This window comes from Pinus tabuliformis, chromosome 1_2 (genome assembly GCF_031772625.1).
Source record: "Pinus tabuliformis cultivar Carrire ecotype Pingquan chromosome 1_2, CPIR1, whole genome shotgun sequence".
Lineage (NCBI taxonomy): Eukaryota > Viridiplantae > Streptophyta > Pinopsida > Pinales > Pinaceae > Pinus > Pinus tabuliformis.
This window is the reverse complement of record NC_142298.1, coordinates 815,673,314-815,745,402: the sequence shown is the minus strand read 5'-3', so window position 1 is coordinate 815,745,402 and position 72,089 is coordinate 815,673,314.

The window sequence follows — 72,089 nt, the reverse complement described above, 5'->3', positions numbered from 1 at the left end:
ACTTATGCAAGTGGTGAATATATGAATGGACCATTACATTGGCTACAAAGTGGCTCTCAGGGGTTGTTTGTTGCTTGCTAGAAGCGATGAATAGGAAAAAATATTCTTCTAGGGTCACCCACTGTTGGTGGGTAACATCTGTCTCCAAATGGGTCATGAACTCATTGTAGAGCACATGATCCATGCACTTGAATGGGAATTTCATGAGAACTTTAGAAATCTCTTGGGACCACAAACCTATAACCTACATGTTACAATACAATTGTTTGGGAGAATGTGCATTGGGTGTACTATAATTGCGCATGATTTTCATAGAAGTAATAATCCATATGGACTAAAATTTAATCCAAGTGCAATATAATCTATCATGAGAACATGATATGATGATATTAGCTATGAAAAAGGAATATGCAATGGACCTACACTACCATGCATGTTATATTATTCCAGAGCTAAGTATAGTCATATAACAAATGTAATTAGCATATTAATAGATCAATATAATACCCTTTTTCCCTATTATTAGTAAATTATGATATGGGACAAGAAAAAATCACAATCATCAATGCAATATCTATATAAAAGATCATAAGGGTGGTAGGTGGAAAATTAAGATGCCCACTCTTTATGGAAAGTGTTGGGTCCCTATAATACTAGTGATTACCCCATTACTATTGTAGTTATACCCCTTATTTATATTTTTGTGCCCCTATTACCCCCATATTGTAATTTCTGTGCCCCATAGAATCCCTCTATTGTTATTTTTCTGGCTTTATATTATTATTGTTAGGTCGGCTTGATTATATTGTGACTCCTTAGACTCCTATATATAGAAAGGAGGTTTTGTCATTTGTATCATCCAAGAATTGTTCATTTATGTAATGTAAAGGAGGTTTCCCCCTCGAAGAGGCTGAATTCTAAGGCGTTGATCTTTCTTTTCTATCTTTTCTTGAGTTGGTTTCATAACATTTGGTATCAGAGCTTTGTATTCTAGGGTTTCGCTGCTCCAAACAGGTCATCGTGGAATTTTCGCTATAACTTTTTTTCTATGACATTTCAAAAGTCGCAAAAAAAACCCATTTGAGAAGAAATTTCGCTGAACCTTGGGTCCAAATTTCAGAGCTTTTCGCGCAACATTTTCGGAGATATGATCTGAGGAAGTTGGTCTTTTTGCAGACTCCTGAATTACACTCAAAACAGGTGACCTGGGGAAAATCGTCATAACTTTCTTTCTAAGCGTCGGATTGAAATTTTGTAAGAAGGTACAGAAAGAGGACAGACTGTAGTTTCATTTTATATATTTTTCAGAGTCAAAGGTTGAAGCAGTGACACGTGGTACTTCATACAATTTCGTTCTACTGAAATAGTCTACAATCAGGTCACTACAGGAGATTGTGCATAACTCTTTCTTGGAGAATCCAATTTGAATCAGAGTAGTGGCATTGGAAAGAGGACATAGAAGGCTACTACATATCACAATTTCAGAACTGGATGACTCGCAATTACAGAGATACATCGGATTCAATATCAGGCTTCTACAAAGTAAAAAAAAGGTGTGTAGTTTTTTTTTTAATTTTTGCATAAGCTTGGTTTGAAGGAATTCAAAGGGCATAGTAAAGGATTATTATCGGTAACTGATGCCCCGAGGAAAGAAAATGAAAACACCTAGTAAGGAACCTGAAAGCTCTAGCATGACTCATGAAGAAGAGGAAGAAATGCTACATAATATATCAAAATTACAAGAACAAGTGCAACAAATGTCACACTCACAAAAGCTAACAGATGCTAAGATAAATGGCGTGGAATCTAAGATAAATGGCATGGAATCTAAGATAAAGGGCATGGAAGCTAAGATTGATGATCTGAAGACAAATTTGAGGACAGATTTGAAGACAGACATGGCAGATTTGAAGACAAATTTGACAAATTTTCTACAAGAAATACTTACTAATGGTGAAAAGGTTGTAAAGGAAACTCATGATGTGAACAAAAGAAATGTTAATCATGATTCCATAGACTCTAATGTTGGATCGAAGACCCACCATATTCCAAAAATCGATATAAGGAAGTTTGATGGCAAGGATCCCGCCACAGGGATATTACAGATGGAGCAGTTCTTCGATCTCAATAATGTGCAAAACACACAAAAGGTACGTATGACAACTTTATATTTGGAACCAAATCAGTTTGTATGGTATCGATGGCTTTGCTCTCGTAAACAATTTATCACTTGGACAATTTTTACAGAAGAATTGATAGCACATTATGAGGATACAAAAAGCAACACTTTTTTTAGCCAATTGATAAGTCTCAAACAAAAGGGTTCTATAATGGAGCACATTGAGGAGTTCCAAAAATTGAACATAAGGGTAAAAGATATTCCAGAGGAGCATAGGATTGATGTGTTCATAGGGTCTTTAAAGGATAATATCCAACATTATGTTCGCCTTTGGGAACCTGATTCATTAGAGAAGGTATTCAGGTTAGCAAGAAAAATAGAAAGAAAAATTATGGCAACTAGGAAGCATACCATTCACTTCTCTATAGCTCAACGTTCCACCATTCTCCACCGCCTGAGCCAGCCATTGTGTTCCCTCGCTCATTTGTTATGATGGTAGGTTTGAAGGTGGGCTTCCAACCCTGAAGCTATGACATTTCATTATGTAATTGGATTTTTATGCTTACTTTTATTGGGAAATTTTGGGCATGTATTAGTGGGGGGATTCAACGAAAATAACGGGCATTAGTTGTACTCTTGTTCCCTTACCTCAACTTGGGGGCTAATCTTGTATCATATTCCCGTGGGATCTCCTATATTGACTACTAGATTTAGGAGTGGCACTACATGGGAAACCATGATTTTGGCTGTGTGGCCCCACTTCTAGTTGACACCATATATCTCACACCCCTCCAATCATTGCAACCCCTTTCACATTTTTCCTCATTTGGGTCCACATTTCTCCATTGTGTCCACAAGATGTTAACCTCCCCTTCCCCTTTCCCACCCATTGGGTCAAGCTTGGAATGATGCCCTGGAGGTTTATGTAGCTAAAAATAAAGGTTAAAGCATGTTGTGGCCACATACAAGAGGTAATGTACCATAAAATGAAAAATATAGTTGGTACAATAAAATTTAGCGCGTGGGAAAAAGGAAAACATGATCTCTACCTCCTTATCATTATGGACATCACCCTAGTTCCTATGACCCCTATGAGTGCCCCCTGAATCATTAAGGAACTCGTGATTGTCCCAAACCCTGGTGGGAAATCAACTTCCCTACCCTAAGGGGGAATCCACCGCTCTTACACATCATATTCTCATCCCTTTGAGCTCTGAGTAGTAAAATCAAGAAAAATCAATAAAAGGAAAAAGGAATATGAAAAACAATGGAAACAAAAGTCCTGTCTAACTCATGTACCATGATTTCTCCCTCTTGCATTCATACACCCAATGTGTGGGATTCCTTCATCATATCTATCATTGTACCATGGCATGTCGCTTGGATCCTTCCCTCTTTCCCCCACTCCATTCCACCATTATTTTAGATGAAACCTACCATTTGATGGATTTATCATGGACATGTCACTCCCTTAGAGGTTGAAACCACCTAATTGGGTCTATCATTAACCTAGTGTTTAAAATTTTACAGAATTTGGACTTTGAGTGTGGTTAAAGTTGCCTCTTGAAGATGAAATAAAAAATTTAGTTCTTTTGATAAATAAAAAATGGATACTGTAACATACATTTTGTTGCACCCTATAATTGTAGATATTTTTGTGTGATTTTTTAGGACATTTGTAAATTTATATGAAAACAAATTGATAGTTGGTTGAAGGGAGGGACATGGATCCAATGCTTTAGCAAGGGTGGTGTTGCTTGGATTGCTTGAATTTTCTGTGGTGCCATGAGCAAGCCCATGCCAACCTCATTCATCTTCATTAACTATTACCATAACCACTAGCAGTCAACGTCGATAGATTATGAAGTTTTGGAATGGGAAGCATGGGTGTAAGATAGTGCTCCCCTCCTCATGGATTGAGACATGGAGTAGTTGCCTGAAGAGGAAAAAGAGAGGGGTCAATGGTTGCTAAGAAGAGACAACACAAGAAAAAGAAGACAACACACAATAGGTAGAGAGGGAGAGATGAGACCATGCAAATGAAAATAGAAGGCACATATGAACACACACACCAAACAATAGATAAAGAACATGCCTTATAGAGAAGAAAGAGCTAGGAGGAATGGGAAATACTGAACTAGACTAGATTGTCCTTGATTTTATGCTTAGATATTTGAGGCGTCACCCCCTGTATTATTATTTGGAGGCCATTGGACTGTGAATCTAAGCTAGAATGGTCAATGAAAGGCTTTAAAATGGATGATAGATCATTTTGGTGCTTGTTGTAGAATTGATAAGCCACTTGGACAAGGCAATATGAACCACTATGTGGCTTGTTGTATTGTTGATAAACCACTTAAATAGAGAAATTTGAGCCCTTGTAGTGATTTCTATGAAAAGAAAGTTGTGAAACTACTTAGACAGTGGATTACAAACCCCTATATTGCTTGCTATTAAAAGGCAGTTGTCAAAACCACCAAAATTATGGATTCAATCTCTTGGAGATGAGCATAATCCCATCATGGCCATGGGTGAAGCATTGTGATTGAACTCAAAGAGTAAATGGGCCACTGTGGTGCTTGTTGTATAACTGTTAAACCACTTGGAAAAGGAAATTTGAGCCACTGTGGTGCTTTTTGGAGAGTTGTTAAACCACCTAGAGTGTGGATTATAGACACCTGTATTTTTTCCTATGAAAAGACAGTTATTAAACCACCTGGACAATGGACATCATATCCTAAGTGTTTGACCAAGTCTTGGTGTGAAATTTTTGTATGCAAACATCCCCTCGGACACTGCATCTGACTTGACGGTGGCCAATTGCAAGAGAGATTGCAGTCAACTTGGCCTATGGTTGGGTGGAGAGTTGAAGTCCCTCCTTCAAATGCCATCCATTTCGATTTATTTAGACATGTATAATGGTTTATGCATATTTAAATTATGAATTACAACAATCTTTAATATGTTAATGAACAATGTGTGGTTCTGCATTACTCAAGTAAGAATGCCTGAAATCGTTTCCATATTAATGATTAACAAGCTATCTTATGTATCTATGGTGATAATGCATGCTTGAACTGTGTGGTTATTGCTATCTTCATGAATTGTAGGATATTTTATATGTTTATGACTAGTGGTCTAATGTTAACTCAAAATTAACCATGTATCTTGTAAGTTCTCAGTTATATTAAATGTTGGAATTGGGCAGGTCACTGTCTTACTCATGATTGTGTTGGCAAGTTCTTACCATGTGAAAGTTATTTTAAACCTTGAATCTCTACCATTTTTGTTGTTGTTGTTTAGATTAAACTCTAGTATTCAGTAAAAAAATCACGACGTAAGGAAAAGCATGATAACCTTCTTAATAATTGATTTGCAGACTTGTATTATCGACTGGAGGTCAAGTATTAGCCTCAGAAAACACTTCTAAGAAATTTGGTGTTGATGTTCTTGCCCCTTGCTTTAAGGACTTTCTAAAATTCTCTTATTTCCTTTTCCCTTACTGTTCTTCAACAAATCTAGTGACCCAAGGTCCAGGGTCAGCAAGGATGGGTTATAACATAAGTAGGTTGGACCTCATCTCGATTAGGGATCTCCTTTCAAGCGCCTTATGCATACGAGATTTGAGAATCAGGAGGTTTACGGGGTCAACACCATACACGCATGACTGGATGGGAACTAGCCAAACTACCTTTGCATATAATTTTGGATTTGTATATCCGAGGGTTTGGGGTGGTAAGGATTGCCATGCCACTGAAAGGGTTAGATCCATATAGGGCTTATATAATAGGAAAACAATGAAAAATGCTAAGGCATGGGGACTTGGTGAAACTTGTTTCAAGTTGGCATGGTGATACCACAAGGGTCACCACGTGGTATACGGTTTCCCTTTTGTAATGACCCCTAATAATAATAAATAATATAATATAATATAATATGAAAATATAAGTAAATAAATAATAAACAATAAAGAAAATATAATAATGGTAAATAAATATTAAACAATAAAGGAAAGATAATAATAGTAAATAATAAAGAAAAAATAATAATAGTAAATAAATAACAAATAATGAATAATGAAGAGAATATATAATAATAAATAACTAATTGAATTAAATAAAACTTAAAATAAAGAAATAAAAGTGGGCATGTTGACACATGGAATGTGTACATGCAGATCTCCTTTCCATTTTTAGAACCATTCATTCCTTCATCCATTCTCTTGGGAGAAAAGTGTTGTGAGACAAAAAATTCTCTAGTAGTAGTACATTGATTGAGCGCTTAGGGGTGGCCAATTGTAGAAAGATTATTTGCAATTGAGTCTATGATTGGTTGGAGAGTCATCCCCAAAATTGTTGTGGTTAGTGGGATCCAAATAGTGTTCAACTCCAAAATCCCAAGTAAGAAATATCATTGCTACAAATATGTTGTCTCTACTCATATTTTTCGAAATTCCATGTTAATTAATTGAATAGTTGTGTGTTGATTATTAATCACATAAATTGATGTAATTAATTACATATTTAATTCCAACTTGTTATATGTAGTATGAAAGCAGTTCAAACACTAGAGAGCTAAGATTTCAAAAAAAAATTATACAACTACCATTAAAATCGATTTTATGAGCTTACAATATAACCTCATCATCCAAGAACTCAGAACATATTTGAAAGCAGAACTAAGACTATAGGGTCAGCGACATAAACATAATAAATTCGAATGAAAATATTGTAAAAAAAAAAATCAACCATAGTGGGAGTCGAACTATCTCAAGACTATAGGGTATAGACATTACAAATTTCGTGAAAAATCGACCAAGTGGGAGTCAAACCCACGACCTATTGATCTAACCGCTTCCTACTACAAAGGGAGCTTCTCAGGATCCCTTCAAATCCCTCGACAAAGAGGGCACCAACCAGATTTCTGCCAAAATTAATTATCATATATTTTTTAATACTACCAGAACATCCAATAGAGTGTAATAACCCATAATACTAAATTAAATATGTATATGTAAACAAAAGTTCGTTGAAATAATGAATGGTAGTAAAACATTTAATTTATGACATGTGTGTATTCCTCCTTAATAATGTATTTCTAACATTAATAGGAAAGGAAACTATTGAGATATAGTTATAAGCTTATTCTTTCTATAATTTTATTTCATATATTTTATTACATACTATTCTTTGAGCATTGTTATATTATTACACGTGGTATTATAGAATAAAACAATTAGCATAGGGGAAAATTAAAAATAAAATATTTACTTAATGAAATTGAATTTATTTTTTTCTTCCGTAGGATTTATATATTATTATTTCACTAAAAGTAAATCAATTTCTTAACATTAATTGTTGTATTTATATATTAATTGCTTTATTTTATAATTTATAAGAAATTAATTGAATGAGTGCGATAATAAATAGTTATTCATTAGAAAATAAAATGTAAAGGTTATCCATGTTCTATTGTATAATTGTAATACTAGAAGTAATTTGGAATTTAAATTTGGTTCACTATAGGGGAATCATGGCTCCTAAGCATCGAAGACAAACCCAAGTCACCCCTGAGGTAGAAACTCCACCTCCTTATGTTTGACTTATCTCCTTATAGGTTTACTCAAATTTCAAGTGTAGACACTCATTTGATGAAAAAGTAAGTTCCAGATCCAACGTGTACCCATTATGCATATTTTTGAGAAGACCCACATTGATAAAAATTAAAGATACATTAAAAAAATGTGTTTGACATGTTTTTTTAATGTATCTTCAATTTTTATCAATGTGGGTCTTCTCAAAAGTATGAATACTAGGTACTCATTGGATGTGGAATTTATGTTTGCATCCAATGTGCCTACACATAAAATTTGAGGAAACACATAAGGAGATAAGCGAGAAATACAATTAAAAAAAAAAACATTTTTTCTTCTTTCCCTCCAAAATATTAACATGTATCTCTTTTTAAATTTAAAGGATTTTGATTGGTTTACATATCATGACATGGAAATCACGTGAAAATTTCATGGGAACTTTTAGGATGAAATTTCCTCTAATGTCATCTCTAAGACTAACTCACATGGATCTAGGTATCATATACAAGGTTAGATCTCCATAAGACCAATGATACCCTCCCTAATTCGAGATCTAGACATCATCACAAGTCGGCGAGATGTCCACCCAAGCATCACACAAGCACACAACCCAAGATGCTTCATCTCTCCCTATAAACTAAATAAGATATGTCCATTAGTTCAAGCATGCTTCTAAATATTTTAACTTCTTATGGAGAGATCTTGCAAAATCACAACCTTAATTAGTAACATACTTTCAATATATATATGTGTGTATGTGTGTGTTAGCACAAATCTCTTAAGTATTCAATCATTCTGATGTTGCTTAGGTCATCACAATATCCAAACTTATCTTTATGGAAATTTCTTTCTTCAGTACCATCCTCAACCTCGAAATTTTCAACATATTGTTGGAAATGAGCTCACTCCTAAGGGGGGTTGAATCAGTAGCCCCTGTGGTTATATAATTTTTTAATTCTTTTTACCAAAGTAAGGTAGGATCAGTAACCCATCAACATAAAATCAACATATGAAAACACCATGATCAACATCAAACATGCACATAAGAAGACACAAGGTTTTCTCGTGGAAAACCCTCTCCAAGTCAAAAAAATCCCCTGCCTCTCTGTTATTCAAATATTTTATTATGATGAACAAAGTTTATATAGAGGAGCTAGCACCCACAAAGTTTATATACAGGTTTTTTCTATTTGACATTAGATAAAACAATGCTACCCATGTGTTTCGTGGCATGGACTAACCACCTCTCATGGATCCTTATATCCGGTGATGTGATCGTTGACTAACACCTGTGGGTTTTGGTCTAATGGTAATGGTGATTACCAACAAATGGTATCATAACATATGTCATGAGTTCGATACACACCGGGACTGCATTGGGGGGAGATTTTTAGACATTGGATAAACCAAGTCTCCCCATGTGTTTCATGACATGGATTAACCACCTCTCGTTGATGCTTATCTCTAGCGATGTGATTGTTGAATAACACCTCCAGGTTTTGGTCTAACAATAATCGTGATTCCCAACACTTTCTTTCACATTACCACATCATTATAGAACTTTAACCTTCTAGAACAACATTCCTTCTATATTTACTTGGAAACAAGGTAATCAACAAGTATACTTAAAGATTCCCACATCTCAATAATCTTTATTAAGTCGTCAACAAGTGTGAGGTAGGTAAGCATCTTCAACACCTTGAACACTATATACTTGCAAGTCTTCAACAACAAGTTCAACCAAGCACAAATATATATATATATATATATATATATATATATATATAGATATATATATATATGTATATATATATATATATATATATATATATATATATATATATATATATATATATATATATATATATATATATATATACAAGAGAATGAAGTCAACTTTATAAAGTTAGCATGGTAGTATCTATGTTAAACTAGTCAAAATTTGGATATCTAAAACATAACCCTAGTTAGGTTCATAAACAATCAATATTACATATTTCATAACCCTAAACTTTCACAACCATATAAGTTAGGTTTTTTGTCACAAACCCTAGATTCCATCATCAATACTAAAACCTTAGATATCAACAATCATGTTAGTATTTTAATGAAAGAAACATCATTTTATATCTAGGGTTTCATTATCATGCCCTAGAATCAATATTTAGTAGGGTTTTGTTGTGAACTCAAACAATAAAGTTTTAACGTTACATATACAACAACTTGTCCAAGATAGGGTTTCAATCAAACAGAAGCATATACACCTAGGATTTCATTCCTAGGATATTTCAGTAATTATTACAAGGGTTTTGTCATAAACCCTAACTTATCAAACCATAAATATCTAGGGTTTCATCATATAACCTGGAAATCAAAAAACAAACCCTAAAAGGCTAGGTTTTTACCTTAATATTATCAAAACCCTAAACATAAAGAGAGTAATATTTAATTATGAGTTCTAAACGCTAAGAAGAATAGGGTTTCATTATTAACATTAACATACCCTAAGTATGAAAAGGATATGGTTTTGTAACAAACCCTAAAGGTTAGGGCTTTAATAAAGAAAACAAAAGATAGAGTATGTTAGTAACAATCATGATGATTCAAAACCCTAAACATGAGAAAGTTAGTAATATCAAGAAAATTTCAAAATAAGAATGATCACATCTTCTTGCATGAAGAATATTTTGCAAAAGAACTTGTAGTCTAAAACATACCTTTAGTTTTTCTTTAATAAACCTTGTAGAGTTTCTTTAGCAACAAGCTTATTTTCGTGATACAAATATTTCCTTGAAGTTTCCTCCATAATCCTTGTGTATTCCTACAAGCCTTTAGTTAAATGGTGGGTCTCCCTCTTAATTTACATTAATTCAATATTTCTGAGGGATACCTACAACTTGGAACAATATGATCCAGATTATCCATAGTACTATGTTCATTATGTCGACGTTTCAAACCCCAAAGGGGGTCCATCATTAGGACAAAAAAATGAATGATAGATTATGAATCTATCATTCATTTTCTGTCCTAATGATGGATGCCCTTTGGGGTTCAAAATGTCGACATAATGAACATAGTACTGTGGATAATCTGGATCATACTGTTCCAAAAAAATACCACAGAAGCTTAAAGTCTAACATACCTACAAATTATCAAAACAATTCAAGAATTTATAACAAGACATATTAGGTCTATGAAATCTAGAAATGAAAACATAACAAAAAAAAAAAAAAAAAAACTTTACAAAACTTAAAAAAATAGTATATGTTGGAAGTAGAAGGATATGCAAGAGGAAGACTCAATAATATAAGTATTGACTTCAAATTCTTCAACTTTTCTCTTATTGGGTCTTCATAAAAAATTGTTGCATGTTTACTTTATCTCTTCTTTTTTCTTGCATTTTTCAAGACATTGGCTCTTGCAATGTCCTATCTTATGACAATTAAAACATTCAATTTTAGATAGGTCAATCTTATCCATTGGTTCTTTAAAATTCTTGTGTCCTCCATTTTTCTTGTAATGGGAAGAATATGCATTGGATGCATTGTTATCTTCATCTTCCTTCTTATCACTACTAATGAGATTAGAGATTCTTGACTGCATGCATTCCAGATTTCTTCAAAGGATGGTATTTCTTTCCAACTGCTAATACCTGATGTAAAGGAGCTCCCTGATTTTGGTAGACCTAGTAGTGCAACAATCACAAACACTTTATTTGGTATAGCTTCATCAATGGTTTTGATTTCACCTCTTATTTGGGATATCCTTACAAAATAAGAAGACACAGTGTCATATTTCTCCATCTTTATTGTTCTTAGTTTAATCTTGAGACTAGCTACTCGACCAATGCTTTCATTGTAAATAATTTGGAGAGATCTTCATACATCCCTTGTGCAGTATATATAATGGATATGTAGGGGATTAAGCTATCCTTTATTCCATCTACAATTAGATTCATGGACAATATGTCTATTTCCATGTACTTTTCCTTTCCTACATCATCTGTGGGTTCCTTAACTTTTCCTAGTACAAAATCCAATACTTTGCGCTTTGCAAAGATGAGATCTATCCTCTTCTTCCATGCTCTATAGCTCGTGGCTCCTTCTATTTTGTTTTTTATCTTCATTGAAGATGTCAAAGACAATATTTCCCTTGTTTGATATGGATAATATGCCTTCCTTTTCTTATATGGTCATTCTCCTTATTATCTTCAATAAAATCATTTTCTTGACCCTTCCACAATAGATTTTCAAGCTACCTTTTTCCTTCCTCCTTCACCTTAGCTCTAACACCATGTTAAAAAATTAGAAAGAAAGAAAGATTTTCTTATCTTGAAAAATACTTGTGATATTCTTGTATTCTTATTAACTTTATTTATGTTCTTCTTTTATCTTCTTTTCATCAATAAATCATCAAATTAAAGCATGAAGAATAATGACACCAAATATAGGCACTCAGCCAGGGTAAAGCCCCTATAAAGGGAAAAAACCCAGTGAAACTCTTTTGCTACTAGACTCCAATCAAATTAAGACAATCCAATACCTTATACCTAGACTAAGAACCTCCTTTGATCCACCAAGTCAGCCTCCCAGATGTTTTACCAAACTTCAAAAATAAATTACAACAATACTGCATCAAAGACATCATTTTCTCCCTATTTCTTCATAATTTCAACCCAACTTCAGATCTATAATTTCAACCCTCCTACAACTGTCCCGAAACTCGCATGTGTCGCAAAAGAGAGATAATTTTTTTCCTGTTTTTTCCTGACAAGTATCTTCTTCTTCTTCACTAGAGTTTTCTCCTTCTTCTCTAGGTATTTCAATCTTCTTTTCTCTTCCTGAAACTGTAGATTGAACTTCCTTGGTTGGTTATCTAAATGAAGTCAAGTATATGCCAATATATAGTTTTTTGAGGCTTCTAATTAGGCCAACTTGTCTTCTTTGAGGCTGACTTGGTGAAGGAGGCCTATTTGACTCAATTAACATCAAAATAAATTTTCTTTCTTAATATACAAATCCCAAGAAGGGTATATTTGATGATGACAAGGACTAGAACTCATGACATAAACCCTAGAACCCTACATTGAAGGCTTTGACCTAAAAATACAATAATAAGAGCATGAAACCCATGCTAATAAATAATTTTTCTTTTATAATAAAATTTATTTTTCTTTCTTTTGACAGATACATTTCATCATGACTGAAATACAATTATGAATACCAACACTAGTAACATTATTCAACATGGGGAAAATTTCTTAGTATAATCAATTGCTTCTTTCTATGCATAGCCCTTTGCAACTAAACAAGGTTTATGCTTATCAATTGTGCCATCGATTCATACTTGGTTTTATAAACCCATTTAATGCCAATTACATCTTTTCCCTTTGGTAATCTGACTAAGTCCCGTGTATCATTCCTCATTTAGGGATCTTTCAAAATTTTTGTCCAACATGTTGCTTTCTGAATGTCCCCTTTCAAGCCATTTAGGTTTCTTCTTAACTTCATCTATCTTTACTAATTTGAAATTTGATTCATAACCAATATTCACTGCAACTTTCTTCAATTCAAATTATACATGTTGTGGCTGGTAGATTCCTTACTCATCAAACACAACATCTCTACTTATTATCACCTTTTTTGCTTGAGGATCAAACAACTTGTAACTTATTTTTTTAGTAATGTATACAATAAAGATACACTTCACACTTTTATCATCCAATTTCTTCCTCCTTTCCTTAGGAACATGTACATATGTAGTACAAAAAAAAACTTTCATATGTAGAAAACTTGGTTTGTATCCTCACCATGCTTCTTCTGGAGTCAAATTCAACACTAAATTTGTAGGAAATTTGTTAAGAGTGTATACTACTATGTGTAGTGCTTCAACCCAAAATTCATTTCCAAGAGACATAGTCTCCATTATACCACACAAATATGAATGCACCAATGTTAGATGTTCTCTGGCCTTCCATGTTTTATTTAAGAAATTCTCCCTATATTGTTCCGCAAAAAATACACCCTTCACATACATCATCATCCAAATTTATATAAGAAAGACCATTCACCATGTTTTCTTTCTTAGCAACACCAAACTATGAAAATTCAGGTGTCCCATCCTTATGTGCCAAAGCTTACTATTTGATATTTCTGTTGCTTTCAAACTCTATGAATTACTTAAATCAAAGGATAGCTTGAAAATTTTGTCTTTAGACATTTCTTCTCTTACTACAACTGCAATTTTATTCAACTTATCCATGATTAAGCAATATTATCCATTATCAAACACTAGCTTGTAGTGTTGTTCCATCATTTTTCGTACAAAAAGTAAGTGTCTATTCAATGTTGGTGTCAATAAATTGTCCTCAATTAACTTCTTCTTTCCATGCAATATTGTTATTGCAACTATGTCTTTCCCTTTCACTTCAGAAACACTATCATCACCAAATATGCCTTTACCATAATAATTGTCATTAAATTTGGTGAACAACTCCTCCTGAGATGTCATATGAGTTTAACATCTCGAATCAATATACCATGCTTCGTTTTCTTTTCTATGTACCATCAAACTTGAGATGAATAACTTCTCATTCCTAGTTTTTTCAACAACTATATTGGCACCCTTAAGCTCCAAATCATTCATTTTTTCATAACAATTTTTTTCAAGATGGCCAAATTTTTGGCAATAATAACATTGTGGTGCTCTACTTCTTCCTCCATTTCTTCCTCCACCTCTTTTTTGTCCTCTTTTGCGAGATCAATATTTACATCATCCTCTAAACTAATTGGGATTCCTTCCTCTGCCTCTCAAAGGAGATGCATTTTCTTGTGAACCTTTTTTTTATTTATTTCTGCTTTGATTCTAATTATGATATTGAACCCGATTGCTTCCTCTTCCTCTATGATTTTGAGAAAATGCACATTCCACTTTCTCAAACAGTTGATTTTAATTCTTGGAAATATAGATTCATCGACAACGCTTCTTATAAGTGAAAGTGGTTCATTATCCTTCTTAATAAGTTCTTTAAGAGATTTATTTTCATCATCACTTAATGCTTTGAATTGATCATGAGAAGGCATAGTATATCCATCAATTACAAGTTCCCATAAATATTTAGTGATGAATATAGGTTGCATGTGTTTGCTCCAATAAAAATATTTTATGCCATTGAGTTTAGGAAACAAAATATTGCTTGTCGCCATTGAATAATAAGAGAGAATTATATAGAGAAGATGAACAAAAAAAAAATATGTCCCACTTTGATTCGTGACAAGAACCAATGTCCAAAATATTTGAGACTCAACCACCACCACGAAAACATATTTATTTAATAGAGAGTACAAGATGGCACAACAAGCGCATAATTACAACCAATTTCTCCTTAGAAATGAAATAATCACCACTAAAATAATTAATACTTCTCTCCTTCCATTTTCAACTCTTTTACAATTCCCCTTACAAAATGGAATTTAGAAAAAACGTAGCCTCAATTTTAAACCCACATACAAACTTAATATTAAAATTCATTAAATCTCTCATGCTCAAAGCATTCTCCACTCATTCTCTCTCATAAATATTACCTTAAAAATATTAACAAATAAATAAAAGAGAGAATAAGAGAGAATTTCATGTTTACTCCATTCTTATTTAGATTTTACATTTTTCAATGTAAAACAAAACTCCATTTAATATGCCACTCCATGCATAAGAATTCATCATACAATTTAATATCTAAACAAAAACCTTCATGCATAATTTCTGCACAGTTTCATATGGTTTGTATGTGTGACAACTCCCTACAAACATGTCAAAGATCCTCCATGTAACAAGTTCAGTCTATGTCACAATCCACACACCAATCAATAAAGTATTCCATGCAATTTATTTAGCATGAACTTGGCTGCACATAGCTTGGTGCCAATCCATGTAGCAACCCCCACATGTACGTTGTGCTCAAAGGAACGAATCCACACAATTTATTCACATGAACTTTACACACAGTCATGAAACTATAAATACTTAATGCAACCTCCAGGTAGTTTAACACACATCTCTTGCAATGTTACTTGCTCCAACCTACACGCACAAAGCATATTCCAATATCTTGTAGGCATATTTCTTCCACAAGTAAGGTGCCAATCCTTGCTACAGAGCTAAATCTTGTTCTCTAAATTAAAAAAAAAAAAATACATCATAGGCTTTGCTACTCAACACGCTAGCCTCAATTCACATGCAACACTGGCTAATCTAGCTACAATACTAAATGAAGAAAACATAGTAAAAAGGAAATTATAGAGAAAAAAACCATTCAACAATAACACACTAGATCTCAACATATTTGATTATCAAAACCATGTATTTATACATTAGGAGAGACTTTCGAGAATCTTCCATCTCCACAAATATCTCAACAATCATTCCATAAATCACCCCACCAATCTCTCCATAAATATCTTGCACAAAATAACAATTTTAACATTTAATATTTAAAAAATGATTCATTATTCCATCATTGATCTTATCACAATCCTCATTGCTAGTTGTTGATCCATAATGAGTTGAATTTTGACTTGCTATGCCTCCTCATCACTGAAACTATGCGTTTCTCAGGCCTTATTCTCGGCTGATTTGACATGCACACCTCTCATGACCTCCCTCTTTGCAAGTGTGCAATGTGCAATTCTAGTCAATAGTGGTTGATCCCTTTCTCACCATGACTGTGGACTGTGTAATCCTTGGCCTTAATTGTGCACTTCCAAACAAAAACCACTCACTCCTTGCCTACTATTGATGCATGTTGCACATCCAAGGATCCCTCTCTCTCTCAGCAACTGCTCATTGCACAATCACAAGCCTCAGTCATCAACCTTGCCTCTTTTGATCAGGCATACGCAGTCTCTCCTCTCCATCATTATGCACTGCACACTTTTAGTGACCAATGAGGTCACTCTAGCCTCAATCTTTTCCCTTGTGCTCAGATATTGGACAATCCTTCCACCCAGTGACTACATTATGTGTTTGATAACTTGATAGATTAGGAGACTATCATAGGGACTAATTTCGTATCACCATGAGTGCATATTTGTTTGTGGGTGCTGCTAATAACGATCTTATCAGTCTCACGTCCTCTACAGATGCAATGCCTCCCATTACAAGACGAATACTAGTTAAGGAGGCCATTTAAAGTAGTATTAAAGGTCCTAGAGAGAGTTCTAAATCGAAACCACCTATCTTGGGATATACTAGATGCTTTTCAGATAATTCCACTACTATATCATGGCTGGCTATAAAAACACTTTCAACAAAAAAGAGTTCCCAAAGGATATTGAAAACAAGGAAATCTAAATCAATTTTAAGAGATATAGATTCCATAAAATTGCTTGCAGATATCCTGTGTTAACATGTGCAAAAACAATTGGATGACGTTTTCATGGTCTAGACATCGAGAACATGGTTCTTAATAGTGTAAGTGGGCAGGATCTCAAATCATATCGACCACATGATATTTATTCCTACTAAAAGTTGTCGAAGCCAAAAGTTTATTACAACTATCAGTATTATGCAACTTAGGCTTATTTGAATACCAGGGATGTGATTAGCTCATGATGGTAGGAACCAACGAAGTGTCGTCAAAAGTGAGATGGTATCTATAAGATAAAATCATTAATGAAGGTATATCAATACCTTATGGTAATGTGTTACAAACAATATGGATGAGAAAGCACTAGGTTTTGTGGTGAAGGATGGATCTACCTGATAGTCATAGAAGGAATAATCATCAACTAGTCATAAATATTTTCCCAATAGTTGCAGATTAATATATCAAAGGTAAAGAAGGATGTAAAATGTGGGCAAACATAGTTCTTCATGTCCACATACCCGCTTGATGGAATCTATGCAAGAAATGATTTTTTGGGTCTAAAGTCGAACTTGTCTCAACAGACTCTCTCTATCAATAGATATTGCAAGCTACTTTCCAAGTTTAGTTGCAGGGGATTTTATGCCAACCTAGATGACCACTTCTTTTTTGTGCTCTATCATATGATATTTGAAGAAGAGGCACCTTGCATGATAGATCCAGTGAAAGAAGTGGTTATTTAATTTTCAGAATGGTTCACTTCTTCCCAAGCCACCTACATCAGAGTCTTTGGCTCCCAAAATTCACCAAACATTTTACTGAAGGACATGACTGATAAGGTGGTCATGTAAGATATAGAATATCATATTTTCTCAGGGCTATCACAACTATTGTAGAAGGATAATAAGGAACCTTGGCCTCTTCTTCCCTTGCAAGTGGGAAATCATGAGTTAAAGATCTTGAAGGTAGCAAAATAAGAATTTGAAGAACATAGATGTCTCAGGTTCGGTGAAATGAGCTTACATATGTATGACCATAGAAAAGTATGAAAACAACACTATGCTAATATTTTTTCCTAGCCTTGTGATTCTATGTCTCTGGAAGATGATGAGAAGATGAAGAATTAGTACTATGCTTCCAAAAAAACTAGGCCAGGTGATGGGGCAAACCATTATAACATGAAGCATTTATTAGTTTTGTAAAAGAAGGGAACCAATAGGAGGTTCCTACTCAATATAGTGTTTTCAAGCCAAAGAGGAATTTGAAGAAGCTTGGAGGAAGTAGCATGAAGGATAGTAGAAAAAGGAAGCAAAGCAGAAATAAGAAGAGGAACATAAGCGTGAGGAGGAAAGGAAACAAAAAGAAGAGTAATTAAAGAAGAATAAATAAGACATGCAAAGAAGAAAGGAGGAATTGAGAAAGAGAAAAGAAGAGGAAACTATAAAGGAACAAGAACAAGAAGCCTTGAAAAATCAAAGGGAAGAAGAAGAAGTAGGAAGAGGACTTGCAGGCCGAGCATGTGAATGATGAACATGAGTAGGATGATCAGGAAGAAGATATTATGTTGATTGCAAAGAAAACAAGTTATCGGTCCCCACCTCCTCTTATTGGTGACCATCTTCCATTTAGTGAGATGGGAATAATTCCTCTGCCATATGATAGAGCTTTGAACATCTCAAACTTTATTTTTGACTAGTTGAAGAGAAGAATAGTGTGGGAGAGAATAATTTATTTTCTAAATGACCATTGTCACCTTGTTTCAATTAACACAAAAGGGTGATTGTGCCAAATAATAGGGTCAAGCCCTTAGTTGGTCATACAGAGTCCTTCGTTAAAGACTCTGCTTCCTTTATTGATGAAATCAAGGACATTAAGCTTGACCCCGAGGAAATTTTTGTGCGCTTTGATGTAGTGTCCCTGTTTAGTTGCATTCCTATTATGGAGGCCTTGGAAGTGATCAACCGCTTAACTGACCCTGACACTGTCAGGTTAGTTGAGATATGCCTCACTTCCACCTTTTTCTGTTTTGAGGGGGAATTCTTCGAGCAAACCTGTGGTGTCGCCATGGGTTCCCCCCTGTCCCCTGTTGTTGCTAATCTTTTTATGGAAGATTTTGAGTCTAAGGCTCTGAATTCTTCCCGTCTCTTGCCTAAGCTCTGGAAAAGGTATGTGGATGACACTAATGTCATTTGGTCTCATGGCCAAAAGGAATTAGAACTTTTCTTCGAGCATCTCAACAATCAATCCTCTGCCATTAAGTTCACTAAGGAGCAGGAAGTTGATGGATGCCTCCCATTCCTTGATATTCTTATTTCGAAGAATAGTGATGGTTCCCTTGCCCTTCAGGTTTTTCGGAAGAAAACGCATACTGAGCAGTATCTTCATGCAAGTTCCCACCATTTCCCGGCTCAAAAGATGGGTGTTCTCAATACCCTTGCTACTCGGGCCCTAAGGATCTCGGATAAGAAGAGTTTTGAGAAAGAAAAATCCCATCTCCTTGATGTCTTTGTTGAGAATGGTTATAGTAGATACTTGGGTCAGAAGGCTTTCCGTAAAGCCGCCAAGAATTCTCTGACCAAAAGGGAATCGAAGGAACGGATTCCAGGTGTCCATCTTCCGTATGTTCAAGGGACCACTGATAAGGTTGCTAGGATTCTCAAGATGCATAGTATCCCAGTGACCTTTAGGCCCCTTAACACCATTCATTCGTCCCTCAGATCAGTAAAGGATCCTATTGACCCCAAAGATATGAAAGGGGTTTATATTATCCCTTGCTCTTGTGGGACCCCCTATATTAGTGAGATCGGTCGCTCCATTAATCAGAGGATAAGTGAGCACGCTGCTGACCTTAAGCATAGAAGAGCTAGGTCTTCCGCTTTAGCTAAGCATGTAGAAAAAACCAATCATCATGTTTGCATTGAGGAGGCTAGTGTTATTGCTAAGGTCTCGCATTTCCATCATCGGAAATTTAGGGAAGCTATTGAGATTGAAAAGAGACCAAGCAATCTCAATAGAGATGATGGTTGGAAAATTAGTAGGTGCTGGGTCCCAGCACTCTCTTCTTAGTCATTTTTGCTTGTCTCTTATTTTATTACTATCTTTATGTTTATTATATATATATATATATATATATATATATATTATTTATTTCTTTTATTTTTATTTATTTATTGTATTGGTTTTTATCAATAAAATTTTTAATGTTACTTAATTTTTATTTCCCGTTCTTATTTATCAAGAACCCATTATTATATTTATATAGTCTTACATTATAAGGTAATGTCCGTTATTACTTTATAATCCCTTTCATCTAACTAATAATGCCTGTTTTAATTATTTTTATATATTTATAATTTGATGTTATTTTTATTATTTGCTTTGTTATTATTTTTTTCTTTTTATTTATTTATTTTTTACTGGAATTATTTTACATATTTTTTCTATTTATTTAATTAATTAATTTTTATTTATTTTTGTTCTTTATTATTTATTTATTTGATTTATTTACTTTGTTTTCTCTTGTTCTAAATTATTTATTTATTAATACTAACTAAATAACCCATTAATATTTTACATAACCTATTAATATATTTACAATATAAGGGATGGTCAGATATATAACTTCTTTTGGTTTTAAGTATTAAATAATGATACCAGTTATAATTATTTTATTCGTTTTTAATTTTTATTTTATTTATTTATGTTTTGTTTTTATCTTTATTATTTATTTATTTGATTTTTTCTAACTTAATATCCCTTTAATATATTTTCATAACCCTTAATATATTTACAATATTCCATTTAGTTTAATTATTAAATAAAAATAACAATTATATATATATATATATATATATATATATATATATATATATATATATATATATATATATATATATATATATATATGATACTGTAACTAAATTTTATACCTAATATAACCCATTAATATTTTTACAATATAAGGGTGGTTAGGTATATAACTTCTTTTAGTTTCAGGTATTAAATAATGATACCATTATAATTATTTTATTCATTTTAATTTTTATTTTTATTTATTTACTGTTGTTTGTATCTTTATTATTTATTTAATTGATTTTTTCTAACTAAATATCCCTTTAATATATTTTCATAACCCTTAATATATTTAAAATATAAGGGATGGTCCGTTAGATAACTTCTTTCCTTTTAGTTTTAATTATTAAATAAAAATAGCAATTATAATTATTTTCTTTTTTTTTTTTCTAAGTAAAGACTAGTTCTATATTAAAAAAGTAAAAATATGTACATGGATTTCAGACCTTCCGAGGAGGCCGAGGCCAGTCCTTATACAATAAAATCTGGCCCATACTGTCTACCCGTTCAAACTGATTTACAAAAAACACCCCATAGTTCTGATTTATCCTGACATTCTCACTAACTGGACTTAGACTGCAATTACCATAACCACCAGGGATCATAACTGGACAAAACCAGTTAACATAACTGACTCTAGTACAGAGAAGGATGACTGTAATAGACTGAGACAGACAGGAAGAAATAGACCGAGACATTAGACTGAAACAAACAGGATGAAATAGCTGCATAATCACCGACACAAGTACAAAAAAGCTTGACATATGCACCCGTTGAAGATTAGACCGCATGGCTGGGCGACGCTTGCTGCTCCTCTTTCTCCGGACTTGGTGAGGCCAGCCAAGTGACATACCCTTCCTCATCCAGAATCGGCTCTCCACGAGAGTTAGTGACCAGGTGAAGGCAGCCAAAGCCATGCTGAGAGTGGTCGCTGGTCGTTTCCTTTTCCATAGCAGGATTGGATGGCGGAGGGTCTTCCTGAACCGGGGCTTCTTCGAGACAATCAGCTCTGTAGACCAATCCATTCATATCCCCCAGGAGAATGCCACTTTCCTGAGCGCTTGTGGAAGTAGGGGAATTCGAACTGGGGGTGCAGGGCTCCTCCTCAGAAATATACACAGTGAAATTGACCATCACCTCTGGTCTGATAAGCCGGCTCGGGAACCTGAGACGGAAGGATTGATAAGTGCCTTGCAGGACAAGTCTCTCCTGATCCGAACTCAGGGAGGAGGGGGGAATAGATGCAATTGGGGCTACAGGCTGCAAATCCGCATGAGCAGGGCTGGCTCTTATGCCAGACCAACCTCCTCGTCTCGGAACTCCCCTACTGCGCGGCATGGTTCTCAAAGCCAGAGACCCGAAAAACCGTTCGAGCCTGAGAACACTGGAGGCGAGAGGATCCCTGCTCATATCACAAGCATCGACAGAGGAGCTTTGGCCATGAATTGGCATAGATTGCATAATATAAAGAACAGAGACATTTAGCACCGCGGGAGTATGACGCTCAGCCATTAACCTGGTTCGCATCGAGGACAGAGCTGCCATGCTCGCCTTGAATGCAAATTCTCCTCGGGCCTGATCCAAAGTGCAGTCACCTGCCCTGAACATTAACTGATAACCACCATCCCGGACCTCCGAGTACACATTCCTGCCATCCTTCAGCGTCGATGGTGTCGTGACGTGCTGCATATTTAATGACTTGAATAAACACCCGCATCCGGGTGCAGTTTCTCTATCAGAGACTTGTCCTGAGAGACAATTTCCTGCAGTTTGGCCATTTGGTCCCTGGAAGCTAAGCTTTCTATGGTACCTTCAAAGTGGTTTTCTTTAGCCTCCACTCCGAGGTTGGCTAGAAGGTCAGCTAGCTTATTCCCTTCTCTTCTGGTATGCTTGAAAGTGATTGCTTGGTGCTGAGAAAGCCAGCACTATCTATTAGTTCGAGCCTCTGGGCCATTCTCCAGCTGTTGCTTACCTTGTGAATTGGAGAGCCGTTTTGAAGCTTTGTAGTCATTCTGATTATGATCTGCGAGTCTCCTTCTATGATGAGGGGAAAGAAGTTTTTTCCGTGTGCAAGTTTAAGACCTCGCCATAGACCTTCCAATTCTGCTGAGTTGTTAGTGTCCCAGCCTATCGAGCCCATGTAGATGCATAAAGGGTTGCCGTTATGATCTCTGAAGACTCCTCCATAACCTGCTTTTCCTGGGTTTCCTTTAGATGCCCCATCAAAGTTGAGCTGGATCATGTCAACAGGAGGTGGATTCCAAGAGCTTGCTTCCTGACTGTGTTTGTTGGGGTTCCTGCCAATGGTTGATTTTTGGTTTATCCGCAGTTTCCAATTGTCCCAAACAGTTTTTTCCTGAGGAAGAGTGGGAAAGTCTTCAGAATGCCAATCTTTGATTGAAAGAGTCTCCATAATGTTTTGATGGAAATTGTTCCAAATTTTTTCCAACGGCATCGTTTGATCTTTGAATATTCTTCGATTGCGCTCTTTCCATATATTCCACATCAATAAGCCTGGAATGAGTTGCCACAACGCGTTGAGGAGATTACTTTGAAATGGGGTTTGGCTCCCCTTGCATATGGTTCCTTTGAGGTCTCCTTGCACTCTTCCTTCTATTTGACAGCGGAAAGCAATCTTCTCCCATAATTTCCTTCCAATTAGGCAATTTTGCATAAGATGAAGGGCTGTTTCTTCCTCCTGTCTGCACATGTGACATATGGATGGTCCAGAGAAGCTCCGTTTTCTGAGATTATCCCACGTTAGGATTCTGTTATGACAGAGAAGCCATAGAAATGTGGAAACTTTCGGCCAGTTAGACTTATGCCACACTTTTTCCCATAAGTTGTCTTTGTTCACCTGCCCTTGAATGATTAAATTGTAAGCCTCCTTAGTTGTGAAAGTTCCTTTCTCTCCGTAACCCCATCTTAAAATGTCCGGTTCTTCTGAGACTCTTATTTGCCTCTTTTGTAATTCTGTTTCGAGGAGATGTTGAGTCTGGACTGAGCTATGCGGTAGGAGCTGATTTACATTTTTGCACTGCCGATGTTCTTAAGCAGTAGCTGTAGTCCAGAAAAGGTTGACTTTGGCCAATTGATGTATCTCTCTCTCATCCGTTGGAAGTTCCTGGAGAATGTCTTTGATTTTTGGCAACTGCTGCCATGAATCTTCCCAGAAACGAGCAGTGTTCCCATTTTTGATCTCCCAGAAGCAGTGCTCTTGGATGAGATGTATGTGTTGGATGGCTGAATTCCAGATTGCGGATCCCGAGCTTGTCTCTATCATACGCAGTCTTTCTTCCATGGGATAATTGCTTGCATACTTAGCAGTCCAAAGGGAAGCCCATGGAGTATTAGGATGGGCGAGCCACCTCCACCAGATTTTAGCTCCCATCGCTTTGTTGCTATGCTCAGGGTCTCTAAGGCCTATGCCTCCTGCGTACTTGGGAAGACAGACTTTATCCCATTTGAGTATAGCCCATTTTCAATTTTTTCCTGAGCCCCCCCACAAAAAATTACGCTGGAGATTCTTGATTTCTTTGAAGACCCACTTGGGGGCAGCTAGAATGGAGAAAAGATACAGAGGCATGGAGTGAAGAACTGCTTTGATGAGAACTATTCTGCTTGCCATATTCAGAGCTCGATTAGTCCATAGGAATAGACGAGCTTCTAATTTTTCTAACAACTGCTTCCAGGAGGAATGTTTGAGAGCTGAGGTCATAAGAGGGGCACCTAGATACTTGGAAGGCAGTGAGGCACAGGTGAAGCCTAGAATACGCTCAATGGCTCTCTGAGTAGAAACAGGGGTGTTGAAGAAAAAAAATTGTGATTTGACTCGATTGATAAGGGCACCAGAAGCGTCAGAAAAAGTGGATAGAATGGACTTTAGAAGACGAGCTTCCTGGACCGATGGATGACCAAAAAGCATATTATCATCTACAAATTGTTGGTGGGAGTAGACAGGGGAATTGTTAAATGAGAGCCCTTTTAGCCGCCTATCATGCCTAGCAGCCGTGATGCTTCTACCTAAACCATCAGCCATAATTACAAAAAGAAAGGGAGATAAGGGATCACCCTGCCTAATTCCTCTGGAAGGACGGTAGGTGGCTGAAGGGGTGCCATTGATTAACACAGAGAAGAAAGCTGAGGAAATTAGATTGTAAATCCATCTAACCCAAGAGTGAGCGAAGCCAAAAGCGATTAGAATTTTTTGTATGTAGACCCAACTGAGACTATCAAAGGCTTTAGATAGATCTAGTTTAAGCAACATACCTGGCTTCTTGGTTAGCTTTAGGGAATGAATTATCTCATGCGTGAGAATGATTCCATCCGTTATTTGATGCCCTTCTACATAGCCCGACTGCTCAGGCGAGATGATGAGCGGGAGGATCGGTTTAAGCCTGGTAGCAATGACTTTTGAGATGATTTTGTATATCATATTGCAAAGAGCTATGGGCCTGTATTTGTTAGGGGTGTTGGAATCTTCTCCTTTAGGTACTAGGGCTATGAAAGTAGCATTTAATCTAGGATACATCCATCTGAGCGCTCTGGATTCCTCCACAACCTGTCGGACTTCATTTTTTAATCAAATCCCAGAATTTGTGAAAAAAATTGGATGTAAAGCCATCCGAACCTGGCGCTTTCCCCTCCTTCATTTGTTGCACGGCTTCTTCAACTTCCTGCATACTGATAGGTTTGATAAGCAAACTGTTGTGCTCCTCCGTTATGACCTTGGGTATGTTCTGTAAAAGTTGATTGATAGCTGGCATTCTGTTGAAGTCAGGCTCCTGGTGGGCTTTTTTGAATTAATTAATAAATTCCCCCTCAATGCCATCATGGGTTTCAATCTTCTCCCCCTGCTCATTTTTAATGTGAGTGATGTGGTTTATCATTCTCCGCTGTACAATGGTTTTATGAAAAAAATTTGTGTTTTTTTCTCCACTTTTTAGCCATCTAATTCTGGATTTCTGCCTCCATAAAGTTTCTTCCTGCTTGTCTCTTTCTAAAATTTTGGATTCTATGGCTTGTTCCTGTTTGGTGAGCTCTTCTGTTCGCCCCTCATTGATAATGGATTGCTGGATTTTCTTCATTTCTGCATTGAGCATGGCCTGGTCGGCAAAGATGTTACCAAATGTTTTGTGGTTCCATTGTTTGATGGCCCTTTTTAGATGCTTGAGCTTTTGCTGGAACCTGGACATTCTTGTACCTTCGATCGGATTGAAGTTGAGCCAGCTTGATCTAACTAGCTCTTCAAATTCTGGATGGGAGAACCAAAATTATTCAAAACGAAAAGGGCGTCTGAGATTGCTACCTGGCCTGTTCCATTGGAGCTCGATAGGCCAATGATCCGATCCGGAGAAAGGGAGAATGGAAGCTGTGAATTCCCCTCCGATGTGTGTTGCATTATCTGATATTAGGAATCTTTCAAGACGAGAAGCAATTTGTTGCGCTCCTACTCTCTTATTTGTCCATGTGAAGATACCATTGCTTGTTGGAATGTCTATTAACCAGTTGCTGTTGATGAAGTTCTTTAGAAGGTTGTCATCATTGTTTGTGTTACTTCTGCCCCCTTTCTTTTCCTCCATGCTGGCGATCATGTTGTAATCCCCTCCAGATATCCATAGAGGGAACGGTCTATCTTTGTTGAGATCTGACAGTGTATTCAGGATGTGGTCTTTTTGAGCGGTATCTTGAGGGAAGTAAACATTAGTTATCAGTCCATGGGTATTCGTACCTGAGAGATGGAATGTGGCTTGGATGAAACTTTTGTTAGCTTGAATATTGTTGAGATGGATGATCTGGGCATCCCAAAGAATTGCTAGGCCTCCCGAGGCTCCTTGGGCATCCACAGCTGTGACAAGCCCTCCTGGCCAAGCCTTCGCTGCTATTCTTTCAAAAATTGTAGAGCTACACTTCGTCTCCTGCAAAAAGAGAATGCTAGGTTTTTCTTGCATCAGCATATTTTTTAATATTCTGCCTTTCCTTGGGTTGTTGAGCCCTCTGATATTCCATGATATTAACTTCATTGAGAAGGGTGGGGGTTTGAGTTGAAGTACTTGGTCAGTTTGGCATACCTCCTTGACTCCACCAGTATTTCTCCTATCTTGATTGTTCTTTCTAGGGTTGTTTTCCTTCCCCTTTTCTTGCTATCCTTGGTGATAAATTTTCCATCCCATGGACTGCCGATCTGGACTCCTAGGGAGTATTTCTTCTGTGCCCTGTTTAGCACCTCTACTAGGTTGTCCACTTGCGTTTCCGAGATTTTTTCAAAGTTCCTCGTGCAGCAAGCATGTTCCAAGCCTAATATGTCCAGCTCCCCTATATCTAAGGGCTCCAGATCTTCTTCCATGACTTGGGGCGATTGAAAGATATCCTCAGGCTCGTTTGAGACTTTTTCGTTTGGCTGCGAGTACTCAACATCCATTCCTTGAGTTTGCCCTGGCACGGTTTTGGCCTGAGAGATCAGGTGCACTTGACTTGTGGTTTTCTGTCCTCCTTGCTCTGATGTTTCGCCTGGCTGGTTTTGATGGACAATTTTGTCCTTCTCCTGTTCCTTTTCCAGATCCTGCTCATCGGTCTTGTTCAGGGCTTCAAATCTGTTGCTTGTTGTAGGCACTGCCTTGTTGGCAGGATTTACTTTGGGATTGCTTGTGGCTTTCTTGTTTCCTCTCCTTCTGTTAACTACCTTGGTGAATCCATCTGGGGTATGATTGTCAGGACTATCTTGATAAGAGGGTATCTTATTTTGAGGTCAGTCTCTATAGAGATGCCCTATATCATGGCATTTCCTGCATTGAAATGGCACCTGTTCATAGTCTATGACTTGAACCCACTCCGAGTCTTCATGAAAGAAACTTACCGTGTCTGGCAGCGGTTGCTTGAGATCCATGTATACACAGATTCGAGCATATGAAGTATGTTTGCATAGCTTTGTTTCCTCTGCTACCCTTACAAGTTCACCTATAGCATTCTCGATTTCCTGTAGAGACTTTTCCTCCCAATATTCCTATGGCAATGAGTAAATCCTTATCCACACTGGTGCACAGCTCAAATCCTCCTTATCTGGGTTGAATCTTTTGACCCAGCCTTTGAGAAATAGACCTGCTGAGTTGAAAAAATACAGACCTCCCTCCAAAATCCTGGTTCGGTCTTCCAGGCAGTTAAACACTGCAGTGAAGAAGCCCTTGGCTCCCAAGTGCAGAGTTATATCCCCCTTTGGATGCCATTTGGTGCTGATCCAACTTCTCAGTGCTCTTTCTGTTGGCCAAATCCCTATAAACTTGCCGATCAGCGCATGATCTCGCATGTATTGTATCCTGGCATTGATGCGTTCACTTGGGAAGTACACCCGTGGTCTATGGGTTGCTACAGGTTTGCAAGTTGAGGAACTTGCTTTATTTCTTTCCTCTGTATCGATGTCCTTTCCCTTTTGCTGTCTAGTATCCATTGTGCTGCCGCTGGTCCCGTTTTCATTCTCCCTGTCAGCCGTATGCCGTGATCTATTACCCGGAGACGGGGGAGGCTCCTGGCCCTCCCCCTGAGGGGGGATCATTTGTCCTGTTCCTTATGGACGCGTCCTCCTGCGCTCTGCCTCACCAGAATCTGCCGCAAGTACCAGGTTCGACAGTCCTGCCGCCTGCAGGTTTCCGCCAAAACCCTAGGGTTGGATGCAGCCACCGGTGCTCATCGCCATCCAAAGGAAGCACTTTGTTGGAAGAGAGATGGGAAGAATTATAATTATTTTCTTTATATATATATATATATATATATAATTTTTACGCCTAATATAACTAAATTTGACCGTGGTCCTTGGTCAAAATTTTTTTGCCCTGCTAACCGTTGGTGGCTCTGCTCTAACTATTTAACATGCTAAGCTGGATCTGTTTTTTCAACTTGTCCTGATGATGAACCACACTGGTTGGTTCGAAACGCATCGACAAATGTTTTCTCATGTGATTTTCGCCGAAAAATCTATCGTAAACTTGTTATGGATCACAGAAGCCTCAACTCTACATATCCATACTTCTGTTACCAACATCATAACAACATACTCGTGCCAATATAATGGATTGGGTTCCTTGGCCATGATGCATAGGATCCCTTATGTTGGTACATTTACGGATCTAAAGAGAAAGAGCCCTATTAAACAATAAATATAATATTTATTGTATAATATCAAATAGGAAATGATTGAGGATGAGCTCGAGGTGACCAAATAAAATATTCTGCAATATGTGACCATGCCAGCAAAGACACACATGAAGTTAATTATGTTGTTGAGCACCATTCAAACATAATCCAAGACCATATATTTGAAAGAATTGAAGGGAAAAATCGGATACAATCTAGATCCACTAGTGAAGGTTGTCCACATAGTAGTGGAGTATAAATATTGACACCAATATCTTACTACAAAGTTACATGTTGTTGTCGTCGAGTTATTTCTATAATATCATGCATGATGTATTACTTTATCTTATAGATAATATCCAAATTTTGTCTTATTATAATTATTTCTTATTTTAATTTTGTCTTTTAAAAACAATAAATGTGTAAAGTGGCAATCCAAGCATCACATAGGGAATATGAAGAGTCATTAGTAACCTCAAAGGTTAAAGAGAATCTAAAAGACAAATGGAAGCTTAAGATTCATGAGGGAGCTCAAGAGTCACGAGGGGAGGTGAAGGGTCACCTCACTGCTTATAAATAAACACTCATAACTCAAGCACAAAGAGGGACTTTTGAAGTTTTTAGCCTTGGATTCTCTAGTTTGGCATATGAGAGAATATATTTCTTTGGAGAAGAAAGCGGTAGTTTCATGTTCCACTATTTGGGCTAGTGTTTCATCTTTGTAATTTTGTACTTGGGGCTTTTACTTAATGATCAAAATTTCCTGGGGTTAGTACACTTTCATGCATTTATTGTGGATATTGTAAGACTATTCTTTTAATGTTTACGGTATATGTTTATGGTCATACATGATAAAGAGAATGAACTATTTTGTTAGCATTTGTATTATCTTGTTGAGTGTGGATTCTTATCTTCTTTCATGATTGTCTTCTTCTTATGAACTATTTTGTAGGTTAACTAACGAATTTGTCTTTGCTCTTGTGTGTCTCTTTTAGAACAGTACTATTACTTTTCTTCTGAAGGCTCACTCTTTCATTCCTCAACATATCTGAATGGGGCTCCTATCCAAAATGGTGTGAGGTTTAATTGGTACTTCGTACCAGGTACATCCCCTTACCTTTCATGGCTTTCATCACTGTCAACAAGTTCCTAACATTCATTTTATCTTAGAATCCTTCAAAACCCTTACCTATACAACATAAGTAGTGAAATTCCTGCATAATTTGGAATCTCGTAAATTTGAGAATTCCTTATGTACAGTAATAGTAAGGAAGGAGTAAATACCCAAAAAGAAAGAAGAAAGAAATTACTTAGCCTCAACCAAACCATTGTGGGAGATCCATTTCAAAATACTCTACTCATTACATTGACTTTTATATAGCTCTTAAGTAACCTCATATTCCCACATTGAACAAACCCTTATTTGTGTATGTTATCAAAATCCCCTTACGAAATTAATTGTGTTGGTCTACTTCCCTTGTGACCCTTTAGTTTTTCCCTATGGTCCCATGGATCATACTAGATACATTTGAGCAATGGAAGAAAAATGAATGGCATAATGCAAGAAATCATGTCCCTCATCCAAGTGGTAGATGTAACCAAGGACCAACTTCAGAACCACATAACCAAAATCAATAGGAAACTCTTATTTTATTTTCATAAAGTTGACAAGATAGAGGGTAAGCATGATGATGTTGAATGTTCTATTAATGAAGGCTCTAGAAACTATAATCACTTTATAAACCATTCTCCCAATATGTTGCATCAATTACATTTAAGTTAGATTTCGATATGTTGGATGGATCCAATTTGATAAAATGGGTTGGCAAAATGGAACATTATTTGTCCCTTCATGCTATAGAGGATGACCCATTTAAGCTAAGTATAAGAGTTATATATCTAAATAAAAAACATGGGTATTGGTGATAGTGGGAAAAAATCATCTCCAAGATACATTGCATAGAAGTAGTTTGTGAAATACCATTTTACTCACCTTGAAAAATGATATTAATTTTGTGGTACTACTTACCAAATTTGCATAAAATATTAAACGATCATGGTGTAAGAATATATTTATTCTTTTGAGCACTTGGAAATTGGAGTAGAGACTTTGATTGATGAATTTTCCAAGTAATGTTATAATAGTTATCTTAAGGGGGAATACCACTTTGAGATGAATCACCCCACTACCAACTAGATTTCATGCAGAGGTTGTGATATTTTCCCAATCCAATATTTGTTCCATTAACTCATTGAAATTGTGTTCCTTCTTAATGTCACACTCCACCCCTCAATATCCACAAGACGACATGGGAAGAGATGGAAAATTGTCAATTCAAGTGTATTTACTATAATTATGATGAAAAATATTTCCCTAGGCATAAATGTGAACATAAAATATCTATAATTGGAAATAATTTTACATTGAAGTTGACAATTTGAAACCATAGGAAATCACACCTCCTACATAGGATGTTCTCACTCTAGACCAACATTGAGAAGAACCTAAAATCTCCCCTCATGCCTTGAATGGAATTTCATCTCCCTAGACATTAAAATTTGTTGGCTATATCAGGCATAAGAAGGTGATCGTATTAATAAATACTACTTAGGCACCCACAATTTCATTCATCATCATAATGTGAAATAAACTTATAATGATATCCATGTTATTAATGAGTTCCAAAATCATGATTGCAAATAGGGGATTAATCAAATGTGGTGGCTAAAATGATAATGTGAAACTCCAAATGGGTGATTATTTCTAAAAAACTCACATGTTTTCCATCAAAACGAAAGGTTGGGATATCATTTTTGGTGCAAAATGGTTGAGAAAATTGGGTTAAATAACCATGGATATCTTGGACTTATACATGAGTTTTGAGAAGGATGGGAATTATTAGACTCTCAAAGGTATCAAAAAAGATTCTAAAAAAAGAAAATCAATTCTCACCATATGTAAAAGCTCTTGAAGAAGGTTCACTAAGGAATTATTGTATAATTCCATGTCATCCACATTTATAAGGATTCTTCCCTATGAGCTCATCTTGAATTTGCAATTGGTGTTCGAAAAGCACCGGTAGGTCTTCAAACTTCCCCATGGACTAATACAATCACTTGGTGATAATTCTCATATCAAGTGATTAATATTTATTACAACATGGGTCTCCTCATGGTGGATCTAGAGTAGAATTTTGCGCATTTTGAGGGGATTTTTGGCTATAGATATAATTTGAATAGGATGTTAAATAGGGAGATAGTTAAAACCAATCAAATATGTTAAAAAAATAACTAGATAAAGATGAATTAAGTTCTAGGTTCATCATTTTCTCAAAATCCCTATTTAAAATGGAAGTGAAAATGGTCATCACATCCTACGAAGGTGAGATTGATTTTGTTAAGTTGAATCACAAGTTGCAACCATTGGAATTTTATTTTAATGTCCATGATGTTGGAGAAAGAAAAATATTTCATTTGATTAACTAAAATTAGGGGTGCATGCCCTAACCTAGTGGGAAATCCAACACTTAGGCTAGAGGGTGTTCCAAAAATAACTAAATGGATATGTTTAAAACCCTCATAACTTATATATTATACCCTATTGGTATTGTAGGGGACTAGTGGATTTTCTAGCATCACTTTAGGTAGAGGTAAGGGCATAATGTGCAAAAGTACACCATTGAATTCAAGAAGTTGATGATTATGTTGGGTATATCTCCCAAGAATCTAAACCTACTCCTCATGTATTTGGAAGGTATACATAGTGGAAGTAAGTGATACTACTTAAAATAGGAAAAATGATGAGGATTGTTTTTAAGCATAGTAACTAGATAATACCGACAATAAGGAAAACCAAGTGGTTGCATACATAAATACAACGAAGATGCTTCCAAGGAGGAGAATAAGAAGTGAAAAGGAAATACAAGAAGACAACAACCACTACAAATTACTTTGGGGATCCAAACAACCATACCAACCATTGTAATATCAATGGTCACATGGAAAATAAGTTTTAGAAGCTACATCTAGAGATTAATCCAATGAAACATAAGAAGGATTGCAAGAATAAAAACCTACCAACCATGAATTAAAGAAACTAGGTATAGATAAGTTTGAATCTAGATGAAAATATTGTTTACACTATAGTGCATAAGGATGTGAACTTGAGTATCCTTCATCACAAGGAAGAGAAGGAGATAACTATACTCTTCTATATTATGATCTAGGTTAAGGATTGAAAGGTGGATGCTCTATTTTATTCTTCTTCATAGTCTAATCTCATAGTGGAAGATTTTATTAATAAGGTTGGATCAGAAGTTCATCATCATCCTAACCCATCTCCATTGGGGTGAGCAAATAATCATGAAAATCTCAAGGTCACTCAATAGTGTAAAATAAAATTTGTTATAAGTGAATACCATATTGATGAAGTGGAGATAGATCTAGTACCACTTAATGTGTGTGGTGTAGTACTTGGAAACCCCCACATGTATATTTGGGATGCAATCTTCACGATGAGAGAAAACCAGTACCATATGATCAAGGATAGTAATTATTTCATCATCAATGGATAAAAAAGTATATCCAATATCTCTTTGATAATTTCTAACCCATACAATATATTGATCAATTCTAATAGGAATTTTGTATTAGTTTTGTTAAGAGAGAGTCAACCAAGCTATGATTTGGTAAAAGTAAAGGCATATCTAGAGGAATGCACTAAAGAGAAGAAATATTAGTTGGAGGAGTTATTGTAGGAATATAGACAAGTGTTCTTATTATTTAAAGGGTTACCACCTAAAATGGATGTGTATAATGAGATATAGTTGTTTCTTGACTCGCTATTACTAAATATTGGTCTATCAAAATAGACGGTCTTAGAAGTAGATCAAGTGAGGACTATTGGAGTAGGAAGTAACTTAACACAACATCTCACCATGTGGGTCACCTATCATCATAGTACCCATGAAGGTTGGGACTTGGAAAATTTGTATTGACTACATATCTTTGAACAAGATCACTCTTAATAATATATACCTTCTACTAAAAGTTGATGATTTTTTAGATTAGTTGCAATATGCCAAGTACTTCACCAAGTTAGATATTGAATAGGGATACCGCTAGTTATGAGTTAAATAATAACACACTTTGAATACCACATTTCAAGAAAGGAAAGGTCTAAAGGAATGGATAATAATGCCTTTTAATTAATGTATTGCACAAACTAAATTTATGTATTTAACCAATGATGCATTACATCGCTTTCTAGATTCATTTATGATAGATTACTTATATGTACCTGTTGACAGTGCCAGATCTGCCAACATCAGGGATCACCCCGGTATGAAGTCCCAACTAGACCTCACACCATTTGGTGTGGGAGTCCCATCCGGTACGATGGCCCAGTTTCCATTATCTTAAGGATTTCCGTCAACTCTCGTTGGTCAACACAGGAGAGTGGTTTGCTTTGTCTTCAAGAAGTGAGGTTCGCTTGCTTGGTGAGTGTAAGTATCACTTGTGTTAGTGGTTCTTTCACTATCAAAGGAGAGGGTGAGAGTGACTTCCAGGTCGATTGGGAGCAGTCCCAACACTACTAGGAACACACAACACAACAGGACATAAACAACTTCCAGAAATAGATACAGAAGTCACAACATACAAGGTAAGGTAACACATACAACACTCAACGAATGTGTCCAAACGAGTGCAATGGTTTTTACAACAAGCTTCATGTGAAAGGTCCGTCTGATGTCCAAGAGAGTAGTCTACACGAGCGAGACAACGTTAACAGCATATACAACACATTTCCATTAACAAATTATGCATTACAACAAGTGAAATAGTTAAAATGTAGAACACGGGTTAAAAAACATGCATTACAAGTGTTAAAGATTAGTCTTACAACATATACAATACATGTGTGAAAACGTGTTGGCCTATTAGCAGGATTCTGAATTAAGCAAAAGTTCCAAGACACATTGTTACACCATACATCACTATTGGGCTATGCAACAGTTATAATTTACTTTTGATTACGCTATCTCTTTCCTCCTTTTTATGCATGTCTGCCATGATATAATAAGGTTTTAATGAGATTTCGATAGAAAGTTAATGAAACTGCTCTTGATACGATTTGGATTTCAAAACTAACTTTCGTTGTTTTTATGCAAAAATTAGTGAATGGAACAACTACTGTTCAAAGTATTGAAAATCAAAGGCTAAACAGAGAAAAAAATGCTTGTCTTGTGCGGTCAAATCGAGAAGAGAATCTGGAGGATAAATGCAAGATGAAAGAATTATCTGATAATAGCATTTTTCTCTTTAATTATAAAGGGGAAAAATGAATAGAATAGAACTTAACTTTTCACTTTTACTTCAATTGTAACTCTGAGATACGGAGCGTTATTTTGAGAAACATATCGTGCTATAATGACCTTTGAATTTGATGAATAATATATTATTCGTGTTGTTGTTCATTCATGATAATCTAAAGTAATCTAGCAGTAATCACTGGCGGCTTGGGGCCGGTCACTGGTGGATTTCACTGTTGTTCCCTGTGATATACTTTTATTTTACTGCAATATTGATTACTCTATTTTGTAGCTTTACCATTGATTTACTTTCATCAGTGTTGAGTTTGTATAATCATTGCATTAATTCTTATTTCTGTTGATTGGTTTCATCTACTTGTGTTGTCAATTGATTTTGTTACTAGGTAAGAATCATCTCTTGTTAATTAAGAGCCAGAGTGTTATTGGTTAAATCGGGTTTATCACTCTTATGCAGAAGTCTAGATTAAGCTGAAAGAGCTCTGTTATTGCTACGGTGCACTCGGTTGATGTAATTGCAATTAGAGTTTTTTATTACAATTGAGTTTGGTTTTGGTTAAGATAGAGTTTTGATGTTTGAATAAGTTAATTTCCTTGAAGTTACAAGCTTGATGTTTATGGTTTGATCCATTTACTCTTGCATTGAAATCAATAAGTTATTTTGAAGTATTACTCTCTATAGATATAATGATTTACATCACTTGCACATATTGTGTACACTCTTGAAAGAAAAAGACTTACCCAGGTTGATAATTAATGTGAGGCATTTAAGAGTTCTAAAAGATACCTTATTTGCGCCAAACATTTTGGCATCGTTGCTGGGGAGAGTGTTTCCATTTCACAGAAGGTGATGTGTGCTTTATGTTTGTGTGCTGCGAAAGAACTGGGTATTAAAAACAGAAGGTAAGAACCTACGTACGAGTAAGTAAAGTGCTTGCTCCCTCTCTCGCTTTTCAACACAATTGCATAGGAATAGATGTTTGATGTTTGTTTGATATGAAGTCAGTGGGTATTAAAAAGGAAGGTAAGAACCTGCATACGAGCAAGTAAAATGCTTGCTCCTGTGACCACTTTTCATCGAAATTGCGTAGGAATTAAAGTAGAAATAAATGTTTGAATTTCTATGTGAATGACTAAGAAGAAAAGAGTAGAAAAACATTTAATTCCTCTGCCCAGATCCGAAAAGTCTAAGGGATTGGTGCCCCTTGGATGATCAACCTTTATCGACGAAATCATAAGGAAAGCTGAGTCTCAGTCATTAGTAGGACCCCGAATCGTTTCTACAAGAAATCCTAATGTAACCCTTCAAGCTGCAGGATCACCATCTGTAGCTAATGCTGAGATTCACAGCAAGACTAAAGGGTTTGAACGAAGTTTTTAGAACACTGAAAATTTGCAGTTTAGCCCTTTACAAGAAGGGAATTCTTGCAATCTCCATGAAGGAGAAGGAGAATCAAGTAGCTCTGAAAATATTAATTCATCAGAACCCAAATATCCTAAAGTAGAAGTTGAACAGAGGACACCCAATATTCCTGACCAAGGTAGTGCTATTAAAATCATCTTAAAAGTCTCTTATAGCTCCCCCAAGAACAGAGCTCCAGCTATAGAAATCCCTAAAGAATATTGGCATATTTTTTACCAAATAGCTAATAATCTGTGACAGCCTCAGACCTCTACATTACAATGCCATATTGTCGATACAGCTGTCAATGCTCCCATGAAAGCTATACCATTACATAATATTCCTACCTTTCATGGGTTAACGTCAGAGGATCCTGATACATTCCTTTTCAAATTTGATGTTTTATGTAGGGGATATGATTACACTACCGACCCCCAGAAACTGAAGCTGTTCCCCTCTACTTTGAAGGGAGTAGCTCTGTGTCAGTTTATGGGGCTTGGTGGAGGTACCATTAATGACTGGGATCAAATGAAAACAACATTTCTGAAAAAATACCAAGATTTTTGCCGAACTAGAGAACTAAAGGATGAAATCTTTCAAATGGTAGTGAAGACTAATGAGACTCTTAAAGAATATGTAGAGCATTTTCAATATAATCTGGAAAGATCTCCTTATGAAAATTTGCCTCCTGAAGTTCTTAAAACTACGATGATCAAAGGTACGAAAGACAAATGGGTAGAAACATTAAATTTAATGGGGAAGGGTGATATTTATCAAGAGGATTATGACAATATTATACAATTGTGCATCAGGTGTTCAAGATGCAGTACAAGGTTGAAACCAACAAGGTGTGACGCGATCACCAGAGACAACAAAGCCTCAGGAGGAAGCATTATAGGAGTTGAAATCGGCAATCTACTGGAAGATTTCAAGACTGATATCCTACGGACCTTGATGACACAATTGGATATCATGCAAGCCAAACAAAAGTAGGCCGAAGCAGAATAGAATCTGGCTATTTTCTATCTACGTTGCAAAAATAAACATCGTCATAGAGAATGTCTGTAAGATATGATACAAACGTGTGCCATTTCCACTAAGGATCATGCTACAGAAAGTTTTCCTTCACTCCCTAGATTAAAAGAAGTTTTCAAGGAAGCAGAACCAATATATTTGATGAACTAGTGTCATCAATGGAAAACATGTCTGATAGGTATGCCTACAAAACCCTCTTCGTTCTTTCCTTCTTCGCAATTTAATTCTCAGCGGTATTCAAGGGAAACATGGTAGAACTAGCCACCTTTCTCTACTTGGCCACCCCAAGCATTGTCTATTCCATCATGACCCAACCAATCAAATCCAAATAATAATTGGCCAAATCCCTCCTACCCTCCACCATTCTGGCAAAACAACCCCTATTCCTCTCATTGGTCTCCTTCTACCTCACAAAATCAAAATTGGCAAACGAATTGACAACAATCTGCAAGCCAGCCTATGGGAACAGTTCCTCTGCCTCAACCAACCTTACCAGCACCTTACATGTTGCAGAAAAATTCTCAACCTAATATATGACTGCAACTCCCAGCTCAACCCAACCCAAACCCTAACAACAAACCGATCCAGTCAGTATAAATTATTGAGAGTCTAGACCCCAAAGTTGAGATGAGAGAGTGTAGTGAACTTAAGTTAAGATATGGATGTGTAATTGCTCCATATGAGGACAAAAATCTACAACCTGAAGTTAAATAAACATATCCGAATAAGCCTTTGACTATAGAAAACTAGCAAACAAATTAGGGAGAAATACAGTCAAGCAGGAAGACCCTGAACAAATTATAACTACTTCTCCCCCATTCCCAGAAAGAGTGATAATACCTAAACCAATTGAACATCCTGACTTTGATCTTCTGGGAGAACTCAAAAATCTTTGTATAAAAATACCCCTCCTCCAGGCCATTCAATATATTCCAATATATGCTAAAACTATTAAAGAATTGTGTGCAAAGAAGTCTCCGAGGAAAAGAAAAATAACACCAACTGTCCATGTTGTCGGAACTTTGTCTGATTTATTTCTAGGCAAAGAGACACCTGTAAAATATGAAGACCCGGGAAATCCCATTGTAATGGTCCAGATAAATGGTCGCTCTTTTCCCAATGGTTTAGTAGACTTAGGGGCAGCCATTAACATTCTTACAACAGAAACTTGCGAAGTGCTTTGCATCACAACCTTAGAACCAACCACTACCTTGCTAGAACTTGCTGACCATTCAATAATTAGGCCAGAAGGAACATTACAAGATGTAATGGTTTCTGTGGACTCTTGTGAATATCCGACAGATTTTTTGATTATTAACCCCAGAAATCGGCTAGATGGACATCCCTTAATACTGGGAAGGCCTTGGCTAGCAACAACCGATGCTTATATAAGCTGTCGAACAGGCAGTATGACCATAACCAGAGGGAATTCTGTTAAGAATCTAGCTTTATACCCTCCTACACATCCAAGCCTGACCATTGTAAAAATTAGGAAACAAACTGTAACATATTTAACATAAAATATTCGTTCACCATTGACTGTGGTAGATGCGCTTGAATTCAAAAACCAAACAGAAGATGATGTCATTAACACCTTTATCAATCACCCTACTACAATGTCTAATTTGAGATGTCACATGATTGAAGTAGTCCTTGATAATGAAATCAAAGAAGATTCTTTGAGAGACATTAATGACCAACTAATACCAACAACCACTATCTATAATAGGAAGCCTATTGAAATCAAGCTAGGGAAAATACTAAATATTAACAGTAATCTGAGTGATGACCAGCAACAAAGACTCATTCAAGTCCTTAGGAAATAAAAATGGGCTTTTGCATGGGATTACCCAGACATGAAAGGGATTAACCCTCAATTATCCATGCACCACATCTACACTAAAAAAGATGCAAGACCTATTTGATAGCCATAGCATAGATTAAATCCTCATCTAAACGATATTGTGAAATAAGAGCTTCAAAAACTGTTAGATGTGAATTTTATTATCCCATATCTGATAGTAAATGGGTTTCCCCATTAGTAGTCATCCCCAAAAAGAATGGAAAATGGCGGATATGCGTTGACTATAGAGAACTCAACAAAGAAACACAAAAAGGCCATTTTCCCCTTCCATTTATCGACCAAGTCCTAGACATGCTATCTGGAAAGAAATTCTTCTCTTTCCTGGATGGCTTCAGTGGCTACAACCAAATTCAAATTGCCCCTGAAGACCAGGATAAAACTACTTTCACCTGCCCCTGGGGAAAATTTGCTTACAGGGTATTGCCTTTCGGATTGTGCAATGCACCTGCTACATTCCAAAGAGCCATACTTAGTATTTTTACAGACTTGATAAATGAAGGATTGGAGGTGTACATGGATGATTTCACACCCTATGGAGATGACTTTGATTAGGCATTGTAGACATTAGAGAAAGTCCTAGAACGGTGTATTGCTACTAGACTTTGCTTAAGCCATGAGAAATTTCATATGATGGTGATAGAAGGCCTGATTCTGGGTCATTTCATTTCAGCAGCTGGAATTCAGGTAGATCCAACAAAGATATAGGTAATCCTCTTCTTAGCTACTCCCTACACTCAAACAGAGGTACGTAGTTTTCTGGAATTTGCTAGATATTATTTTAGATTTATAAATAAATTTGCACAAATTGCTACACCATTATATTCTTTGACAGGAAATGTTGATTTTATATGGACTGGTAAATGTGACATTTCCTTCACAGATTTGAAACGGTTAGTATCAACAGCACCAGTATTAAGAGGCCTGAATTGTGATATACCTTTCCAGATTTCATCAAACGCATCAGATACAGCTATTGGAGTTGTTCTTGGCTAGGAAGAAGACAAGAAACCCTATGCTATATATTACATCAGCAAAAACTTAACTCCTGCTAAGTTGAATTACACAGTAACAGAAAAGGAGTTTCTAGTTGTTATTTATGCTATCAACAAATTTAGACACTATATAATTGGATACCCTGTAGTTCTGTATACTGATCACTCCGCTATTAAATACTTAGCCAATAAACCCATTACAAATGGAAGAGTGACTCACTGGTTACTATTTTTGTAGGAATTTGACATAACTATAAGGGATCGACTAGGGAAGGAGAACCTCGTGGTAGACTTCCTCTCCCGAGTGCCAATAACAAACGATACAATGGTGGTGGAGGATTAGTTCCCAGATGAACATTTGTTTGTTGTGGCCATAAAATGCCATGGTATGCAGACGTAGTGAATTACTTAGCAACGGGAAAATTGCCCAAACATCTGACACCCAGAGAAAGGAAATTGACTATGCAGTGTAGCACTCATTTCTCTTGGATTGGAGGATACCTTTTTCACACAGGAGCTGATATACACATCTGCAGGTGTATCAAGGGGGACAAAATTTATGATATCTTAAAAGATTGCCATGATGGACCTTGCAGTGGACACTTTGTAGACCGCAGAACTGGACATAAAATTCTACAGATGGGCTACTACTGGCCCACTATTTTTAAAGATGCCAAGAAATTTTTCCAGGCATGTGATAGTTTCCAAAGGATGGGCTTCCCTAGCCAATTTGATGAAATTCCCCTGCATCCACAGCTGGTGATAGAGCCCTTTGAGCATTGGGCATTAGATTTCGTTGGGTCGTTCAACCCACCATCCAACTAGAAAAAGTATATATTGGTTGCGACAGATTACGTAACTAAGTGGGTGGAAGCAGTAGCATTACCAATAGCAACAAAGGAAACTGTTATTAATTTTATTTTCAAAATTTTTGTGTGGTATGGCTTACCCAAAGAAGTAATTACTAATGGGGGACCACAATTCGTGGGTCACAAGATTGCTACTACACTAAAAAATAATCACATCACACATAGAATTACTTCTCAGTATCACCCGCAGGCAAACGGGCAGGTGGAGAGCACCAACAAAGTTATCGAAGCTATTCTAACAAAGACAGTCTCATCACATCGACGAGACTGGACTGCTCGACTGCCAGAGGCCTTGTGGGCGTATCGCACAACTTGGAGAAACACTACTGGATACTCTCTATATCAACTGGTATTTGGTAAGGAACCCATTTTTCCCATAGAATTTGAAATATAAACCTTGAGGACAGCCCAGGAAGTGGGACTGGATTTAACTGAAGCCCAAGTTAACAGGTTACAACAGATGAATGAATTAGATGAAATTTAGCTACTGGCTCTACAACATACTGCACTCATTCAACAGCAAAGAGCCAAATGGCATGATGCCCTGATTAAGAAAAAAACATTTCATGAGGGCGACTGGGCACTTCTCTATGATTCCAGGTTTCAAGACTTCCCTGGGAAACTATAGACTAGATGGTTAGGCCCCTATGAAATAAAGAAAGTGCACGACAATGGCACTCTTATGTTGGCCACCAGTGATGGGTCTGGTTCTTCTTTCAAAGAAAACGGGCATCAGGTGTGCCTTTACCAAAAACCACTTACCAGAGAATCTTTCTACCAATAGATACGTGAGGACCCCACCATGCAGGTTTTAGCTGCAGAAGGAAATCCTTCAACAGCTTCATGTTTATAAAATTTATTTCTTCTCTGTAAAATATGTAAATATGATTGCTGACTTGATTTTCTTTTTCTTTTTCTTTGCTTGTTTTGTTTTTCAATTTGTTGAACAACACTTTCTTTCTTTTCGTCGTCTTGTTGTTTAATCTATTGAACAACACTTTCTTTCTTTTCGTCATTTTTTTGTTCAATTTATTGAACAACTGCAGTTCAATCTATTAAACAACACTTTCTTTCTTTTCATCATCTTGTTGTTCAATTTATTGAACAATTGCTGTTCAATCTATTGAACAACACTTTCTTTCATTTTGTGTTGCATGTTTGTTGTTCAATTTATTGAATGGCTGTTGTTGAATTTATTGAACAACTGCTATTCAATCTATTGAACAACACTTCTTTTCGTTTTGCATGTTTGCTGTTCATTTAATTCAACGGCTGCTGTTCAATTTATTGAACAACTGTTGTTCAATCTATTAAACAACACTTCTTTTCATTTTGTGTGTTTTTTTTTTCATTTAATTGAATGGCTGTTGTTCAATTTATTGAACAACTTTTGTTCAATCTATTGTACAACACTTCTTTTCATGGTTGTTGTTCATTGAACAACTTTTGTTCAATCTATTGAACAACACTTTCTTTCTTTTCGATGTAATATCCCTCCCCTTAATAATAAATAATAAATAATAAAAATAATAAATAATAATATAATAATAAATAATACAAATAAATAATAATAATATAAATAATAAATAATAAATAATAAATCATAAATGTTAAATAATAAATGATATTTAAGAAAATAAATAGAAATAAAAATAGTAATAACTATACTAAAGCTCTAAATAAGAATAAATAGAAATAAAACAAAGAAAACAATAAAAAAAAAATCAGTAAAGCTAAAAATCAAAAGAAAAGTAAAGAAATAAAACAAGAAAGCTAAAAATCAAAAGAAAGTTGCATGTAGACACATGGTGTGTGTGCATGTGGTTCCCCTTCCGATGTTGTTCTATTTAATAGATGGTGAGGAAGATGAGAGGCATTCCTGCATTCCATCATTCCGAGATTCTATCTTGCATTCTCTTGGGAGAATGGAGTTCTAAGACTTAGGAGTCACTGCCAGTAGTACGTTGATTGAGGACTCGGGGGTGGCCAATTGTAGCAAATCCTTGCACAATTGAGCCTACGGTTGGGTGGAGAGTCGTCCCCAAAAGCTTGTTGTGGTAAGCCTACTTCTACGACAAGTAGGCACTATTCTTAGTTGAATTTAATGTTTTTTTTTTTTTTCTCCGTAAAACTGATCTATTTATATTACAAAAAAGTCAAAAATGTTACAAAAATTACAGCTAGGCCAAAGCCCTGTTTCTTCAACGAAGATCATATACATTACTTCCATGCTGAGAGGAGCGGCACATAACAAACTGAGACCGACACGTAACATGCTGTGACCGACACGAAGAGTTCCAGAGATGACACGGTGGATGATGGACAACATGGTGAACATGATGGACGACGCGTGGACTGAAACTATGGCGATATGGACAGAGATTACCGTCCTGAGCTAGATGACAGAAATGCAAAGAACTGAAAATGAAAAGGTCAGAGGAATTCATCCCTTGCTTCCCAGACTTGGCGAGTGCAGCGCTAATCTTCATCCGTGGAATGCGGCTCATCAGAAGCAGGTCCCTTGAGATTTTCCGCAGCTCCCTTGCCCTTGTCTGAGCTTCGTTGCACAGGCTCCCTACCCGGACTCGAGCTTCTGCGAACAGGTTCGCTGGGGCCAGCTTCATCCTTCTGGACCGGGCGCGTGAAATCCACAGTGGGAGTCTCCATATCGACCCGCGGAACTGTCACCGTGTCCATGCGCCCCCGAACACTGCTGCAATGCTCCACAGTAACAGACACTATGAGAGTATTGTTAGCAAAGGCACAGGGAATTCTGTAGCGAATGGCCGGATGTTCCGCATGGCCACACTCCGGCATACCCCAACAATTGCCTCTGGCATTACGGCCTGGAGGCCTGTTTTGCTCAGAGGTGATTTCAAGTGAAGACGAAGGAGAGATTTCAGGCCTCTGGGAGCCTGAGCGCCCTCGAGACATGCCTCTGCGACTGCACATCCTAAGTCGCTCCCTCGGCATATGGCTATGGCCTGCCTCTCCAGCAATACCTCCAGAATCCCAAGCAATTACCCACTCCTCTGGATTGTCAGAATCCCAAGCAATTACCCACTCGACTGGTTTGTGATTCATCTGAGCGGTAAGGATGGCCTCCTTATTAACCGCCTTGCTCCTCGTATGTTGCAGCGCATTGAATGGCGCCTGCAACTCCCTGTACATTCCTCCAACGCTCCTCTGCTCCAGACGAGACAGCCAAACGACATTCCCATCCCCCAGAGACATTGCGAAAATACCAATTGCATCGCCTTCCGGCGAATTTAAGGTTCGAGCAGTTTGGCATGGCGTGGCTTGTCCGGGCTGCCAGAGGCCCATGTGACAAGCCTCATGCCTCTTAACTGCCTCAACACGCGGCATAGGCGGTGATGTCACCCGCATCCGGGAAGTTGAATTTAATGTTAATTAAAAAAGTTAATTAGATATTTATTTTTGGACCATTACATATGGTATCAGAGCTTTGGCTCAACCCTTAGGGCCTATGGGAGGGAATTTTTTAACTTGACTTGTTTTGAAAGACAGGATGGGTACTTCCGGGAGGCCGCATATTTTTTTTTTCTACAAACTCTTGCTATACATGCAAAATTTTTTAGCATAGTTATATTTTGAAGGTGTTTATTTTAAAGTCATTCCTATGAGTAATTTCCGCTGCAAATCTTATCCTGTACATATTATGGATTTATTACTTGGTTCCGTACATCCGTCTATGCTTCATAGTGCTGGTAGAGAAGGTATTGGTAGAGATGTTGCCGAAGCATGTTGATGATTTCTGTAGAGAGCTTGTGCTTATTATGATCCATCCAAACTTCAATCTCATTTTGCATGAAAAGTATTAATAAAACCCCTCTTATTTTCTCTATTCTTGTAAAAGCCACTCTTTCCTTCATTGGTATTGATGATACTTATGAGGTACCGTAAATTGTGAGGTATGCAATATATCTATCATTGAGCTAAAATGTGTGCGACTTTTCCTGAAATTTGTTTCATTTTGAGTATTCGGTAACTTAATTGAGTTTTGTCGATTGATTTGTGAATATTTGTATAAGTAAACTTTACATTATACTCTAAATGTTTTTTTTTATATATCCCATTACAATTGCCCAGCTGGTGTGAAATGTAATTGTTTTGTTATGCATGAATGGTTTTACTCAATTTTCTTTTAATAGGATAACGTTTCCACACACTGCTGTAATTCTTTGTAACATATTTAATACTTGGTGTCATTCTTTATAGCATCCTTTGGGTAGGCTTTAGTTCTAAGAGGATGGTATTATGCGTAATTTTAGTTTCACACCTGCTGGTATTTGTGATTGGTTTGCTTTAATGTACTCGCAGGTCGACTTTATTTTCATCAAAACTTTTATTTTTTATTTATACATGAACTAGAAGTACACAAAGTTGGAGTCATACTCTTGACTGCATGGGTATCTATTACATTATCCACGAATTAAAATGCATAATTATTAGGTGGGGAGTTCTTCTACTAAGACGTTATTGCAGTCGTTACACGGTTCATTTTCTTTAATCGTTTTATAGTTTAGAGTCTAGAGATATTGCTTATGTTTCTTTATTGTTATCTTGCTATTATCTCTTTAGCAGATGTGTGGAATTACTGTGATTTTTGGCACACTGATATCACACTTAATCTTGGAAGTATCAGGCTTAACTCGTACTTGAGAAAAGTATGTTTTTGAAATAAAATCAAACCAGTCTTTTTGGACAAGGGAGGCAGTTTGACGTTTAGGGCTTGTGTTAATGGGCATCGGTCCCTTGGGCATGTGCATGGATAAACTCTAGTTTTCCTTTTAAATAGTTTTTTTTTTTTATATTTTAGCTTAGTTGTGCTTGAAAGGCTGATTAAGAAGCATAATTATTCTGGTAAGAGGGTAAATACCAGCTCTTAGGTTTATGGAGGTTTAACATTTTTTTGTTGCTTTTTCTCATTCACAATTTTCTGTTAAAGGCCATAGTTCGTTTCTGCAAAAGAGTTTGTTTTGCAATGAGGGAGTTACAGATTAAACATGAAAACACAGAAGCCATCATTGCATATTAGTATTTTCTAAAAATAATCATTTCTCGGTCTTTGGTAGTTCTACCCATCGTAATGTAGGGTACTCAGAGAAATGCATGGCGCAATTGGCCTGATGAATAATCCTTTCATTTCATTTTCTTTAGAATTAGATTGGGGATACACTTGTTCCCTGGTTATTATAGCGCTGAGCAGCAATAGAAGTTTATCGCTTTTTATGAAAATTTTATTTGTGAAATAACAGAAAATTCGCTGCAGAGCAGAGATCGTGTAAAAACCACTTTGCACCAGGTGACTATGTGACCACGCTTTTACCATTGGAAACCGCAAATTTGAGCATCAGGAAACCAAAAGTTTCATCGCAAATTTAAGTTTCAGCATTAGCATCAAACCAATATTAATTCTCTGAGGAAAATTTAGAATCCCTGATCTTTGTTTTGTTGTTTTTAATGAACACAAACATTATGGTCTGACTGACTGACTGAGATGGCACACGGCCACAGATACTGTAATATATGTCAGGGAGTGTGATTCACCGTAATTATAGTAAGAGCCTTGTATGTGTGAATATTGACTTGTGTCGTGTTCATCTTACATAGTTTTTCCATTATATCTAACCTATGTTAGCGAGTGCAAGCTCCAGTGTAGAAGACACTACTTCCTTTGACTTTTGTTGTTGTTATAATAAGAGTCTTGTATTTGTGAATATTGACATGTCTGGTATTCATCTTGTATAGTTTCGTCATTGATGGAGTAGAGTGGTTACTGTCGTGCCTGAATCCGATATTTCCAGCTTGGCAGAGGGCTTGTATAATTGACCTATATACCACTACACCATCTACACGTTGAATTCCTCTGAGATACGAGCAGTTACGAGCAGTGACGCTTACGATTTGGATCTAAAAATAGGTCTCAACACTGGAAACATGCGTTTGCATTTTTTTTCAATGAAGAACATCATTGAATTCTGGAATGTTTACATTGGTATCCAATTTGAATGTTGTCCACTTAAGTGTGGAACTGCTTTGTGAAGTAATTGTGTCGGGAATGATTGTTGTTATCCCATTAATTATTTCGACAGTATAATCACTTGACCTAAAAGTTTTATGCTTGCAGATGCTATGTTTTCACATCAAGCATTAACTTAGCCTACAATTTTCTTAATTGTTTCTGGAAATTTATCTTGTTATACATCAAGTTGACTTAGAAATCTTGTGCTTGGAGGAGCTATCACCTACAAACTGGGAGGCAAGAGAGCCATGGTACCTAGTGCCACGATCTTTGTGATCAAGCGATCTGAAAACTCAATCTGTGGGTTGTGTGAGGAAGAGTGTAGTAGAATAACAATTTCATCATTTTTGTTGGTGATTGTATACCTGTTCCGACCGCAAGTCTGTGACGTTTTCATTCTCAGAAACAACCTTTTCATTTTCAAGAAGAGTCAGCAAGTGCTCTCTTTGTATGGCTTCCAACAACACTTTGAGACCTTTTCTTAATGTTTCATCATTCTCTTCATAAAATGATTGCTCTTTACATTCAGAATTTTTAAAGAAAACATGGCAGACTTCTTCTTAACTGTCCAAGACATTATGGGAATTATCTGGAGCTGTTTGGAGGCTATTACATACATCAACATCTTTAATTTCTAAAAATATATCCTCAAGAAAATTGATGAAGAAATCATCTTCTCTATTCCATTCAACATTGATTTGATTGCTGTAAATATCATCAGCATGGTTTCATTTATTTTCTGTGATTGATTTCCTCTGGGTAGCTGAGTTACGATTCATATACAATTCTTCAACATGCAAATTCACATGCATTTCCTCTTTTGGTTCTTTGCTTTGGCTGCAAATATTTTCCTCATCTCCATCATTAGCATAAAAGAGAAACACACATATCCATGGCCGCAAGCTTACAATCTTATGTCTTATGCAGGCAATTTATGTCTTATTCGGGAAATTAATATGGCTAAATGTATTGTAATTTAAGGTATTCGATATGGTGTTGCCTTCACAGGTGCGCTTGCAGGCAGGCCATATAATTAATAAAATGATTTTATTTTGGTGTTGGGGAGGAATAACCTTCCCAGTCATCCGATCCAGTTCTGGGTCGGGTGGCAGTGTCTCTTCTTATTATGGTGTGGAATATTTCTTTGATGGTTTGATTTCTTAAATTTCCTGGGAGTAATTATTTATTAGCCATAAAAATCTCAAGATACATTCAATAAATTTGTTTAACGATTTATTTTGTTAAAAGCAGTCCATTTAGTTCTTCTAACATAAGTTATGATTGCTTAAATAGATACTTAAATATTTCGCTCTACAGCACAAAATTTCAAATCATGAATCTGTGGAATTAATATTGGTGTGGCATATAATGATTTTCTTTCGAAGATCAAAGTACCTTCTTAACACAATAATTCCACCAACATTGAGACAATTCTCTAAGTTTTATTCTGACATCATTAGTACCTTCTAATTCATGTTTCCATGGTTTATACTACAAAAATTTGTAATTGTTGATAATTTATGGTTTAAGTATTGTGATTGTTGATAAATTATGATAAAACATATCTTATTAAACTCATAACTCACAACCATATAACAAAGTGAAAATCTAAATGAGTCACATAATTAAAGATATAGTTTTATTATGACTCATTAATTCATTAGAAAAGTATATAATCTTTTAATCTTGGATACTGATAATCTACCCATAATTGACGATGTATAATTCTCTAAAAGATTGCACTATTGAAATGGTATACTTGTATTTTTTTTGTAACAAATCTTTAATGCTGGTGTAACTACTCACCACCGGTTCATTTTACAACATAGTTTACATAGCACTTGATTTATTTGGATAATTGAAGTCGAAATTTGTCACCAATTAAAGTGCTCTAAAATAGTGAAATATGTTCCAATTGACAATGGATAAACTCTGATATCTTATTAGCTTTAGATGATCATTATTCACTAGCATCAGTTCATTATTTCATTGTTCAATCTAATCTAAAAACATAGAGATAACATTCCTTGAATATTGATCATATTATTCACTAATTATTTGGGTTGGATTGTTGTTCTCATTGTCCTTTAGCAATAGCAGTTGCTTGGCATTTCTTTGGTCTATTATTACAAGAACACAACTCTCTCAATATGATCTTCTAATAAATTTAATTTTACATTGCCATTTCCATTCAAATTACATGTATCTGCTCATTTACTACTATATTCTCAATGGAAAATCGTACAGACTTGGATTTCAGTTTAGATGTTGAGTATAATGTTACATGAGGTTCGTGATTCAAGTTTAATTACATATAGTGGATAAAGATGTCGAAAGAGAAATGGAAAGGAGAAACTTGCTAATGATAGTTCATGTGATTATGGCCAACTTGGATCGTAGAGAAGAAGTATCACAACATGGGTAAGAAATCAATAAGAAGAAATAATCATGACTTGGTACTCTAAAGGTATCACTATAAGGTCTATCTAAGGATGATGCACATAAAGAAGAAAATATTGGCAATCAACTAATGAACTTGAAAAATCAGGGTAATAATGAAGGTTATTTTAAGGAACCTGTAAGGTATGATAAATAGAATGATTGGAGAAGATAAGTTGGGTGCATAACAACATCTATAACAATGGGAGAGCTACATTGTAATTTTTTTTGTAGGTGACTAACTATATGAATGAATTATGGATAACAAGACGTATGATAAGGAGATTTTATTATGTTGATGTCTTAAAACAGGAAAAGATAAGTGGATTACACTTGGTAGCTATCTTAATGAATTTATTTATCAGGTCTTACCCAAATTGGAAATAGTACCAACATTTCCAAGCTATATCAGTGCTATAGGAGAGGAGGAAAAACCACAATGATTGGAGGTGAGAAATTCAAGTCAATTTAATAAAATAGAATTAAGTGAAGAAACTTCCATTTTTGAAGCCAATAGACATGGAATAGTAGGAAATCAAGACAGGGAGAAAAAGAAAAATATATCTATGAATATCGGATAGGAGAAAATGAAGGGATTTTCTATCAAGAAGAAAGTTCTTTTAAAGGTATTAATGAGTAGAGCTAGAAACACCATTGGTAATGGTCATAATGATGATCTACATATTTTAAAAATGTGAAGGTGTGAAGTTGCATGATGACCAAATGATAATAAACGAGGAAGATATAGAAAGGAATGTTGCTAGAAATTTTAGACGGATACCTTGAGAAGGCTTTACGAACTCGACGAGATAAGAAAATATTTATGTGGATTGTCAAATAAATCAACATGGATCAAATCATCGTGCAAGTAAATTAAGCATGATATAAAATTAGATCATGATGAAAAAATGTTTATATGCAATTGCATATAGCGGTATTGGAATCAGTAAGCCAAAGGGTAAATTGATGTAAAATCAAAGGATTTTAATTTTGAGATAGATGATTTAAATAATGATGCTATCACTAGGAAGAATATATGACAAGAGATTAAGACTCAAGATGATGAGGCTCATGTGAAATTTAATGATGTACTTAGATGATTATACCGTTGGTGTAAATAATCAACTACCTAGTAGAAAGAAGTCGAACTGATTATTGAAAAGTAATTGACAACTTGATGAAAACATATTGACTATGTCTCATGCTATCATGGTAGGAAGATAATGATGTACATATGGTTCTTATAGTGATAAGGTATCCATACAATAGTAGAGATATGAAGAGGTATTATGATGTTATGACAAGATATATTGACATATTCATTTACTAAGTGATGATAGGTATTTAATGTTCAATACTCATGATGGATATGATAGGCATAACGTGGCATAGAAATTATGATGCTATAATATGAGGATTATTGACATGTGGTTCATTTATGAGAAGTCATGATATGTCTTTAATATAATTATGTTGATGGTATAACTGAAGCATGCGATAGTTCCGTACAAATCTAAGACATGCATGAGCATGTAGCTCCTTATTATTCATAATGTTGCAATTAACAAAGATGAGCGTTCTTATGATGACATGCAAGAGTTGGCATGTGGATTATTTCCTATGATACTATGATGGTATGGTTAATGCATTGGATGCATGTGGAGATGTGATGATTCACAGGACTCCACAAATGGGCCGAGAGGGCCGGTTTATTTGATGATCTCGTGCGAGCCCATATGCACGAGGGAGAATAAGTAACACCGTATGGGCTGGGGACAAAACTCAATCAACACTACATATGCCAGTGGTTCCTTTATCTTGTGTATAGCTCTTGATGGATAGCTCTAGAAGAGCTATGGGACCATCTTGAGGAGGCCAAGTGCCTGATGTTCTAGGCTTGGTGCCTGTTATTGGATTGGGATGCTGAAGTCTGGAAGGGATGTAAAGGACTTCGATTCCTGGGGTTGTGTGCCTTAGTAGTTGTGGAGGGAGTGGGCCAGCCTTGCCAGATGCCTGGGGTCATTGAGTACCGGACCGGATGCCTGCCTTGGGGCAGATGAGGTCTGAATCAGGCGCTAGCCTTGGGGCCAGCCTTGGACTAGGATATAGACCGGGTCAGGCTTAGCCTGGTGCCAAAAGTGGGAAAAAGGACAGAGATTCCTTGAGATTTCCCGGGGTGTTGGGGACTTTCGATGCCTGCTAGTTATACTAGTTCAGCAGAGGGTGTTGGCAATAGGAAGTAAATAAAATAATAAATAATAAAAATAATACATAATACATAATTCAACATAACTTCGGGACGAAGTTCCTTAAAGGGGGAGAGTATGTAATATCCCTCCCCTTAATAATAAATAATAAATAATAAAAATAATAAATAATACAAATAAATAATAATAATATAAATAATAAATAATAAATAATAAATGTTAAATAATAAATGATATTTAAGAAAATAAATAAAAATAATAAAAATAGTAATAGTAATAACTATACTAAAGCTCTAAATAAGAATAAATAGAAATAAAACAAAGAAAACAATAAAAAAATCAGTAAAGCTAAAAATCAAAAGAAAAGTAAAGAAATAAAACAAGAAAGCTAAAAATCAAAAGAAAGTTGCATGTAGACACATGGAATGTGTGCATGTGGTTCCCCTTCCAATGTTGTTCTATTTAATAGATGGTGAGGAAGATGAGAGGAATTCCTGCATTCCATCATTCCGAGATTCTATCTTGCATTCTCTTGGGAGAATGGAGTTCTAAGACTTAAGAGTCACTGGCAGTAGTACGTTGATTGAGGGCTCGGGGGTGGCCAGTTGTAGCAAATCCTTGCACAATTGAGCCTACGGTTGGGTGGAGAGTCGTCCCCAAAACTTTGTTGCGGTAAGCCTACTTCTATGACAGGTAAGCACGATTCTTAGTTGAATTTAATGTTAATTAGAAAAGTTAATTAGATATTTATTTTTGGACCATTACATTCGATTGTTTTTTTGTTCAATCTATTGAATAACACTTCTTTTCTTTGCGATGTTTTGTTGTTCATTTATATGAACAACTATTGTTCAATCTTTTGAACAACCGCTGTTCAATCCAATTGAACAACAAAAGTTTTTCTTTTGTGTGATTGCTCTTTGCCCCATTTTTCTTTGGTTTTTCATTTTTTTTTCTTTTCATGGCATGAAGTACACTACTCTTACAAGGACAAGAATTTATGGATTCTATTGAAAGGAGTTAACATCATTAACATTATGATCTTTAAAAGGACAACTTCTTGATGATAGATTCTTTTCAAAAAAAGGGACATAGTTATTTATATACTACTTTACTGCATCATTTTCGGTTGTACATTATACTGATTGATCATATTAAAACCATGTTGGTTCCACCCTTCTTGGTTATAATCTTCTCTATCTATAACAAATAAGACTATGGGTATACTTTTTCTATTGACAGGTTCAACTTCTTCCACCATCCCTGCTCTTAAGGAGTATTGAGCCTCCCTCTATTTATCATAGAATTGTGTAATAACAACAAAATTTTGTTTTCATATGGAGGATAGGGGGTCTCATTCGGAGCCAACCGACCATGTTCATAAGGCTATAGCAAAGTGACATTCCCACTATGGGCACCACACCAGGGTTATGATCCATTGGATAGCTAAAAGATCCTTGGAACAGGAGGTCTCATCACGAGCTGACCTGATCACTTTTGCTACATCCCAATGAATGACAGTGTGGTTATCTGGTTACCTTGCCAGCGCATTGATCTCTTCTATAGAACAACACTTGAACTCTCCATTTATAAATTGAGGAGACTGGCTCATATGGGTTAAAAAGAAACCCTACATAGGCTATGGACGCCTGCTGGCAGCAGAGGCTCTACTTATGGTATTGAAGTTATATTTTATGATCAATTACTACTATAATACCCTCTTCTTATTCTTTCTTTTTATCGAAGAAATTATTTCCTTAATTTTTCCCTGTTTAGAACCGTTATGCATGAGATACTACTTTTCGATCACTCGTATCATTTTTGGCTAGAATACCATCAGCAGAGCATCTTTTTGGCATATTTTTTTCCCTTTCTTTCTCGCATAACTTATCATCAATTCAAAGCATCCTATATCTTATTCATAACTATCTTTACACACTTCGCTCTCATGATAACCATACCTCTTATTGTCCTATCATTAACATGCGTACTCTGTTGCATTTACTACCACACTATTCATTCCCTTGCCTTGCAGTCAAAACAACACTTTCCATGTCTACTCGGTCGTAGGTGACCTATCCTTTTAAGGAGGGGGAAGGATTCCCATTATGCCTTTGCATGCGCTATATTTATTCCGCTTATTGAACTTGATATGTTGCTATGATATCCGATGATCAAATGACATGTGGTAGCATGATAGTTCTCAAATTAATATTATTAATTATCATGGAAACTCCGCTTAACATTATGAAATGTAGTTGTTACATCCACTTGTTGTTCTATTGTACCAAAGCAATTTCTATTCTCCATTGTGTTTTTCTGCTGTATTAATTTTTGAAATTGTATTGTACCAAAGCAATTGCTGTTCTCTGCTACGTTTTTCTGTTGTGTTAATCTCTGAAATTGTAGGGCAAATATTGGAAGAATTCGAGCATTATGGGTGGAAAATCAATTTTTGAAGAACCCTTGGTGTTGGAGATTTCCGACAGATCCAGGGAAATTCTAGTGCGTGCAAGATAGATATCATACTTCACCAGACTTCAGGCCCCTAGAGAAGAAATTGCTATCAATTTTTTACAACACTTACAAGATGGGTAGTCCACAGTAAAGGGTGTAAGGATAATAGTATCTGAGGTTGTGATATCTGAAGTTTCCGAGTTGTCGACAGAAGGAGTAGTATGGCCTAAAAAGCACATAATGTTGCATGGAATGATGGAGATTTTTAGAGATGCAAGCGAGGAATTAACACGAAAAGGAAAGGGCATTCAACTGTCCTCTCTGGGAGAACCATGGTGTGAATTAGCAAGTGTTGTCTAGAAGTACATCACCTGTGATGGTCGATGGGATGTGGTAAAACCATGACAACTTAAACTCTTAGTCGTTTTAAAGAAAAAGCTTACTGTCAATTTACCATTTTTCTTAAATTCATTATTACATGACACAGCTGATAGAATAAGACGGGCTAAACATCCTGAGACTCTAGTTAGTCATCATGGTTTGATCAGACTAATTGTTAGTCACAGTCTTGCCCAACAAAATTTAATTTGGGACAATTTTATAGCACCACTAGAGATAGGGACAAACCATGTAATCCACACCCCTACAACCATGGAAATTGAACAGCAGAACCCTGTTCCACAGAGGAAACAAAATGCTCATATGGAAATAGGATCCCATAAGCACAGGCGCTTATTAAGGCTAAACCTAGTTTAGAGGACTTTCATAGATCCTCAGGGTGGCGCCGAATGGCTAGCAAAACCATCTAGTCCAATTACCATACAGGATTCTAAACCAGAACTAGAGGAAGAAGGTCACTCTGAAGCAGAACAAGAGGAAGAAACTAATTCTAAATAGAAACAGGAGGAGGAACCCAAATCTGAACCTGAACTAGAGAAGGAACCCAATTTTGAGCGAGAATAGGAGGAAGACGCTAATTATGAATTAGAACCTAAGGAAGAATGAAATTCGGACTCGGAACAAGGGGAAACACAACATTCTTTTCAAAATGATGATGGACCAAAAAATGAAGCAGGGCCTTCTCAAACATCACCTATGACCCCCCATGATAATTTCTTGTAGGACTTTGAGGAAGGGATGGCCCAAGTTATTGCAAATTTGAATGCATATATGCAACTTGGAGGATCACTTGACCAGAATCTAAACAAAGCTCAATCCTCAGAAGATTCTAGTCACACAGAAATTTTGTCTTCCCTAGAAGCTGCACACTGGGAAGAGGAAGTAGACACAGAAATGACTCATGAATCTGATAACCAGTCTGGTGACACGGTTATCATATAACATGGCGAAGAAGAGCACCAAGAACCCTTGGATACAAAGGGTATTGATCAACCTATTTTTCCAAAGGATGCTCCTCAGAAGAAGCGAGTAGCCGTAACAAAGTTAAGGAAGCTGAGAAAGAAATACTGAAAGCTTCAGAAGACGGTCAAGCGACTATGTCGGAAATTGAAGGAGGCTGCAAATAAGGAAGCTCAGAGAACTACTCTTGAGTTAGTCACTGTCGCCACACAAACATAAATATGTGAAGGTAGGGCAATGGAAACCCAGACCGAACTTATTTCTACTCAAACAATGGGCACACAAACAAGCTTTCACATGCAGTTGATAGATAGGTCTACTCAGACCAAGGGTTTACCCTATCATAGAAAAATCACCCAGATAAAAGAAATGATCAATAACACTCCATCATACAATGATCATATTCTTTTGGAGTTACAAGAGGAGCTAGCACAAGCCCATATTACTTTAGCACAATGTCAGAACGACACAGTTCCTCTACAAAAGTATCAGGAGTTGTAGAGGCAATGCAGAGAATTGACCATATCTAAGAATGAAACTTTTGATAAGTTCAGGCAGGAGGAAGAAAAGCAAAGGAAAGTAAAAGCCAAGCTAGAGAAGGTCGTGGGCCAGAATGATGTTATTTGCTCTTTATACTCTGATGTCTTATCTTGCAGGTCTCCTGCCACAAGTTATGCTCTGTTTTTATTGGAAAGATATTTGTTGTTAAAGATTAAAGCCGTTAAGGCCGGCCAGTTAGTCGAGTTGAAGATAACTGAAGAATTTATAAACTGTTATAAGGCACATGGGATAAAAGTCCAACGTCTTCTCTATGAATTTTACTTGCATAATTTTGTATTAGAAGGAGAGGTGGATAATAATCCTAGCCCTTTTGCTGGGTACATTCAGTTCCAGACCTTTATTTCTTTTGTAGAAAACTAAATTAAGTGGTACAAGGCTTATAACGCCTTTCAAAGAAAATAACATGGATTGGATTTGTGGGTAAGGAGTGAACTGATGCACCCCTTGCAAGTTTTTGTTAGACACAAAAGACTCATGACACAGGAGGGCGTAACTAAGATTATGGGGCCTATGCATAAAGAAATTGTGTAAGAAGGGAGGGAATATTTCTTATCCATTTAGGAAAGGTCCTTGATCACATCCAAACAAAGATGGACAGTCTCAACCAATAGTGTCAGGGATAGAGAACCATTTAATTACAGGAATTTTAAAACTGCTACAAGCCGTTTTGTCACATACAGTAATATTATCTTGAGGGAAGGACCATACTGGTTGGGATGTCAATTTAGGAGTCCTATTATTTGGTACCATCCTGAAGGATACCATTCTGATTATGAGTTTCCTGAAGGTCATGAAGAAATAGCCTTTGCAAATTTAATACAAAAGCATGGTTTTAGGTTAGATAAAGAAAAAGCCTTTCGTGCTTACTCTTTGACTGCATTACTTAATAACTACTTATGTTCACGAGGACGTGAAACAAGGTAAGCAGGGGAGTATGTTGGGCCGTGCAACATGTATAAATGTACTCTTGATTACACTATCTCTTTCCTCCTTTTTATGCATTTGTGCCATGATATAATAAGGTTTTAATGATATTACGATAGAAATTTAATGAAACTGCTCTTCATACGATTTGTATTTCAAAACTAACTTTTGTTGTTTTTATGAAAAAAATAGTGAGTGGAACAACTGCAATTCAAAGTATTGAATAGAAAAGGCTAAACAGAGAAAACAACACGCATCTTGTGCGGTCAAATCGAGAAGCAAATTTGGAGGATCAACAGAAGATAAAAGAATTATCTGATAATAACATTTTTCTCTTTAATTATAAAGGGGAAAAATGAATGGAATAGAACTTAAATTTTCTTACTTCAATTTTAACTCTGAGATATAGAGCGTTATTCTTAGGAACATATCGTGCTGTAATGACATTTGAATTTGATTAATAATATGTAATTCGTGTTTCTGTTCATTCGCGATAGTCTGAAGTAATCTAGTAGTAATCACTAGCAGCTTGGGGCCGGTCACTGGTGGATTTCACTATTGTTCCCTGTGTTATACTTCTCTTATACTGCAATATTGATTACTTTGTTTTATAGCTTTACAATTGATTTACTTTCATCAATGTTGAGTTTGTATAATCATTTCATTAATTCTTATTTCTATTGATTGGTTTCATCTATTTGTGTTGTCAATTGATTTTGTTATTAGGTAAGAATCATCTCTTGTTAATTAAGAGCTAGAATGTTATTGGTTAAATTGGGTTTATCACTCTTATGCAGAAGTCTAGATTCAGCTGAAAGAGCTCTATTATTTCTATGGTGCACTTGGTTGATGTAATTGCAATTAGAGTTTTTGATTAAGATTGAGTTTGGTTTTGGTTAAGATAGAGTTTTAATGTTTGAATAAGTTAATTTCCTTGAAGTTACAAGCTTGATGTTTATGGTTTGATCTGTTTACTCTTGTATTGAAATCAATAAGTTATTTTCAAGTATTACTCTCTATAGATATAATGATTTACATCACTTGCACATATTGTGTACACTCTTGAAAGAAAAAGACTTACCCAGGTTGATAATTAATGTGAGGCATTTAAGAGTTCTAAAAGATACCTTATTTGCGCCCAACAATCACTAACCTCGAGTGCGGGGCATTTGAGCCACTACTTACTTCTCAAAGAAAAGATTACAGACTCTCTTGGCTATGTGGGAGGAGATGAGGTGAAAAGTCCTTTGCATGTACAAATGAGGGGGTATTTATAGCCAAGGGTGAAAACTGGCCCTTATGGCTGTTCAACTGCCCTCATGACTGTTTGACTTCCATGACTTTTTTACTTTACATGAATCTTTGTACAGCAAGTAGGTCTCTTGGACTTACACATTACATTACATTGATTGACGACATAGCCCATAGTGGAGATGTGGGTGGCATGACTCATGACATGAATTGACATGATAGTGTTGGTACATTCGTGCTGCTGCTAGAGTGCATGTCGAGCTACAGTGTTGTTGGGTGATGGATGTCTTCATGGTGTATCACAGCTTCACCTCCATATGGAAAAGTGCGCGGAGTCTTCGATGGTCTTTGGTTCACTTGATGATGCTTAGGTATGTTGCTCCTTGCTTGCATGTTGGAAGGCTTCACAAGCTCATCTATTTGCGAAAGGTGCATGTTTTTCCGTTCGTCCGTTCATGAGCACATATTACATGTTTGCTCAGCCGTCCGTGTGTGAACATATATTTGCATGATCATCCGTTTGTGAGCACATCTCTTCACATGCATCGTTCGTTCATTCGTTAATGAACTTGTCATTTTGCATGTGCTCCCTTCGTTCATCCCATTCATTGTCTTGTCTTGTTTGTTGGTGTACCTATACCTATAGTCACTCATGATGAGACGACATCAAATCCAAAACCTCTTATTCTACCATGACACATGATCATTTTGGATGCAGGTGATTGGGAGAGGCAACAAGGTTGTGAAGCGGGATGACGGCTTTGGGCACTGTTGATGAAAATTGCACAAGAGCCACTAAGTGATGAAGATGGGCAATCCAAGTCGACAGTGACTGTGTGCAAGGTCTAGCTCGGCTGGAAGGTAAAATTGTGCAAATTTTGGGAGGGACAATCTAGGCTACAGGAAGGCAAGGTAGGCAGGATCTGAATAGTTTCCAGAACGAGCAGGAAGCGGGGACTAGAAGGCCAAATTTGCGTAATTTTCTAGAGGAATAAGCTGGGCTGCAAGTAGGGTTAGCAGGTAGGTATTGCGTAGTTTTTGGGGGGAACTGCCCAGGAGCCTGGCAGCCAAATCTGTGCAATTCCTAGATGGAATTAGTAGTTGGCTGTTGGGGTCACTGGCAGCCAAAACTGTGCAATTCCCAGATGGAATTGGTAGTTGGCTGCTGGCGTCACTGGCAGCCAAAACTATGCAATTCCCAGAGGGTACTAGCAGTTGGTTGTTGTGGTCACTAGTAGCCAAAACTGCACAATTCCCAAAGGGACTGGCAGTTGGCTGTTGGGTCACTAGCAGCGGAAACTGCGCAATTCCTAGAGGGAACTAGTAGCCTACTGCAAGGAGCTGCCAACAGAGGAAACTGCACTAAGCCTGGGAGGGCAACCCGCTGATCATCTCTACACAATTTTTGAGCTGAGTGGACTATTGGCCAGTAGAAGGCCTACTCATGAAAACTGCGCAATTTCTTGGATGGTGTTAGCCTCCTATACCAATAGGTTTCATTTTTCATGATTGGGAGGGGAAGTCCCAAATATTGTTCTGCTTTGATGATGCAAAGGTCCCATATTTGTGTGCAAAACACATCTGTACATAATCTTGATGATATCCTACTTGTTGATGGGTGATCCAACAGTATAATCTAGATCATGCCATGTTTAAATTAATTTTGTAGTATAGAGAAGAGAATCTGTCCAAACAGTTTAATCTTGGAAGATTAGTAGTTAGGTAGAGAATAAAGGTGCCCAACTGCTTAATCTGGGCCCTTGGAAGTAATAAGGGTAGTTCTAGATAGAAAGTCTTTTGAAAAAGAAAAAGAAGAGAGAAATTGAGGGTTTGCTAGTCTAAGTGCACCCTCCCTGAAGTAACAAAAAATGCTAGGTACTAAGATGGGTAGGTAGACAAGGGTTGCAGAAGCTTGATTTCTTTCATATTGCTGGCCTTGGCAAAGAAAGCATGTATTGGCATGAACAGAGATATCTACTCAGCATCTTGATAACAAAACATGGAAGCATGTCTAAGTTCCCCATCATTCCCCATAAAACCTCTTTCTAACATCCCTCCATGGACCATTGGGCTTTCCCAAACAAATTCCTGCTATCACTTTCTCTTTTGAGAAACATCAAGTCAAAGAGTTGGTTTCTATCTCACCAGAAAGCCACATTTCTTGTGAAAAATCATTCTTCACTCTCATCTGCCCCTAAACCTAAGTTTACTCTTTAAACTTAGCCCTCAGTTCCTCTTTCACATTTCAAACCCATATTAACTTCTAATCTTACTATATAACTCCCTAATTTTTCCCTTTCCCCTATTATTATAGCATTTTATGCAAAAAAATCCCAAAAATATGTATATATTCCCCCCCTTGGGCAATTTAGCCTTATACCCTAAAGTGTCTAAGTATAATAAAGTCGGGCGCTAATATAAATTCATGTTCATATTGTATTTACAGACTAAATTAACATTTGGTTGATTTAAAAGCCCTAACCTGCCTTATAAGCTGTAAATATGATGTTTCCCCGTTTATCACGTAAAATCTCACAAAACCCATAAATCTCGTTTATCCAAAGTTTGTATTTCGACACGTTTTTCCAAAATAATATTGCTTATTTGGACAGGTCCCGCCATATCACGCTGGCATGTTCACGGTCCGTCACCCGTCGGATCCGGGCCCTCCCATCCGACGGTCCTCGGCGATTTTGGACCACCCCCGCTCGTCGACCTTTAGCGCCCGATATTGTCAGACTGATGACGTAGTCTTTGGGGCACGCGGCAGGTTCTGATTGTATCGGGCGGCTTCTGACACAAACCCGGCCCGTACCAAAAGCGGTCCGATAAAACCACTTACCACCCTCCCTTTCCAGCCCGTGTCATCCTCACGTCATCCCCACGTCATTGTCACATCAGCATTATGTCAGCTTCCATTTCGTCGTTAATCCGACATGGCCGCCATGTCACTCGTCCACATCAGCCCAGTCACACGTCACCACGTCATCCCGTCATACCCGTCCCGACCAATGACGTCATGCTGATTTCATCCATGAAAAAGACGCCAAAAATCAAATTTTTCCCATATTTCGCACAAAAGTCATATTTTTCCTCATTTCTCATTGGAGGAGCATTCTGCCGCCTGCATGCTTTTTTACGTTGATTTACACCAACCTCAAGAATTTGATCCCCGAGCTGCTGCCGCCGAGGATTCACCATTGTCAACACCCCCAAGCTGCGCAATTGCCAGGTATTTACCACTTCCTCTGCGCAACCTGGTTTTCAGTCCTCCGCTATTAAAAAATTCGAATTAACCGGTCAATTTCCCTACAACTGCAAAATCAAACTAAGGATTGTCAGAGGGGCATCCCGGCTCTAAAATTCGCTCAATTCCCACACTCACTGTGCCCTTTCTAGCTCAAACCCTGTATCGAGCATTTCTCGCTTTGCAGGCGGACCAGTGCATTATAACTCATCCTATTTACCTCTCTTAGCAGTACTTTACCTCAGTTTCATCCAATTTGCCCTTCTCCTTCTGCAAATTACTTCATCCACCAAAATTCACTACCCAGTATTACCTTTGTTCAAAGTTCAAGTACAATTCAGCTCAAAAGGACAAACAAAGCAATGGAGACCCCTGTAGCTTTGAATATCACACCTCTGAATGCTCCACATAAGAGCCTTGAATGGTTAGCCCTTGCTGACAGAGATTACCAAATGGTGGAGAGAGTTGAATTGTCCAGCAAATACCACATTCCAGTCATTAATGAGTTAAGAGCCAGATATATGAATGGGACTGACATCTTGAGAATCTGGGAGTCCCACTTGCCAATCTTTTATCTTCCCCAGGTCAATGTTTTCCCTGATTTAATTCATCAGTGATGTGCAAACTATGATCCTAATCAAAGAGTTGTCCTCAGTCCTTCAGGTTCTGTTTTATTCTTTATCACCCCTGAAGCTATCAATCAAATGCTTCACTTTCAGTCAAAAAATCCATTGACTCCTCTGTCTATACAACACCTGATAGACCAAGGTGCCAAGCTTTCCAGTGCACAAATCACAAGAATTGCTCAATTGTTTATGCAGCCAGATTCTCAACCTCAGAGGCCTCCTCCTTTCCTACAAGTAAAGTTCAATGATATAGGCAAAGTCCTTATAGATATGATCACCTACATCCTGGGGTACAACACAAATGAATATGTGGATGAAACTATCTTGGTTATGTTGTCTATGTTCACCCAAGGAAGGCCTCCTAGTCTCCAATATGACTATGCTACCTTCATTACTGATACGATTCATGAGTAATTCATGAATCTGGAGAGGGAAAGGCTATTCAAGTACACTTCCTATATCCATCACTTGTTCTCATTCAATCATCCTGATAGCTTTCCCTTTTCCCTTAAGAAGTTGGATGCAAAGGGAAACAGAAGATCTGTGGTGTTCTGGTCATCAGTCTTTCACCATGTCTCTTATTCTCCATACAATTATTGTGAGTTCATTGATCTGTTCATCCATCCAGCCTTGTCCTTGTTGCTGAGTTCTCCTCCTCCTAGACTCACAGAAGAAATGCAGAAGATCCTCCAGATTTCAAAGAGCTATAACATTGGAGATTGGTACTTCTACCGAGACCACATAGTAATCAGAGTGTATGGCTATGAGCTGGCCCCATACAGACTGCCAAAGTATGTTCCTATGAGACTCTTTTCTTTAGAATACTTTCGGTAATTTGGCAATGCAGACATGGTTCACTTCCATAGCAAAAATAAGAAGGCACAGCTGAAAATTAAACACCAATTGGGCCCATTCATTTTTAACAAGAGGGAGGAAGCCTGGGAGGAAGCAGACGAGATCCTAAAACGCTTCCAGCTGCAGACAAGCTTCTATTGGTCACCATATGACCCCAATCATTTCATAAGCCTTAGGAGAGTCAAATACAGGCTTGCTAGCTATGACCATTTTAGAATTCCACACATTGAAAAATATGCTAACCAACTAGAATGGATAGAAGGCACCCTAGTGGAGGAATACTCTAAGGAAGAATTAGCACAAAAAACAGTCAAGGGACTAGAAAAAGTAGTTGACTTCGAATATTTTGGACAGGTTTTCTCCCTTGTACTCAAGCATCTTGGAGTAGCTGCTTCATCCTCCACTATTCCCCAGCAATCAGCCCAAGTAGCTGATCAAGCAGCGACCACAAAGAAAGGGAAGAAAGTACAGCAAGAGGAGCCACCCCCCAATTTGGAACAGCAAGAAGAAATGGCTGAAGCACCTGCCTCCGCAGAGCAGCAAACTTGGGAACAAATAACTCCAATGCAGGAAACAACAGTTGAAACTGTAGTTCTACAAACTCCTGCAAATGAAGAAAGAATCAAGAAAAGGGATAGACAAGAGGAGACTCCTCTCTCTGCTTCAACAGATCAGCCAGGTGAGAAAAGGCAAAGACTTAACCCTTTCTCTGAGGAGGAAATGACTGTCAGACCAACTGTGGGTATGGGCCCTCCTAGCACAGAAGCATCAGCTAGTTCCTTTCAGCAGGAGCAAGAGAAACAGCAAGTAGGAGAGGTCAGTTGATCAGGACAACAAACAAGACCAGAGTCAAACATCAAGAAGCAGTTCACGGACATAAAAGCAAGAAATGAGCTAGTTAGATACCAGCTCTATAACCAGCTTCTCAAAATGGCACCAACAAATAAACAAAGGCTCATGGCAACCTATGATATTCAAGAAGGAAAGATGACTCTAAGTCATTTTAGGCCCACCATGCAACAGCCCTAGTCAGCTGCTGATTACATCAGGACTAACTTAGAAGTGTTTGCCAAAGACATCCATCCCATGGACCAGATTGAGCTACACAAGCAGACAGGGGAGATGATCTATTCTACATTGGCTGATAAAACATTGTTAGCACATAAATTGAAGAATTCTTTACATAACACTGCTGCCCAGCTAGAACTAGAGAAGGCCTCATCTCAAGCCAAGGATAACAGAATCAAGTCCTTGGAAGAAATTATCATAGAGCTGCGACTTGATCCAAATGACCCTAAGGGTGTGCAAGCATTGATGAAGAAGAAAGATGAAGACATAGCAGCTTTGAGGAAGCAAGTTAAACTACCACCAACCCTTCACCCTCAGACTGAAGGTGTTGCCCAACAAAGGAAGGATTAGGATGTGATGGCCCTGCTTTTGGAATTACATAAAAGGCTAGTAGAAACAGAGGGTGCCTTGGAGGCAACCTTAAAGCAAAAAGAAGGATAGAAAGTACCCCAGCCACCTCAGGCAGCAATAAATGTTGAGGATGCTCCTCAAATAATAATTCCAACAGCTCCTCCTCCTGAACAAACATCAGAGGCAGGCCCTTCAGGCTCAGCACCAGCACCAAATGTGATAGCACAGGTGGCAGGAGCAGGCACCCAGCCTCAGTATGCAGAACATGATGAAAGAGCTAGAGGCTCTAGAAATACAGATGGCTGAATTGAAAGATGCTAAAGAAAAATTAGCCAAGCTTGAAGAAAAATATGACAAATCCAAACAGCATGTAGCTGAGAGAACAAGAGAAATAAGAGCCCTGGAAAAGGAAATAAAGGAGTTGGAAAAAGAGTTAACCATGGACAAAACTATAGCTGAAGTAAAGAAAATTCTGTGGGCCAAAATTGGCCAATCCATTACAGACCAATGGTAGTCCATTGAAACCATTCATGAGCAAATGGATCTCCTGAGCAGAGCTCAAGCTGAAAACCAAGGAGCCAGGGCATCTCTAGGGAATATGCCTAAAATAGCAAACAGAATGATCCAAGTCCTTAACAATCGCACTGGCCTTCAGCTAGCAGGAATGGGTATCAGAGACAAGACTGATACTATTTTACTAATAAAAAGGGTGCTTACCCTAAGGAATTATATACAGACACTAGATAGAAAGTGTCAAGAAATACAAGCAGAGGTAAATGAATTTATTGCAAGAATCACAGCATTACATAACAGGGGCCTCCCCAGCTTGGTGACTAGTGCAGGAAGATTATTATCACATGAACATTATGCCAAAAGGGTCAATAATTATGCCACAAATCAAATAACAGCATCTGCAAGCACTTCAGAGGAAGCAAGGCCCCCATTTGGGCAGAATCTTTATGACAAGCTAGAAAATCTGTTCTTTATTGAGCATGAGATCAAGCACCTTTTTGAGGTACCTCCAAATTACTACAAATACACTGAAGCTGATGAGACTCTGATTAAAATGTAGAGACACCAATTGCCCACTGAAGAGTGGTGGAGAGGCATGATAGAAACTTTACTTTGATAAATCATTTTTGGTTTAAAGTTTTCTTTTTTAATCAATCGTGAGTCAGCATTTTCAAATGACTCGCATATCAAATCTACCTGAAGCAACAATAGAAAAGGCAGCTAGATGAAAAGGACAGTGACTTGGCACAACTGGATGAGGCAAATGATGTGTCCAAAGCAGCAGCGTCGTGGCAGGACAGCGAAAAGGCGAGAATTCTCGAAATGAATGCAAAGCGCTCGGCCGGCCCACTTGGTTCCAAAGTCAAAAGATCTCTGACAGAAGTGAACAGTTGTTGTTTATCTACTTTAATAGCAATAACTTTTGTATCTACTATTTTTGAGAGTTGGTAGGGAAAGTTATGAGTCAATGACTCATCTTTCAGATATTTTATGAAAAACTTTTGTATATATATCCCATGCATAACTTATTTGGGGTGGTTGATTTTATTCTGGAGAGCTCCGCTGTATATTCACAGAGTTTAATACAAGAAGCTGGTGGTTTTCTCAGTTTGGCTTTGCTTGGGCATGTTGTGATGAGATTAGTGGCTGCTGCAGGATTCCCGTGTTATCTCATGATGCAATAAGTTTTTCTGAACCGTGTTTGTGCTTTCTTTGTTTACAGAACCCATCTATGCTCTATGTTTAATGCTCTTAGCAGTAAGGAAAAAGAATAGTTCAGGATTTGTCCATTCAGACACCCTGAGCTCAATCTTTGTTGTTATTTATGTTTTCTTCAGAATTGGTTATGAATGTGAAACTCTTCAATGCTCACATTTAAGCTAATTTTCATGGTGAAATCTGTCCAGGAATTCAAATTTTCTCCTGAATAGTATTCAGTTTTATTATCAGCATAGTGAAAGAATCTTAATTGCCTTTCATTGTCTGAATTCGCAGTATTTCTTTTCCTTAAATCAAAATGTTTGTTTCATGAATACCTATCTGGCTCTGCAGCAACACTATCTTTATCACATGCTCTAAGTAACACTCAATCATGGACTCCAATTGCCCAATGGAGTAAAACCCTCTTAATATTACATGCCTCTATGATTAGAAGATATCTTTCAACCAAACCTCAAACAAAATTCAGTACTTCATAGCTAGCCTAAAATTCTCAAAACAAAGCTAAATCAGAAAGAGAGAGCCCTCTCTGATTACAGGTAGGCTAGAACCTGTAATCCAAAGACTGGTTTGTGGTTACCTCGGCCGTATTCCCTTAGGAGTCAAAGGGAACAACCTGAGTGATAACATAATTGGCGACTCCACTGGGGACTAAAATAATTTTCCAGCTACTGTCTGATTCTTAATGTTGTAGATAAAGTCTGAATGACAGCCAGGAAGCCTTAGAAACTACTTTTTCTTTGCATTTACAGAAGTATATAAAAGCTGCTTCAGTCAATCTTTATTCAGTTTTAAGCTCCATACAGCTCTTCCACAGCTTGATCAGTCTCCTTGAAACCATAATATTTCCTAGAAAATTCCCAAAAAACAGGCCAGGAAGCATAGAAGCTAGCTCCTAAAGAGAAAACCCGCCACACAAGATCAAATCCAGATCCCAATCCACCATCTATCTTTGAAAATCCTAATTTAATTCCAAGTGCTCTTAGGAGGCAAGAAAGGGAAGAAAATTTTTCAGATTCAAGCCCTGAAGCAGGATTTCAAAGTAACATTCCTACCCCTGCTAAAGTTTCCTTTCATCCTCATATCACAACTCCACAGTCTCCTACTTCCTCATCTACTTCACAAAGTGCTTTTTCCACTCCTCCATTTACTGCACATACTACTCTTATCCCATTTCCCCCACTTCTCCTGTTTGTTCCAGTTGCCCCAGCTAATCCAGTGAACATGGCTAATAGATATGCCCCTTTACAGCTACCAGCAAATCTAGGGGCTATGCCTCAGGATTATCAAACGAAGATCTCATATTTTGATGGTATTGGTTCCTATTCAGCCCTGCAACATACCAAAAAAATGCAGGACTACTTTGAAAATTATGAGATAGATGATGATGGGGTTAGAATGAAAATTTTTGTTCAAAGTTTGGCAGGAGATGTAAGGACCTGGTTCAGATCTCTTCAAGTAAATTCTATTGCTAACCCAGAGGCCCTATACCAGACTTTTCTAAATAGATGGGAAAAGAAGAAGGACCCACTTCACATATTGTCCGAATACAATTCTATTAAAAGAGGCCCTCAGGAAACTGTTCTGGACTATTGTGCCAGATTCAACAATGTGTACAATGCCATCCCTCAAAATCTTAGGCCTCCACCTGATCTGGCCTTATATACCTTCCCTGATGGGTTTGACTCAGACATGGCATATCAATTGAGAGAAAGAGCCCCCCAAACTTTAGCAGAAATGCAAGATATAGCTGTCAGTGTGGAGGCTAACCTGATAGCCAAAAGAAATAGGGCAAGGACTGAGAGAAAGACTACTTTCAAAGAAGAGCCTTCAGGTTGGGATCAGAAATTAGATGCAATAATCACTGGCATGCATAGACTTGGAGATAGGGTAGAATCAGTTGAAAGAAAATCATCATGGGAGGGACCACAAAATAATGCTGTCAGAAATCCAAATTTCAGAAAAAACCAAAATCCAAATGCTGGAAGGGCTGGCCCAGAGCAAGATATAAGACCTCCTTTCCAAGAAAATTATACTGAAGCATCTACATCCAATCAACAGATAGATGACACTCATATTAACTTGATGGGCTTAAATGATGAGCAAGAAGTTTTTCTGACCTAAGAAGATTAGGAAGATGATGGTGTCAATCAATTCCAAACCAAATCTGGATAGTCATTTGACTTCAAGCAAGGCTATGACACAGCTGTTTATGAAGTTCACAAGCAATATAAACTGAGAAGCAGGACCATAAATGTGCCAGAGCCTGTGAAAACAAAAGATATCAAACAGCCCAAGATGATAAAGGAGAAGGTCACCCTAACATAACCAATTGCCAAGACTGATTCAATCTCAAAAGAAGTAATAGTGGAGGATGTGACTGAAACATACTCCTCAAGCAAACAGTCGTGGACAACATCTCCTTCAGAGCATAATCCAAATAACATTCCTCAAAAGATTAGCCAAAAAGAAATACCCCAAGATGAAATTGAAAATCAAGAGGAAGCCTCCAAGAGTTCAGTTGAGAAAGAAAAATCTGTTAATCATAATACCAAAACCCAATCTGAAAAACCCTTTGACTTAGAGGCTGAAATTGGTAAATTAAAGATAGCCATCCCTCTTTCAGAGCTGGCTAAGCATGACATTTATAAACAGCAAATCAAAAAGTCCCTCCAAATAACTCAGAGTAAAGATGATGTCAATGTACTTGATGGTACACCTAAATTACTTTTTGGTCCAGAAGTTGATGGGAAAACAATAGCCACAGGGGTGTTACCCTTTTATGTTAGCCTACACACCCATGACAAGATACTACACAATGCAATGTTTGATTCAGGTGCCTCACACAATCTCATGCCTAAATCTGTAATGGAGAGATTGAACCTAGACATTACAAGGCCATACAAGGACCTATTCTCATTTGATTCCAGCCAAGTCAAATGTCTGGGCTTGATCAAAGATTTGTGTGTTTCCCTTGTCCAGTGTCTAAACAAAACTATCCTAATGGATGTGGTGGTAGCTGATATCCCACCTAAATATGGAATGTTATTATCAAGATCATGGGGAGCCAAACTCCAAGGTTCCCTACAATTAGACATGCCTTATGCCATTGTTTCGGTCTTTGGGCAACCAAAGAAGCTGTATAGAGAGACACTCATGAAATATATGGTGAGTAGTGAGGAAAAACCTCAAAATTTTCCTATTTATGCAGTCCATTCTGATATGGATTCTTTCATTCTGTTCAATGATGATACATGTCCTACAGCTGGTAACAAACATTTCACTCTTGAACAAAATATGCATATAAATGAGCAATCAGTTGCCCAAAGCCTTGAAATCATGCAATCAATTGATGAAACTGCTTTAGAAGACAAATCACATGAAAAGCAAGACCTCCAACTCTCCATTCCAAATTCAAATGAGTCTCCTAATTCTGTCCCAGATCAAGCTATTCCCTGGTACCTTGAGTTTGATGGATCAGTTAATAGGTTAGGGGCAGGAGAAGGAGTGTGGATTCACAATAAACAAAACAATCATGTAGAGGGTCGAGCCTATAGGCTAAATTTCAGATGCACTAATAATATGGCAGAGTATGAAGCTCTCTTACTAGGCCTCAAACTGATCAAATCCTTACAAGTAACGAGAGTCTCAATTTTGGGAGATTCTGACCTCATTATTCAGCAAATGAAAGGTATTTTTGTCACTAATGATAATAGACTGAGAGCCTACAGATCTGCTGCCACTAAAATACTCAACACTTTCACTGAATTCCAACTTACCAAGATATCTAGAAGCCATAACCTCCATGCACATAGTCTAGATACTTTTGCTAGCACTTGTAAATTTCCCTTTGAACCAAATCACAGCTTTATAGCTGAGATAAAACACAGACCTACCATCCCAAACAATGTCAAAGACAGGAAAGTCTTTGAAAATGATATACAAATAAACAATTTCCTGACTTTACAGTAGGAATTTTCGGGTCTGAATATCGATGCTGATGTTATGGATGACTCACAACAACAAATGAACCAAAACCAACAAACCATATCAGCAGAAGTAGCAAATCAAATACTACATCCCACAACCTTCGATCACAAAACTATGCAAGAACTTGAACGAATTTACCGTAACGAAGTAGCTGAAGTAGAGGCTGAAGTCATTGAGTTGAAATACAATGTTCTACCTACAGGCCTGACTCCTTTGGAAGATATCTTTGACTCTAATGATATTCCTAAGAAGCCAAAGATTCAACCCCTCAATACTGCCATTGAAGAATACAGCATAGGAACAGTTGAAAAGCCAAAGATAATAAAAATGTCTAAGTCTTTGCCCCCTGATCAGAAGCCAAAGTATGTTGACCTCTTTAAAGAGTTTCAAGATGTCTTTGCATGGAGTTATGAGGACTTAAAGTACTATGATACTTCAGTTATTCAGCATACAATTCCTCTCAAACCAAATCAAAAGCCTTTCAAACAGAAGCTGAGGAGAATTAACCCAATTCTTCTTCCCCTAATTGAGAAAGAAGTACAAAAAATGTTTGAAGCAAGCATCATAGCACCCATTAGATTTTCAAAATGGGTTTCTAATATTGTCCCCACAAGAAAGAAAACAGGTGAGATTAGGCTTTGTGTTGACTTGAGAAATTTGAATCAAGTATCCCTCAAAGACAATTATCCCCTACCCAAAATGGATCACATCCTCCAAAGAGTGGTAGGAGCATCAAGGATTTCTTTACTTGATGAATTTTCCGGCTTTAATCAAATCCTGGTCCACCCGGATGATCAGGATAAAACAACATTCACAACACCGTGGGGAACATTTAAATATGTCAAAATGCCTTTTAGACTGAAAAATGCAGGAGCTACCTTTCAACGGGCAATGGATATTGCCTTTGCCAAGGAGATACATGACTTCCTAGTTGTTTATCTTGATGACCTCACCCCTTTTTCAAAATCAGACCAAGAGCACCTTAGACACATAAGGCAAATATTTATGACATGTAGGAAATATGGTATTTCCTTAAATCCCAAGAAGTCTCTGTTTGGCCTGGAAGAAGGTAAGCTGCTAGGCCACATTATTTCAAAAGAAGGAATTAGAATTGATCCGGACAGAGTTCAAGCCATTCTACAAATCCCTCATCCAAGAAACATCAAATAATTGCAAGCCTTCTTGGGAAAAATCAACTTTTTAAGAAGATTTATCCCGAACTTAGCAGAATTGATAAGGCTATTAAACCATATGTTGAAAAAGGATTCCAAAGTAAAGTGGACCCTGGAGGCCAAACAGGCCTTTGAGGGCATTAAAACTGCCCTGACTCAAACGCCAGTCCTTACAAGTCCTCAATTCGACAGAGATTTCATTATCTTCTCCTTTGCCTCCCAACATACTATTGCTGCTATTTTGCTACAGAAGGATGATCAA